General features: G+C 35.6%; 3 protein-coding genes and 2 pseudogenes across 3 annotated transcripts; 3 read left to right on the forward strand and 2 right to left on the reverse strand.

The window, feature by feature from the left end:
• Window positions 1-1232: 1232 nt before the first annotated feature.
• Window positions 1233-2460, reverse strand: LOC132554583 (zinc transporter zipt-7.2-like; annotated as a pseudogene).
• Window positions 2461-25428: 22968 nt separating this feature from the next.
• On the forward strand, window positions 25429-32071 carry LOC132554584 (collagen alpha-1(II) chain-like). Its single transcript, XM_060218909.1, has 5 exons — window positions 25429-25470; window positions 25884-26564; window positions 30062-30130; window positions 30531-30836; window positions 31460-32071. The coding sequence occupies exons 1-5, from the start codon at window positions 25464-25466 to the stop codon at window positions 31744-31746; spliced, it is 1350 nt and encodes a 449-aa protein (XP_060074892.1). The 5' UTR covers window positions 25429-25463; the 3' UTR covers window positions 31747-32071.
• Window positions 32072-34931: 2860 nt separating this feature from the next.
• Window positions 34932-51401, reverse strand: LOC132554535 (suppressor of SWI4 1 homolog). The gene is made up of 10 exons (XM_060218860.1): window positions 51344-51401; window positions 49970-50140; window positions 49137-49460; window positions 48413-48489; window positions 47768-47875; window positions 47098-47211; window positions 46644-46787; window positions 45819-45943; window positions 38655-38717; window positions 34932-35380 (listed from the first exon to the last, which is right to left on the reverse strand). Exons 1-10 carry the CDS (start codon window positions 51359-51361, stop codon window positions 35121-35123), a joined length of 1404 nt encoding a protein of 467 aa, XP_060074843.1. The 5' UTR covers window positions 51362-51401; the 3' UTR covers window positions 34932-35120.
• Window positions 51402-53424: 2023 nt separating this feature from the next.
• On the forward strand, window positions 53425-54472 carry LOC132554585 (uncharacterized). The gene is made up of 3 exons (XM_060218910.1): window positions 53425-53572; window positions 54010-54151; window positions 54431-54472. Exons 1-3 carry the CDS (start codon window positions 53457-53459, stop codon window positions 54470-54472), a joined length of 300 nt encoding a protein of 99 aa, XP_060074893.1. The 5' UTR covers window positions 53425-53456.
• A 92-nt stretch (window positions 54473-54564) lies between these two features.
• On the forward strand, window positions 54565-56397 carry LOC132554586 (uncharacterized; annotated as a pseudogene).
• Window positions 56398-61092: the final 4695 nt, after the last annotated feature.

Here is a 61092-nt window from a genome sequence, read left to right on the forward strand (position 1 = left end):
TGCATTATTGATTTTTTTTCAAATGAAATATATATGTAGAAAATCTAATACATTAAAAAAATACATAAAATTAATTAATAGATAAATAAATAGATAAAAAGAGAAACGTGTACATGTTGTCAAAATGTTTTGATTAATATTTAAAATGAAAGAAACAAAAGACCTCAACTCATCTCTAGAACATGTTCTGTTGTCTATGCGCAAAGTCTTTTAAAGTGTGTATTGTAAATTGTGTTGGAATGAGATTCCTGAACACGTGCTATCATGGTTTTCATTTTGTTTTTAAACTTTCATCATATGCCTTTGCTATCTTTGGGTTTTAATAATATCTCCGATGACTAAATAAAAAAAATGCATAACGATATAGGTGTAATTTGTGACGAGAAACCATAGAAAGCCCTTTGTCTATCTGGTTTGGTTATTGATGTGCCGTTTTCGCTCTCAGAACAGAAAAAAATATTCACATTTTGTAAAACGTGGTAGCGGTTATGTTTAAAAGTTCATGTACCAAGGTTATAGATAAAGTCGGTTATAAAATGTTTATCTAACTTGGTTATAGATAAAGTCGGTTATAAAATGTTTATCTAACTTGGTTATAGATAAAGTCGGTTATAAAATGTTTATCTAACTTGGTTATAGATAAAGTCGGTTATAAAATGTTTATCTAACTTGGTTATAGATAAAGTCGGTGATAAAATGTTTATCTAACTTGGTAATAGATAAAGTCGGTTATAAAATGTTTATCTAACTTGGTTATAGATAAAGTCGGTTATGAAATGGAATATTTCACTACATCATTATGATCAGATGAAATGTTTAGCATCACGGTAACATGTTTTTATTTATTTATTTTGTAGACGTAAAAATAGAAAACGACAAAAAGAATAAAGAATAGTACAGTATGTCGTAATAAACTATTATTATTCTATTATACTATTACTTTATTATTACTTTTATTCTTTATATTACTAAAACAAACATTCGATGGAAATGCTTAATGTTAAGAAGTAGACAATACACAGCGTTTCCATAATGAATTGTACACTGTTCATATATCATTATGCAATTATCATTTTCAAAGAAGATACATTCTAAGATTCCTTTTGTCCATTTAATTCAACTTCATATCAGTTTCGTTTTTTTAATTTCAACTCTCGGTGATGGTTACCTTACAATAATTGTTGAAAAGACTCCAGTGGTTGTCATGGTTATCACATTTAGTTGGTAGTTAGTCAAGTTTGCGTGGCGTTGGTGTCCTATTCCACTTTCGAATCTTTAGCTGGAATCAGCACTCTTAGAACACCGGAAATGGACCTCCAAACCCGAATTTTGCTGGTGTCGTAATCTTCAGTGATTTTGAACACTCGCAACATTTCCCCGCTATCACTTGAAGCCTTGATCTTCACTGTGTTAACAGACACTGCGACGTTGACCTGTTCTTGTTTGAAGTCTTTGACGTCGACACGCCAGAAGAGGTCAGACTCATCCTCGTCCGAACTGCTCCTGCGACGGTGTCCACGTCTGCCGCCTCTATGGCGTCGATGCCCTCCACGATGGTAGTGACCTCTCGAACCATGATGGTGGCTTTTACCACCATGGCGATGGCCTTCAGACTGACGATGATGACTTTCAGTATCTTCTTGACCTTGTGAATCGGAATGCTCATGTCTGTGACCATCTTCCCTTCCGTGACTGTGTTCTCTGTCGTGTCTTCTGTGGCCACGATTCTCCTTGCCTTTTCTCGCACGGCGAACCCCACTCCCTTTTCTACGGGTACGATCGTGCTGGTAAAAGGGATTTGGTGCCATCACGGCCAGGCATGACAATTGGACCGTTTTGGCAGTCGCACGCCGGCGTGACGATGTGCCTACCTCATCTTCGTCACTTTCCGACGATGTTTCTTCATCTTCTGTATTGTCCTACAAAATGTTGACATTTTCTCATTCAATTCAATTTTTTTAACATTTTGGTTACCATAGATGTAATTCTCAATTCTCATTAATTGTAGTTAATAATTCAAAGCGTTCTTTCTGCGTGTCATTTCACAAGGCGTGAGCACTTATCTCCAAAGAGATTTTTTTCTACAATAATGTTAAATATTGGAGTAACTGACGAATCTTTAGGACAATCAAGAATTTTTCTTACAGATAATTCAGCACTTTCAACACAAAAAGGTGATAATATTGAAATATATACTTGCATCATAGTAGAAAAGTGTTAATCAAAGTCATATTAATAATTCAAGTTTTTAACATCGACAGATTTTCACGAAAAAAGTGACACTCACAATTTTTACAATTCTGCTTGATTCTAAAATGAAAACGTTTTTGTAATATCTGAAATATGCGGAAAGAACTCAGATATAAATAAATAGATAAATAAATGTAAACTTAAGTAAATCATTTTGCGTACTGACGAAGAGCCTTGTTCCACCTCGATAGTCCGCTCTTCCGTCGCCATACTAAACCTTTTCTGGAGTGGATGTAAATCCGTCTACCTGTTAATGATCAATGGGACGCCTGTCAACACGTTCGTGATTATAGGATAATTTTCACTTATCACGTGACTTTACTATAAAGCTGATCAGGTGATGCATTACATGACACACATTATTACAGTAAAAAAATTCTCACATGACGCTGACAGTCGTATGGACGTCTTCGTTACGTCATTGTCACGAGTGAAATACAAAAGTAGTTTCATCTCAGTTATTCTATTCTAAAACCAAACATTATTCTTTTTACGCTACTACTGGTTTGAATTTTTATATACTTTATGAAGCATATTAAAATAGAAATATGGCGTAATGTATCTTCCCTTATACGGTTTTTTATTTTCTCACTACCCTTATAGACTTCCATTGCTTTTAAATACACATAGAAACTTAGATGAAATTTTTTTATATTTCTCGCTACCCTTATAGAACTCTCTCTCTCTCTCTCTCTCTCTCTCTCTCTCTCTCTCTCTCTCTCTCTCTCTCTCTCTCTCTCTCTCTCTCTCTCTCTCTCTCTCTCTTCTCTCATGTGAGTGCGAGGAAATGAAAAAAAATTCAAGACAAGATGTATGATATTTCGTATGAATAAGAAAACATTTAAGATACTTTTCACCACATAACCCAGAAAAGTTAAATGTTGAAAATATATAATATAAAGTTTTATAGTAAAAATATAGAGCACAAAACCAAACGGAGGCCACCGTGTTGTCGAGCAATTTTCAAATCATGACGTCATTGTTCGTATATGACATCACAATTGATTTCTGACAGTTACATCAAATGAAAAAAAAAATTAATTAAAAAGACAATAGCAGGCGAGTTATTTGATAACATCTTTTTATATAAATATATATTATTAACATTTGGTTTTATGTGTTTAATTTACGATACTACCCTTCTAGATTTCCCGCCACTTTTACCCTTCTACACCACAGACAGTTCCTAGAAGGACTAATCAGTTGTGTGATACAATTACATTCGTTTAGTATATACATTGTATACATCACTAAATCGTTATTTAAAAAAGGTGTTCATTTGTACCAAGTACCGTCTTCCTCTGTATCGCCTAGAATTTCTGATTAAAGAATGTATATGGAAAATTCATATTTTCTTTGACACAAAATATTTGTCAACGGGAGCTTCCATTTCTTAACTCCAAACACAAACATGAAGAAATCCTTGCTTATATCAAACCTGCGACAATATGTAAATGTATATCAGATGTCATTGACAACTGACACAAGAATTGAGAAATTATTAACGGATGGAATTATCTTGTTTAAGCATCATGCGGTAGTGTCGACATGAATTGCAGGCAAACATCGTTTAGCATGTATATAAATTTTTCAATACCACCGACTGTTCAGTCTGTCTGTAAGGTTAATTATTTCACCAAGATTTAAGACGGAAAAAATAATTAAATATTTGATTTTTAATTCCTTACATATATATTTATATACATATATATTGTATGTATGCGTGTTTCTTCAAAAACTAAAAAAAAAATAATAAATAACTGAATGATATATTATGGGCAAAATACAAAGGCATTCTCGGGATTTTCCGTTCTTAAGGAGTTTGATCAGAGGTGTATGTCTAGATCTGGATTAGGTGAGATGAGAGATTAACACCTGTGATGTGTCTGACCTGAGGATATCTCTATCTACAGCCAGAACATGATGGTATGGCTCCTATCAAACTCAACAGAAATCCAGACAGACAAACGTCATCGCATTGTTTTCGTGAATATACCATAACTTTACATGGTTTTACCGCGGACTTAAATGATCGCTTAGTAAGAGGTTAACGAATCTATCACTGTTTGTCAGAATCATTTGTGAGCTCGTACGGACAATTGTATTGCCTTACTTAAAGTAGAGTACAAGGCTATCATGTTTCATATTAAATGAACCTCAAGCGAAGTATATCCATAGCATGTCTGTTATTGCCTAAAATAACGGCTATAATGTAGGTCAGTTTCTGTTCTTCGTTGATGACTTCCATACAAAATATCAAAAGGGTTTGTATCTTTGTTGGCCTGTAATGATTTTGTGGGAAGAGGTGATACAACGACTTTCTGCACTGGTTTATTTATCATTGGCAATTATCTGTTGTTGTTAACTGAAAGATATTGTCCATTCGATTACTATGTCATCGAAAAACAAAATGAATTATCTATATCTGGGTCATAAAATTCAAGAAGAAATCATTTACCAAGCTAGCAAACATGCACTTCAACTATGAAATTCATGCAGAATTTTGTCGATTTTTTTTTCGAAAACCTCTAGAGTTGTATTCAGGAGAACTAGTTTACCCTAGCTACGGAAACATGTTGAAATTGTTGACGCTGGAAAACTGAATCAAGACGGCAACTACACCGTCACACCATGTACTCCACAACCTGTACTCCACACCATATACTCCACAACCTGTCCTCCACACCATCTACTCCACAACCTGTACTCCACACCATATACTCCACAACCTGTCCTCCACACCATATAGTCCACAACCTGTACTCCACACCATATACTCCACAACCTGTACTCCACACCATATACTCCACACACAACCTGTATTCCACACCATGTACTCCACAACCTGTTCTCCACACCATGTACTTCACAACCTGTCCTCCACACCATATAGTCTACAACCTGTTCTCCACACCATATAATCCACAACCTTTACTCCACACCATATACTCCACAACCTGTACTCCACACCATATACTCCACACACAACCTGTATTCCACACCATGTACTCCACAACCTGTACTCCACACCATATACTCCACACACAACCTGTATTCCACACCATGTACTTCACAACCTGTACTCCACACCATCTACTCCACAACCTGTCCTCCACACCATATAGTCCACAACCTGTACTCCACACCATATACTCCACAACCTGTCCTCCACACCATCTACTCCACAACCTGTACTCCACACCATATACTCCACACACAACCTGTATTCCACACCATATACTCCACACACAACCTGTATTCCACACCATGTACTCCACACCATGTACTCCACACCATGTACTCCACAACCTGTACTCCACACCATGTACTCCACAACCTGTACTCCACACCATGTACTCCACAACCTGTACTCCACACCATGTACTCCACACACAACCTGTATTCCACAACATGTACTCCACAACCTATACTCCACACCATGTACTCCACAACCTGTACTCCACACCATATAGTCCACAACCTGTACTCCACACCATGTACTCCACAATCTGTCCTCCACACCATATAGTCCACAACCTGTACTCCACACCATATACTCCACAACCTGTACTCCACACCATATACTCCACACACAACCTGTATTCCACACCGTGTACTCCACAACCTGTACTCCACACCATGTACTCCACACACAACCTGTATTCCACACCATGTACTCCACACACAACCTGTATTCCACACCATGTACTCCACAACATGTACTCCACACACAACCTGTACTCCACACCATGTACTCCACACACAACCTGTATTCCACACCATGTACTCCACAACATGTACTCCACACCATGTACTCCACACCATGTACTCCACAACCTGTACTCCACACCATATACTCCACACACAACCTGTATTCTACACCGTGTACTCCACAACCTGTACTCCACACCATGTACTCCACACACAACCTGTATTCCACACCATGTACTCCACACTCAACCTGTATTCCACACCATGTACTCCACAATATGTGCTCCACACCATGTACTCCACAACCTGTACTCAACACCATGTACTCCACACCAAGTATCCACAATATGTACTCCACAACCTGTCCTCCACACCATATACTCCACAACCTGTACTAAACACCATGTACTCCACAACCTGTACTCTATACCATGTACTCCACAACCTGTACTAAACACCATGTGCTCCATAACATGTACTCCACACCATGTACTCCACACCATGTACTCCACACCATGTACTCCACAACCTGTACTCCACACCATGTACTCCACAACATGTACTCCACAACCTGACCTTCACAGGAAAACAAATCTTCAGACCGTTGTATTTTCTAAATTCTCCACTTTTTTTTTTTGGGGGGGGGGGGGAGCATAACTGTTGTAACCAAAGTATACTAAAACGTAAACATCTATGATATGACGTTGGAATTTATTTTAGATAGAATTAGGCCCTACTTCCTGTCATGTGTTCATATATCCTTTAGAAGACAGATTTAGATAGAAGGAATTGCAGTTTTTTACTGACACACTTCCAGTGAAATATTTCCTTATTGATGTGAGAAGTGTACACGTATTCAATATCTTGAATTAATTTAGGAAACAAAGTTATTAAGTGCAATCAACGCTATTGGTAAGGCTGGCTCTTGATATGTTACCACGGTAACAAGACATAACAGAGAGAAAAAAGATAAGAACAAATAATCTCCCACATTCCTCTAAAACATGCTGTGTATTTGTATATGTTATCCTGGTATATAAGACGACAGTTTTTCTGGACATCATTTATCACTGTATCTAAGTAATTGATTTGTGTTCTAACGATATTTTGGGTACGTGTCATGCATATGGACAGATTATCAAAATTCATAGCTGTCTCCAAGATTGAATATTAAATAAACTGAATAACAAAAAGAAAAACGAAATTGTGTGTTACTTTTGAATGTGCTTTCAACCACTATCGATTTTTTCCGAATTTCTCCAACAAATCGATGTTGGCCAAACTGATATTATTAAACTATGCGGCATATTGTATATCATGTAAGAAATATCATTTATGTACATGTATTTACTATTTAATATCAAATCTGGTGTATCAGAATACATCATTTCATGCTGCAATTCAATATTATTTTATTCAATACCATCCTGATAATATCAACATTTTCAGCAAACTTGATGTTACCACCATGACCTCTCGAGGACCTAGGCCTACTTTCTACGTCGACTTGGCACTGGTGTTCAAAAGCCATTATCTCCGGTTTAAAACACAATCCCTTACTTGAATCACCGTGTTTAGTGTATTATCTATCTGTAACACCCACCCATTTAAAGTTCTTACCGGTTACTGCGTCTTTCATCCAGATAAAAAGTAAATCGGGTTCACTTTTATTGTAAGCCTCTACACAGGCTCTTGGGATTTTCCTGTTTACGAAAATGGGGTAACAAACTGAAAGAATAAAAAGTTAATATTCATGTTTTGAGTAAAAAAAAGTTATTAATGGTGCTGATTGTCTTTTTTATCTTTCATCGACTATTTTTTTTTTAAATTTTTTTTAAATGGTTGCCGCATTATTATCTAATTGATAAATTCAGAAGCCTGTGCTGTGTGTTAACAGCCCAGCCATCTATTGTATGAACTTGTGACTTGCTCTCGTGATAGCCTATTGTAATGTGCTCGTCGACGTTCACGCATGGTTTGTAAACTCTAGGCACTTCAAGATATTCGCCTACCATAAACAAAACAGCTTGCATTTCTTTCTTTTTCCGACACATTTTAAATATCGTGTTGTTTACAGTCTTGTCTGTGTATCGTCAATTCTGTTGAGAATCGAGCGAAACCTGTTAAAGCTTACACATAAGGTGAAGTGAAAACTGTTACGGATGGGCGAAAACTTGAATATGAAAGTATAAATATTACAAACAAAATGGCGTTTGTTGGATTGGCGTCACTTTCACGAACGTTTTCTTCATTTCTTTATTTTTTTAATTCTTATTTTAGTTTTTTTCCAATTGGAAAATATCTGAGCTGTAACATTTTTCATAAGAAAGCACAAAGCGATTTAAGGGTGAATTTCTCTTAAATCCCCCGCTACTATTTTTAAATAGAATTGGAGTTGAGGTATTTATGCAGTATTTCTTACACCTCACAAGACATTCTTTACCAACAGCGTTTTGAATTTCTCTTAAATCCCCCGCTACTATTTTCAAATAGAATTGGAGTTAAGGTATTTATTCAGCATTTCTTACACCTCACAAGATAGTCTTTACCAACAGCGTTATCTGCAACCGATGACACAAATTGCTTGATAAATAGGTTAATTGCATAAAATTCCATTCGAGAACGTATTCCACTAAAAGCTCAATAGGTCAAAAGTAGAAGTATTTACACATACACATGGGAGAGGATTTTAACATGACCCAAATTAATCTACTCATGCATTTGTTGCTGGTGTTAGAGAATAAACTAATCTGTGCGAAATGTCCTGGATTAACCTCTATGTTTGCTTGTTTGCTTGATTGGTTTATTGTGGTGTAACAACTGCCTTCACGCATCATTTGTCGTTTTCCCCCCATTTCACACGAACGATATTGTTTGTGAAACAGCCCAAAACAGTCATTTGTTCTAATCAAGAAAAGACTTATGTCCCTCTTCTAGAACTTTCTCAGCAAAGTTTTTTTTTTTTTTTTAAATTTTCCGTGAACTTGAACACAACAGTAGAGACATTTTTTTATGAAATAGCATAATTCCAATCAAGCCAAAAGCATAATTATTTGAATAATGGAAAATTGGAATAACAAGACACAGGATCAGATTGCTTGAGACAACACATTACTTATGCATAGTTGCGTCGATGACTAGATATAACTGTTATTTCTTATTCGTACAGCGGTTAGAAAAAAAAAACATCAACATAGCATTCCTGCTATTCAAATGATCAAATGTTTTTCGTTATCATTGACAAATATGAGCAAAAGAAAGGTTCACAAGAGACCCCTGAAAAAGAACAAGGATAATAAGACCAGATGTTCCGAAGAGTAAGCGTCTTCTGTTTCATCGACGACACACGTAATGTAAATCGAGGTAGTTGGAGATATGTAATTTCCCGTTCCCAAAATGAACAACAAGGGTCCACCAGACGAACCAACGAACATGAAACAGCTTCAGAAAAAAGAAACTGGGATAATTTTCTTCACTGCTACACCCTTTTCGTTTTTTCTTAATGACTCTCTCAATATGTAATCGATATAATTTGTTTTATGCAGTATAGATAATGATAACGAGTAAACACGAACTGAGCGCTTACTTAAATATTCTTTTGGCTTGTTGTTGTTTTTCTGTTATTGATATCTGTTTGAGCTTTGTACTGTAATATATCAACAGAAACAAACGTGAAACCATTTACTAATCATCAGTCTTAATACACAAATACTATTATTTTTCACAATTCGAAACTTTACCGAATAACTATCAATCTAAATAAAGAATCGCATATTTGGTTGCAAGTTATACTCCAGTTGAGACCATGTCTTTCAATTTTGTAGCTCACGTGGTCCTACAAAGAAACAAACACCAACTTTAGATATACACTTCGTCGATATCCAATACAAATGCCGCGATTGTCTGTAGGTTCCATGATATTTAACTTTTCAACTTGACATAATATTTTTGTTTCCTGGTCTTTCCACGTTAGTAAAAGTGCTTTGCACCAAAATCACTTTCAAGCCACCACCAAGTCAACATGTCAACATGTCAACATAATCATAATCCAAACTCAATTTCCATAAAAAACAAGGACAAACTATGCACAAAAGAAAGATATTCACGGAGACAGCTGAAAACGTACAAGGATAATAAGACCAGGTGTTCCGGGAGAGTGAACGTCTTCTGCTTCATCGAACAAGGCATACAACAACGGAACCAACAGGCAAACTAACGAGCATTATGAAGAAAGTTCCGAAGAATGTGCACCCTTTACACATGGGCAAATTACATTGTGTTATAGACGATAAGAAAACAAATATTTTGTAAATATAAAACAACAAAAGGTATTTACAACACAAATATATTTATTTACCTATATTAACCAATTTTCTGCAGTTTTTACATGTATTACGACCAGAGTTCAACAAGTAACAAACACATTGACAAACAACAGAAGTGACAACGAAACGTTTCATACACATTGCTCACACATTAGGGCAAATAAACACTATCAATTTATTAAACTATATTCTAATCTATCTGATTTAGCTAAACAAGAATAAGGTGATAACGTCTTGTTCCTATACTTAAGAAAATAGTAGCGGACACAAAATCCTGTACATGGATAAGATACTGTAGCCAAGGAGCTGCCCAACACATGGAGATCACAAAATACCAGTAACAACCACTTTGCATACTGTAAATCACATGCTTTTTGCGAGATTTGATTTTTGGATTTATTTGAGATGTTGCTCATCTCGTGAATTTCTCTCTTTACGAATATTTGATTGTAAAACGACTTCTGAATAACATCCTCTCATTGCATATTAATATATTTGGTAACCTGAATATCAAAAATACATGCAAGTAAAATACATTAGTTTACAGTACAATAAATTTTAACAAGAGAAAGGTTATCTCACCCGACAAAATAATCGTTTCATAAAAATATAGAACTCTCATGCATTGTTAATGACGTCAATCAAATGGATACGAGAAGAAATCGACGTCAGTAGTTAGTAAATTTTTTTATATTTCATTGTTCCTTACATTAGATGTAAAGACACAGCATTTTAGGAATAATATTCTATTATTTTCATCGACGTATTTATTTTTCTTTCCTCGGATCAGTTTGTAATTAGATAAGGCGCAAGAACATTTTCATCATCGTCACCATGATAAGCTGTTTCAACGTCTGATTCTTCTAATCCTTCCTCATCGTATTCATATTGCTCTTCGGTATCACTGCTGTCCGTGTCACTGCCTTCAGAATCGGAGTTGGATACGGAATCGGATTGTGAGTCAGAGTCTACCTCATCATTGCTGTCCTCCTCTGTTTCTTGTTCAGCATCTTTAGAGTCTTCAGATTCGTCGTTCTCGGGTTCAACCTCTTCCTCTTGGTCTTCGTCGAGTTCGGCTTCCTCGATTTCAGGTTCAATTTCTTCCTCTTCATTCTCTTCCGGTTCGATCTCTTCCTCTTCTTCGACTTCCGGTTCGATCTCTTCCTCTTCTTCGACTTCCGGTTCGATCTCCTCCTCTTCTTCAACTTCCGGTTCGATCTCTTCATCTTCTTCAACTTCCGGTTCGATCTCCTCCTCTTCTTCAACTTCCGGTTCGATCTCTTCCTCTTCTTCAACTTCCGGTTCGATCTCGTCAACCTTTTCGACCTCTGGTTCGACTTCTTCTAACACTGGCTTGACTTCCTCCAACACGTCCACTTCGACCTCTTCAGTTTCCAGTTCGGATTCTTCTATTTCTGGCTCTTCCTCATCTATACCATTTTCTAATTGTTCTTTGCCTTCATTTATATCAACATCCTCTACCAATTCTTCATCTTCTACAGGTTCAAACTCTTCATCAAAATCACCGCCGCTGACTGGACCCACTGGTATATCATCTTCTATTCTAGCATATGGAAACATAACTTCAAATGAAGGTAAGGCTTGTTTCGGGACCCATTGTCCTGCCGGAGCTGGTTGTCCGTCTTTTGTCATTACCATTGCTGGACCTGGCGCCTCATCTGATGATTTCCCAAAAAATACGGGAGCTGGTTGTCCGTCTTTTGACATCATCATGGCTGGACCTGGCGCCTCATCTGATGATTTCCCGAAAAACACGGGAGCTGGTTGTCCGTCTTTTGACATCATCATGGCTGGTCCTGGCGCCTCATCCGTTGACTTCCCAAAAAACACGGGAGCTGGTTGTCCGTCTTTTGACATCATCATGGCTGGACCTGGCGCCTCATCTGATGACTTCCCAAAAAACATGGGAGCTGGTTGTCCGTCTTTTGACATCATCATGGCTGGACCTGGCGCCTCATCTGATGATTTCCCGAAAAATACGGGAGCTGGTTGTCCGTCTTTTGACATCATCATGGCTGGACCTGGCGCCTCATCTGTTGACTTCCCAAAAAACACGGGAGCTGGTTGTCCGTCTTTTGACATCATCATGGCTGGACCTGGCGCCTCATCTGATGATTTCCCCAAAAACACAGGAGCTGCTTGTCCGTCTTTTGACATCATCATGGCTGGACCTGGCGCCTCATCTGATGATTTCCCAAAAAATACCGGAGCTGGTTGTCCATTTTTTGTCATCATCATGGATGGACCTGGTTCGACTTGACCATCTTTCGACAGCATTGCTGGTGCCAAACCTTGTTCATCACCAGTCATAAACAATGCATTCTTTCCAGGTATTACCATCATTGGGGCGTCTTTGCGTCCTGACATTACGTATCCCATTTCTGACTCGCCTAAACTTTCGACAGGTAAGGGATTGGACTCAGAGTCCAATAATGTGACAGGAGAACCTGCGTCCTGGTCATACACAGGCAGTTTTGATCCCATCGCTGGTCCTGGCTGATCAACGAAATCGCCGAGATTATGAAGTTCCACAGCTCCTTCTTCACCACGTGGACCTGCCGGTCCTGGTGACCCAGGGACACCTATCTGCCCAGGATGACCGATGGGGCCAGCAGGACCAGGTTCACCTGGTGCACCTGGTACCCCTGGTTCTCCGCTTCTTCCCACTTCTCCAGGATAGCCTTGCCCTCCCATTGGACCAGACACGCCGGTGTAACCTTCGGGTCCTTCTCCACCCTTTTCGCCTTTATGTCCAGGATGTCCTAAAAATAGAAAATAAGAATAAAACATAATAAGACACGTACATAATCCACGTTCTTTTTTTTGTGTGTAATTTTATGTAAATATTCCACATTGCAAAAGAAATGACGATAAATGTGTATCTGGGAAAAAAGCATATTTAACGAAATGCTGGATGGAATTGGTGAAAACTATGATAACGGTAAAATAACATTTTAAAAATAATATCCTACAGAATAGAAATCTGGACAGCAAGACCTAACCACATGTTATCTAGTTTTGATAAGACCATTAAGGATGACAAAACTTTACTTCGGGACTGAATTATGACTACAGAAAATATTTAATTCTCCAAATTAAACGGAAAACACTAAATCCTTTGGATGCTATCATAGTTCAACCATTTTCAATGTTCAACAGTAGATACACACTTGTTATTATAGATAACCGATGCTGTCTTTCTATAAAACAACCGATGTTTTTTCCAAACAAACACCTGTGTATTATTATAGGAATTCTGAAGACTTAATCATATGTAACGTTATTATCAACAACACTAGTTTGATGATATTGTATATACCTGCAGGACCGAAATTGCCTCTATCGCCTTTTAAGCCAGGTGATCCTTGTTCCCCTTGGATTCCGGGTGCACCCCACTCTCCCATCTCTCCTGGGTAACCCATATGCCCTTTGGGTCCCGGTAATCCTTGTTGACCTGGAGGGCCGTATGGTCCTCTCATTCCTTTTGGTCCTAAATTGCCTTCTATCCCAGGAACCCCTGGCGGCCCAGCAGGACCCTGTTCACCTTTGGCCCCGTCCAGACCTCCTTGTCCCTGTATTCCAGGAAGTCCTGGGGGACCATCATCGCCTTTCTCACCTTTCTCGCCTGTAAGGTATAACGGTCCATTAAGTAATATTAAAAGATAATATCGTAATGAATTTCACTGGATTTCTATGCGATATTGAAAGATGTTATTTCAAGAATTTTCAAGTATGGAATCCATACAAAAGTTAAGTGAGAACTAACTATTTACGACACTACATGTGCATTTCATCCATTCCGGACTCTGTATATGAAGCACAGCGAAGTTGATATTTAATTACAAACTAAGAATTTGAATATCATATCGAGTTACATGCGATCCAGAATTAAAAACTGCAAACTATATCACACATTAACAATTAGATACAAGTTGATAAACTTTTTCAATAGCCATTTATACTCTCTAGGACTAGAAATGCTTTATGCTGTTATTGACATTTTCAATCTTTTATGTAAATATGTTTGTATCTTACCAGTGAGGCCAGCGTATCCAGGAGCTCCCCGTTTGTAGTATACTCCCCTTTTGACCCGACTGACCATGATATCCTCATCTTTGGCTGCAAATATAATTGATAGTAATTCAATATTCAAATGAGGTTGTACTAAAAAAAAAAGCCTCGTCTATATTATTATTATCCAATCTCAAATTTAATTAACCTAGTTTAAAATATGATCAAGTGAAAGATTTACAAGGAGACTCTTGTCAAAAGAAGATTAAGGTCAGGTATTTCGGAAGAGTAAGCGTCTTTCTGTTTCAGTAACCACATCCGCCATGTAAATCTTAGTCAATTCAAGTAAGTTATGTCACGTTTTCAAATAAGAACAAAACATAAAACAAGTAAACTAGCAAGCAATAAACACGTCCAGCTTTACATCAAACAAAGAAATAAAATATAGTACTAGCGTTTGCTAATGTTTCTGTGAAAGTTTCTTCCGGAAGTGACGTAGTTCTATATTTTTAATTGAAAACTATTAACAGAGTGCTAAATATTTTCTAAATAGTAAAATACTGGTGTTATATAGAGTTTTAGTTTCAGATCTTGTATTCGTTTACAAAAACATGGAATACAGCTCCTGTTCAATATATCTATAATGCCAATGATATAGATATATAGTTACTGAATGGTACGTATCACATACCTAATATAACTGTTCAGGAATTGAATGGAACACGTATGAATTATCAAATACCATTAAAAAGAGAAATATGTATATACAAATATATATATATATATATGTGTGTATGTGTGTGTGTGTGTGTGTGTGTGTGTGTGTGTGTGTGTGTGTGTGTGTGTGTGTGTGTGTGTGTGTGTGTGAGGGTGTGTGTGTGTGTGTGTAACAATTTAACTTTCTGAACGGAATGTTAATACCCGTTATTAACAAATATTATCAGAAATCTAGATTATGAAAAAGGTAACAATTTGATAATTCTAGTCAATACATGTTTTTGTAGTTATTAGTTATTATCGTTTCTAGTATTTTGGATTATATTAAACAGAAACTGAAGAAAAAAACTGTATAACATACAAAATTAAAACTTTATTTAATTCCCTTATCAGTTACAAACTTAACATTTCATTAAATAGAAGAAGTATATTGGGGATTGCAACGACTAAGTCCTGTCACACAAATACTTTTGCATAAATAAATAAACTTTTGCAGGCAAAAACAAGTTTCCATTCATTTGAGATTTGATAAACTGATCTAAGAATTTTTTTTTTTTGTAACTAAGCTAGATAAATTTCAAATGAAATGAAAACTATCTTATTAACTTATCAAAGTGACACTAAATATAAACTACATCTCTCTTTGGTGACGTCATAATGCATATGACGTCATGAAGATATGACGTCAGAATGGAAACAATTATTCAGTCAAAGACAGCCCTACTTTATCATAGGTGTTTAATAATGGGTATCATAGCACGAGTTACTTGGTCGTTATAATAGACATATCAGACTTCAAAGCTGTGGTATTTATAACATCAAATAACAAGAAAATTAAACGATCACGTTCCTCGTTTTGCAATGACCAGCATGACCCAGCTATTAAATTTCGTATGGTATATAACGAAAAACGCGCGCATGATTGCTGGAAGAAGCTGGAGCGGTTATACCGTATTTACCACACCAAAGTAACATTTTTCCTAAAGTTACATATCATATACCACAAGCCTTCCGTCACGTTCACTATGTGGGTGGTCTTATGAGGTGTTCTATTAGTATATAAGTAAACATCTACAGATCGTTTCGTTACTAGATAACGATGTAGAGTCTAAGGGACACTATATAAACAACAAAATTGAAAAGTTTCCACGGCACCTACAATTTAAGAAAAATCATCTTGATAAACTACCAATATATTTTAATATTTGCAAAAGTAAAATATTAAATCCGTCTGTAAACTTAGGCAAATATCATTACACACTCGAGAGGTAAAACAGATGTAAAAGCCATTTGCACTTTCAAATTGATAATCAAATTAACACATGATGTTATCGGTAGGGAGATTTCTTCCCCCCCCCCCCAAAAAAAAAACCCCACTGTTCTTGTCAAATGTAAAACAAATCTACAATTACAAAATTTCATATATTTTTGAAATCCGCAGTGACCTACACAATCAAAGGATTATGACTGTCCTACGTGCTTTTTTTTCTCAGTTGATTCTAATAAGTAAATTGTCTGTACACTTACCTTACATACATATTTGTGATATAACTTGATTTTAATCAATACACTTCTTAATAGTCGAACCTCGTTATCTCGAACTCAAATAACCTATAAGACCCCGTTTAATTCGAACATTTCGTCGGTCCCGGCCTACCTTTATGCAATACATTCCAACTCAGTTTTCCCATGGTATTGTCGAGTTCGAGATTTGACTGTTATTGGAAAGTTAAGGCAGTGTAGCTATGTTTACTTTCAGCGAATAATCAAACTATTAATTTTTTTGAAAATATCGACATATCTATGTCATAAATTGTTCAAAACACAATTAATCAATAAATGAAATACGTAGGTAGATGTCAATCTGGATTACTAAAGATCTTAAATATATACTTATGATACTAACATCAATTATTCTGGCGTCAAATAATGCCCGTTTCCATTGCATTTTTATAATAATTATGGCATAGCGATAGCTCAATTGAAAGAATGCTGTCCTATATAATATAAGACCCACGGCGCGTAGTTCGAAATACCCCTTCCCGTGACAGTTCGTGTTACACGGGAAACTGATGTAAAGAGTGGTCAGTACTGACATTGTTGTGTCTTTAGGCAAGGCACATTACTATTATTATTATTATGAATTGAATGCGACAGACCTCTCGTATGATGTTCAATGAGGCAGCTTCCAGCTACTGTTTACATGCAGGCCCTGGCTGTTAACGGGACGGTAAAAAAATCAAACCAAGCATTTAAGGTTTGTCTGATTTGAGACGTTCAAGATACTCAAGGAAATATATTACATATTTCTGATATTTACATATATATGTAAAGTATGATCATTTAGTCAGCTAAATTGTTAAGTAAGTAATTTGATTGAGATTATATTCTTCTATAAATAAAGGGAAAAAAATGTGAAAGAAGAAGATGAATTTACACCGAGAAAAAGTTCATTTGCACGCATGAAATATTCTGTATAAAAGTGCGACAAAATAAAAAATGAAAATTACTACTACGCTAAGTTTTCGTGACGTTAAGGCCTTCGGGTCGTTTGATCTCTAATAGACTATTTCCCTGTAAAAAACATATTTAAAAAAAGGTATCAGTGGCAGACATGTGTATCTTCTTTGTCAAGTTACACTGATCTAGGGAAATAACGAACTGTGACTACCATTGAAGGAAATTACTATATCTTCAATTTGAACCAAAGGTCATCATCTGATAGTCCAAAGACTGATAATTTTTCACGTAGACAAAGGACAAAGGGTCAGAAAACACTATCAAGATTGCAAATGCTATTTTGGCAATCTACTCCTAGTGGAAAAGATCAGTGGTAGAACTGTAAATAGATAAAAGTGAAAACAGGAAATACTGCAGTGTGCAACAGGCAGAGAGATAATCAGCACGGCATCCTACCTTCTTCCTGTAAGACCTCCTCCCGGACTGTGTTGATCAGGTCCTCTATCTCTTGGAGTTGCTGTTCAAATTTGTCCACCCGTTTTACAAACTCTTCTGAGATAATGTCCTTTTGCACTCGGAAGGCGAAACAGGTCACAAAGAGGACCGTTACAAGGATACTTCCTGCAAACATTTTGGTGACGAGTGTTGTAATGTACATATGCAACAGTAGAATGACCGTAACTGTGAATAAAATAAGTTTAAGAGGATATTTTTGAATTAGGCTAAAGTGCGATCTCAGGGACTTATCTTTGTAGGAATTACTTGTGTATGGCGGAAGGAATTTAGCGGAAAACACCAGAAGTAACCATACAATCTATAACACACATGGCTTGTCGTAATTCAGTCAATGGGCTACGGTCAACTGCAGAAATTGGTGTCTAAACCGCGACGGAATCTTATATCAAGGGTTCACTGAAAGAGATAGGCCTGGGTAATTATCACGATAAAGTTTAAGGGAGAGGAATCTGCAGATGTGAAGGATTAAAATCTATCTACTTGTTTCCCCTTCTATCAATGACTCAGATCATTGTACTTGCATGAAACGTTACGAGATTGTATTTATCTAAATACTGATAACACAGATACTACAAATCTACGTTTATGACTAGATATGATTATTGGTTTAAAAAGGCTTTCACTTATCGGAGTATGTTGTTCATTGCTGGGAAAGTGTTTAAAATTACCGATGCCCCGACCCTTGGAATTTGGCCCAGGGTTTTAGGTGTCGCTCCAATTAATTTGAACGTGATATCATAAAAGATAGACGGTTTATTCTCGTACTTAATTTCAAGTGTTTTTCGCCTCTTTTCTTTATATGTTTCAGAAGACCGGCTGATTGTAATTATGTACGAGTGCTATACTTACGCCAATTTAACTATTTACCTCCTCAGCGAAATGACTTCCGACTTACAACATCACCTGAGGAATAAGTCCTTGACAAATCCCTGTCGATCTCATTTGTACTCGAATGTAAATGAGTTAAAATTTGGTAAAGAAATGAATGTATACTTTCCTCTTAAAAAAGTTATTCGCATCTTTAAATCTCATCAGATAAATACATTCGTAGATAGTACATAAAATAGAAAAAAAAAATGTGGGAAGAGAATGCCTTATTTTAACAACAAAAGCACAAAAATAAGAACACCACTTCATATGAACATTCACAAAATATACGCTTCATTAGTTAAAGTTAGTTACATCCGTCCATATTTCTTGAGGTTCTGTAAGCTTAACTTAATACTTACAACTTGCTCCAGATTTAACATTCTCAAATATTTCTTATTAAAATAACCATACAAAAACTAAATAAGAACTTTTTGCCGTATACACAGGAAACATAATATTTTCATTTTCAGTCAAATTAGTAACGTTTTTGACTGGCAATAAGTCAAATACATCTTTAACCTAAAACCAACTTTGATACTTTTTCCATATATAAAATGAATGTTCTTTTTTCAAAAAGTTTTAGACAATTCAGAATAAAAATATGATGAACATGAGAAAAGGCTGTCTCTGGTTTTTGTTTTCTTTAAAAATGCACTACAACATGAGAAACAAAGTTTATTGCTTGTAGTGGAGTGATCACGTAAGGAAACATCAGACAAGTAAATCTCCTTTTAACCTAATTATATGTATAGGGTTTCAATGCGGATATTCGGTTCTTTAGCCTAGACCAATCTGCATCACTTGAGAAACTTTTCCACAAAAAAAAGTAATTATTCAAGATAAATCATATGAAACACAGACTATCAAACGAAGCAGAGGGGAATTCAAAGAAGCAGAGAATATTTCAGAATACCAGATTTGGGAGGTGTGTTAGTATTTTCAATTGGTGTATTACTTTCCCACAGTCCATCAAATCAGACTGCTCCTCCCGCACCTTGCCCTTCATCTGATTAACATCACCGCTTAAAATAGAGTAGGTCGGGAATGTTCTACAGATTTGGCCAGTCCAAATGTTCTAGAAGTGATGAGTAATTATTTTTCTACGCCCATATGACTACACTGTCAATATATATAAGTGATTGAAGGACTTAGCAATGCCTCAGTTTCTTGATCAGAGAGGACCACGTCACTGAATTTTCCTTATTTGCTGTATATTAAACTACATATAGATAAAAATATTTCTTTGTGTAGAACGTAGGGTTTCGTGGCTACAGAAAACCGCGTGAAAAAGGTGTTTTAAATAACAAATTAAGCATTAGATAAAATAATTATATGTATAATTATGTGAAATTTAAAAGTTTTCATCCTTCTTAGTATTAGATCATGTATGTTAGAAATTTCCAGTATCAAAATACAAAGACAAAAAGCCAAAACATTTAGGTTACAAGTTCAAAAATTTCCTAAACTGAGAAAGAAAATAAACAACCAGATTGTTAAAACTGCAATACACCCCATAGCATGCATGCTTAAGATTGAGACTACAGCACTGCATTTGACAGGCCTGTAATAATTTAAAAAATACTTTTTCTCCAAAGATAACATTTCCAGAAATTGCATAAATACATAATGTTTCACGAAGTGAGGTAAAAGATTCAAGAAAAAAAAACAAGGGAAAAAAAATACCAACACGTCAACATAATCATAATCCAAAAGCAAATTCCATAAATCTAGGGCAAACAAAGTATATTAACGTTGGTCAATCCAAATAATGCCACATTCTCAAATGATATCAAGGTACACAACAACGGAACCAACATACACACTAACGAACATCAATAAAAAATCTCTATGGCGACCGTTAACCTTCTCCATAATTTTCATCAACCACCATCTTTTAACTCTGTTACGATTTTGTCCGTTAGTTGACGACTTCCACGAAAATCTTTATCAGGCCAATTAATATCAGTTAGATGGATATGTATACATCATAGGATGGGAATTCAGGGATGTTTCTATCGAGAAATGGGAAATTTAAATCATACATCTGGGTGGAAAGCTGTCCATATTGGTTCCGTTGTAGATTTCGTGTCTTTGATCTTCTGGTGGGTATATGCGATGGATATGAAAAATTGCTTGTTATTCAAGTACAAGACGTCATCAATATATCTGAAAGTGAAAATAAACGACTTTGAAGTGTATTTGAGACCTGTTTTGATAAGCTCTTCAATAAATTCAGCCGCGTATGAAAGCAAAAACAAGTCAACCGACAAAGTGGTGCAGCTAATTCCAATAGGTATGCCATTAGTCTTTGATTGGGACGTATTTTCTACGAAACACGTTTCAGTATAGTTCAAAACCATATATTTATACCGTGGTTCACCTTTCTTGGAGAAAGAAGGCTCTCATAACAAGAGGACAAAGATGCTACTTCAGTTTAGAATGGGGTATGGTGATGTACAGGGTGGAAAAATCAAATGTTCCTGTGGAAGAAATGTTTTTTTAGAAGAGTGTGTTAAAGCTTCTTCAAAAGCTCTTAGTTCTTAAAAATCCACATTCTAAATATGTCCAAACCGATTACAATAAATATGATTTCCACATAAAGCTTCATCCACGAAACAGAATCATGCACATCATGCGAAGAATAAACACTTCTACGTATTTCATTATTTGGATTATAAATGTGTACTGAAAGTGTTAATATTTAAATGTTGCTGCCAAATTTATATTTAGAAAAAGGTTATTTTAACCTGCCCCCCCCCCCAAAAAAAAAAAAAAAAAACCGAAGCTCCAAACAATTAAAATATTTTTAGAAATAAAAATATTTTTTATAAATGTAATTATTAGCACCTTAGACAGTCTACGGAAATATTTAAAATAATATTCCATCAAATCATCATCACTATTTTTTTTTTATTACTGATCAATATATATGACCCAAGAGAAACCAGCGGACTTCATAGTCAATGTCCGCCGACATTTGACTTGCGTGTTAAAAGGTATAAAAAGGTATGTATCTAAGCCACACAATAACCAGGCTACTAGAACTTCTACATGTTGCAGAATATCCTTGTAATTGAGTAAGGCAGCTGCTCATACCTTGTTATCAGTGTAATGGTAATTAATGATATCATTGTACCGGAATACCTTGTTTAAATTTTTTCAGTGTTAGGACCGGTTGCTTTCTGAGGAGAGGATAGAAATCAAATAAATAGTTGTTTGCACTCCAGTTTTCAATTGATGACTTGTTTCAAATTATTGTAAATAAGTTTCATTTGGTTAAATGCATAATTATGTATTGCGTTTTCAGTCAGTTACACAAAATGTGACGTTAACGAACCTTAGCAGTTAGCTTCCTTCTGTGAGCTCTTGGATATACGATTCACAAGAAGATGTTTCTATACTGGTATTTATTTTTTAAAGAATCAAATGTTAAACGATGATTTAAATTCCTTTTTTGAAATGAAGGCTTTTACAAGATAGAACATACATAAATACACACGCTTACATCTCATGTGGAGTACGTGTTATAATCAGGTAAAATTTACACACATATATGTAAATATATCATACATATGCAATGAATACTGGCAACTTTCCATAAGGAAACTGACGATATTACTTTCAGAGAGTAAGGTGCACTTAAAAGTACAGTGACACCGACTCAAATTGATTGCGAATTTACGAGTTGTTATCTAAATATAAGTATTAAATTAGTTCTGTAGTGAGGACATAGCTAATACGAATACATTTAAAACCGACATATCATAACTAGAATTAATACACAGCTTCAATTTTCAGTGTTTTCCTCTGAAAGAATGTAATGCAACTGCAATATTAGATTAAATGAAAAAAAAAGATATCAAACATTTCCTTCTACATCCAATAAAACACTGGTGATCTAATTGAGTTAGTGCTCAAGACCTTTCCAACATTCAACGATACCTGAGTACATACGTTTGATGAAAGCTATGGTTACAAACCAGTTTGGCACACAGAACTGACCTATTTGCAATACAGCTTGCAATGCCACACGATGGAGTATATCTAGTGAAAATAAAATGATTTTTTTCAAAGAAATTTACAAGACGATAAAATTTGGTAGAAGTTCCATTGGAAAGCATGATTAGTGAACGATTCAGCAACGGATAAATGTTTATCGATCAACTACTTACAATACTATACTTATCATGAAGGTTACTAAAATATCCATGCAGTCGACCATGAAATCAACATTTAACCAATTTCTATACTAAATTCGTTCTAGAACATTAAAGTAATGGAAGTTGTTTTTGATGTTGAATATCTTTTTGAATCGAATATTAAAGTACAATCATTTGCCTTGTATTAGTGTAGACTCAGCGTTTATGGTCAGTTGCAATCTGCCAGCATCTGCTTTCGTGAGAGTTCAACAACTCCAAACACGTGTCTATGCGTGTTACGCCTGGCGCTGTAGTTGTGGTTTGCTACGCCACTCAATCTACGTCACTCTTGATAGCACCAAGATTTGCAACATTGATACTTAATTGTGCATGTAGGGACGTAGACATACAAAATAAGCATGTTGGCATACAACAAACTGAAGTATTATCCTTGGCGATAACAGATATAAATTAACAGTCATTAAAAGTATATGAAAAAATGCAATAAATCTCGTGTTGCTAGAAGAATATCATTTATGGAAAAAACAGATAACTGCCGTGTACGATTTTATGTTCTGTTAACCGTTTGCAAAGCAACATTCATGTGGACAATTGAGTCTAGGACAAACACAAATAAAGAAAAGGAATCGAAAGTGGAAACTAGAAGAACAGCCACCATACCATCTCAAGAATAACGTAATTACACGAACAATATGCAGTACCCAAAATCCATCTATGTCTTGAAATCATGAATATACAAGAGGTCATGAATTTTGAATGATTGCGAAAATGAATGGTGAATAAGGCTTTAATTCAATCTAACAGCAATTAAAATCTCTGACCATAAGATTCCTTTAGCGAATATTTAAATAGCAAAATCAGATATTGAAACCTTATTTTCATGAATATCTTGATACTGTACTCAGACCTGTAATAGGTAGTTAATTATTCATTGCTTGTCTGTCCGTTTTTTTTTTTTTTTTTAGAAGTTATTGTATTTCGACAAACACTTTTTAAGTAATCTGAAAATTTATTCTTCAGTGCAAATTACAAAACTGTCTAACATCAAACCGTAAAAACACAATCTTTTGTTAATTTGAACAAATAGTGTGATAGAATGCACACTTAACTGTTCAATAGTTGTTATCAAAGCTAAAACATCGTATTTGGCTGTTTTAGTTTAGGTACACAAACAATAATGCAAGGGCAGCATTTCTTAACTCAAGCAATAAGCTTTCCAGCGATAGGGAGAGCGGAGTCCAACATGTTAATTAGCAAGTGGTATAAAAGCAGGCGTCCGGCCCCAGTTCGCCAGTCCTTGGTTCACTAGCAGTCGAATCTACTGTCACCATGAAGGCCTGTTTAATTCTCTTCGTCTTGGGCATTGCGGCTACTTACGTAGCACCAAGTGCAGCAGACATTGCAGAACTTGAAAACAGGATTCAGGATTTACAGAAACGACTAGATGACCTTGTTGCCGGAATTATCCCAGGGAGTGAGTATTCAAGTTTTACTTCATTTTATTTGGTTGAAATGTTTTTATAAAACAACTTTTTTTTGCATCTATTGTCTTTGGTTTTAAACATACAACCGATGCAAAAGTAAAATGTATATTATTGTATATTTAAAACCAAAGACTTGAACAATGAAAATAATGATTAAGATAGAGGACTAGTGTTATTTCAGAGAATAAACTAAAATATCGTGAGGTTTTAATGGGAATCAAACTGTCTGCTGCCCAGATAGTCGCGCTTATATTGTAGGACACTTTCTGATAAAAATGTTCAATACAGTACGATAACACTATACTGTGACTAGATATGTTGGTATTCTGTCACCGACTGTATACAGTAATGATTTCACATGGCAACATACTATAAATTTAAGGCATCATAGACAACTAATGATTTTTTACAATGGCGACTAGAGAGCACTTTAAATAGACTAGTTTCTTATCAACATCGGATACAGTAGTTTCTTCAAGTGTGACTATTTCATTTATGAACCTTTTAAAAAGTTCATATTTATCCATTTATTACATTTATTCATACTTTAATGAGCAACAGCTTGCTTGATAATGGATTAAGTATGTCGATATAAACTTATTTAACCTGAAAATAATAAATGATTCAACACACAGAATGTATAACGGTGAACAGTGTATGCTTCTATTATCCCTGTGCAGAAATATTAACATCCGTGTTCGTAGTAAAAACATCATACATAGCATTAGTAAATATTTGCGTTATTGTGGAAAGTTGTGAACAACACAATCGGACGCTTAACTGTCGGTGCACGAGGTCTCTCGCTCGGTCGTAGACCAATCCTTCATTTTTCTTTTCATGCTATAGACGACGAAGAAGCCATAGAAGCAGCGCACCGACAGAAGAGGAGTGGTGCTTACTACTACGCCGCCGCAAGGGGTCCTCCCGGCCCAGCTGGTATGCCTGGTAAGTTTTTTTTTTTTTTATTTTTAACATTATTATTGTTAAACACACATCGTACTACCTTGTTGCTTTAGGAATCGATTTCTACTAATAAATCGTCTTTTGTTGTACTCCGAATAACTTTGATAATTTACGAATGATACGGTTAGATTATGGTTTCATGCCAATGAAATCGGTATTTTCTTTTCATATTTTTATCAACAAAGTCAATTTCTTAAACCGCTCATAAAACGTCCAAGACTTAATGAGGGAACATACCATTTTTGCATTGCAATTTTATCTTCTTTTCGAATAATGACGAAACGTGTCGCAAGTGTTAATACTACGCGGGCGCAATTATCTCGCTACTGTCGCGAATAGAATTGATTGAGACTCGCTTTCCGTATGGGTGTGTCTAATAAAACCCCTTCTTGTAGGTAAAAAGGGCAAACCTGGTGCAGTCGGTCCTCAAGGACCTCAAGGTGAATCTGGTGCCCCCGGCGAGAAGGGAGATGCTGGTGCGCAAGGACCTGTTGGAGCCCCAGGTCGTCAAGGTCCACATGGTCCTCAGGGATTCCAGGGAGCACAAGGAGAGCAGGGACCACAGGGACCAACCGGCCCACAGGGAGATGTTGGACTCGAGGGAGCTCAGGGAGAAACAGGTTATCCAGGCATGCCAGGAGCAGTTGGACCAGCTGGACCTCAAGGAGAAAAGGGAGAAGATGGACCAGCTGGACCACCAGGGCTGCCAGGAGCAATGGGAGAGAAGGGAGATCAGGGAGCACCAGGACCACAGGGAGCTACCGGAGCAATGGGACCTGCCGGACCACAAGGTCCCGACGGCCCACAGGGTCAAGCAGGACCACATGGCGCACCAGGACCACAAGGACCTCAGGGATACCCAGGACAAGCAGGCAAAAAGGGACCAAGAGGCGCTCCTGGACCAAGAGGAGCTACCGGCCAGCCAGCTCAATACTTAGTTGCTGCATACAGGGCACCAGCCCCAGTTAAATCTTACCAACCAGCTCCCTCTAAATACCAGCCAGCTCCAGTTAAATCTTATCAACCAGCTCAGTCTGCCAAGGCATACCAGCCAGCCCAGCAGTATAATAGCAAGGGTTATTAATAAGCACAGATGTATTTATTAAATAAGACGTTTTCAAATTCCAATACATTTTCATTCATTTGTTCAATTCCATCGCTTGAAAATAACTGTCGGTTGGTAGTAAATGTTCCTTTTCAGGCATTGTAGTGTTCAGACAATATGTCCAATATGCAACAGAAAATACGTTAACATGAAGAAAATTGTAATTGTTGCTCTGTGGCGATAGAAATAAAACACTTAAAAATATTTCTTCTCAAGTTTGTTTTGATTGATGTCTTTTTGTAGTCACGTTTCTATTTTACGACAATGGACCTTCGTTAATCCGAATCAAAACCTAACAAAACAACACGGATGATTTTATTTCATTCTGCGTTTAGAAACACTTTTGGATTAGAAAGGCATACGAAATAACGAGAGTCGACTGTGTGTTAAGTTTTTTTGAAATGTGAAGATTGAAGGTATATGTATTTAAACAATAACAAAATTATATCTTTCAGTACGAGCGGAATTTTCGAAAGTATAAAACGCGTTTTCTCCATTTTGCCAATTACGCAATTGGTATGAAGAGGAGCGGTCATTCCTCTAAGATTTTCCGTGATTGTTTAATAACCAGCGAGATGCTCGCGCTTTTCTCTCTTCCTCCATCTCTCTCTGTCTTTCCAACCGCCCCCCCCCCTCCCCCTCCCCACTCTCCTTCTCTCTGTACATATTAGTATAATACTTGTTCATCAATAATTCTTGTAAACAGCCATTAATAATTCTCTCTCTCTCTCTCTCTCTCTCTCTCTCTCTCTCTCTCTCTCTCTCTCTCTCTCTCTCTCTCTCTCTCTCTCCAACCGCCCTCCCCCCACTCTCCTTCTCTCTGTGCATATTAGTATAATACTTGTTCATCAATAATACTTGTAAACAGCCATTAATAATTCTCCCCCCCCCTCCTCCTCTCCCCGCCTCTCTCTCTCTCCAACCGCCCCCCCCCCACTCTCCTTCTCTCTGTGCATATTAGTATAATACTTGTTCATCAATAATACTTGTAAACAGCCATTAATAATTCTCTCTCTCCCCCCCCCTCTCCCCCCACCCCCCTCTCTCGCTCTCTCATATGTATCACCACAATACTTGTTCATCAATAATTCTTGTAAACAGTCATTAACAATTGTATTTTAGATCCTGTTATCAATGTCAGAGCTATTGTTATGAACTTATGGTTGATATCTCGTTTGGTTGGTTGTAGATGGCCGTAGTTTTTTTTAATAGTAACCTCATGATTATACGGCTTACAATCGTAATTCAATGAAATTGTCTCATCGATTTCAGACCGTATAGCTAATGGTATTCACGAATCAAAATTTTCACGAGTTTTCTTCAAAACGAACAAACGAAATATTTATTTTATTATATATATAAGTATACCATGTACTTCCGTTGTTTAATTGTGGGTGAAAAACCTTGGAAAAGGTTGAGCTGTCTAGTGATGATATCGATTTGACAAGTCTTCAGTTACGTGTCTTCTTATCTCTGGGGTCAAATTTTCGCGATTGGTTTACGCTCTGCGAAATAGTGAAAATATCCGCGCGAAAGTAAACGATATCTCAAGATATACAGGGAATTTGTTTTGAATTATATTTGATTTTTATTCATATAGAGTCACCAAAGTAAGTTCTTGACAAGTATCTTCAGATATTTTGTTATTAATTAAAACGCAATGTCGATTTTGTATTTAATGAATATTAAGATATTTTATAAAGTATATGACACATACCAAAATAAGATATATTATATACTATATGTGACGACATACATATTACATAATTATACAAATATTTTGATAGAAGATATAATTTTCATAAAGTTGAATAATGTTACAGATTACACATTATCATAAAAATTTGAAAAATTGTGTGATATTTTTTGTATTTTGTAAAATACTTTATATTTCTATAAACAACATTGACATTGCTGTGAAAAAATGATAATGTGGCTTTCTACAAACAATACATATACCTTCATCACCAAATCATTACTATGCTATGTTACGACCCTAAAGTGAGTAATTTTCGTAATTTTGAAGGTTAACGTTTTCAATACCCAAATTCGAGTCTCCATCTGTGCTACTTCCACATTTTTTTTTTCAATAGCATCAATTAAAATTACATTATTTAACATGTAGTTTAGATAAGTTTCGTCAACATTGATTTTACAAAAACAAACAAATCAAGTTTTATTGGAAGAGAATGGTTTTAATGACGTCAGTCACTACAGGTGATATCATATATTTATATTACAATCTAATGATGCGTTATAGAGTATTGCAATCAATATTGGGTATTGTAACGTTTCTGCTCCAGTTGTTTAAAGATTGGAAAGTGTTTACCAAGGAAGGAACAAAATTGTATTACTGATATTTCATAGCAAAACAAATTCACTATTCAACATGTCTAAGAATTTCACAGTTATGAAATGGTACAACATTCTCTCTATTTTTTATTCGGTTTTGAAATACTTCCTACCCATTGGTTAATTCGAACCACGCTTTGAGCAACTGAGGCCTGTATCTTAATAACCGAAAACATAAAATGATTGCGTACTTTTCCGCAAAATTGATATTTAATTGTTATATAAACGATGGTAAGTGGGAAGATAATCTCTCCATCCCGAAGAAGAAGATTCGACAGCTATAGCCTTGTTAAACGTACGGGAACTAAGATTACACCAACGACGGTAAGACAATATAATGCAGGGATACGAAGCATACATTGGAACCACTATCAGTACTTGTAAGCATAACTTTATTCTCTCTCGTTCCTGATGTTTTTGTTTTTCAACGTGTTGTCTTTTCATTTAATTATCCATCATCAATCCATCTAAAGTATATGTTGAAAACTTTCACACGACTTCTTTGTCGTGAAAGAATACAATAAGGTAATATTTTGAGTTTTTATTTATGAAATATGAACTGCTGTGACGTCATCAATCAATGTTGGAAAAAAGTGACACGATTTCAAACCCAATATTTGAAACCAATATTGATCAGATTTTAATTGAAGGACGCCAGAAATGTTTGATGGATAATCTATCAGTATTTCAAGCTTCTAAAAGTTTGCATTTTCGCGATATAATTTCATAAATAGAATTTTTTTTTACAAAAAATCAGCGACCAAAACAATTAGTAAAAATCCCAACACATATTAGAACTTGGTATTTTTTTTATTTAACACATCATGAAAATGCATATTTTTCTATGAAAAAAACAGGTATCAGTAATTCCTATTTTCATTACAGCAAATTTTGATACTGAAAGCTTTTAATAAGATAAGATTCGTGGTTTAAGTAATTCCTAATCTTGATATAAAAAGCCTTTGACAAGACAGTGTAACATATTGTAATCTGGTTAGCCTTTGTTGATAGGTTATGATGTCAGTAATTTCATATTCTGTCGTGCTGGTTTTTTTCATGAAATACACATTGGCAATGTTAGCGTTTGTTTCATCTGATTTGTTCTTGCTGTTTTAGCGGACGGAAAAGTAAGGAGGAAGAGACACATGTGGATACAGGGAGCCCCAGGCCCCGTTGGAAGCACAGGTATAACAACACCCGATGCCGACTATTAAACTTATTCAGTCTTTTTGTAAATATTAACATTTCATGCATTGTTTTCTTAAGATTTACGCAACTTTTAAAGAAACGAACTTTCCAATCGCAATTAAGATCTCAAATGCAAATTGAACTCTTATAACTCGAAGACCCCGTTTAATTCGAAGCATTTCTTCGATCCCTGCCTAACTTTACACAAAACATTCGAACTCACTTAAATCGAATACTCGATTATCTCGAAGTTTTCCATCAGAGTTCGAGATAACGAGGTTCGACTTTGTTAAGTTATTGCTCTCTCACTGCCATAAATATTGCAAATAAATATACTAAACATGCTAAAACAGACACTTCGCGAACTTATAATCCAGCCACTGATTTTTTTTCTAAGGAGCCCCCGGACATCCTGGTCTTCCCGGATCTCCCGGACCCCAAGGCCCCACTGGGTACCCTGGCTACAAGGGCGAAAAGGGTGATCAGGGAATTGAGGGTGAGACTGGAGCACCAGGAGAGCATGGTCCACAGGGACCTCAGGGTGAACAGGGAGCAGTGGGAGAGGTCGGACCTGTCGGAGAACAAGGAGAGAAGGGAGAGACTGGAGCTCCAGGCAAACAGGGACAACCTGGTGAACAGGGAATGGATGGACCAGCTGGACCACAGGGACCAATGGGCGAAACTGGAGACTATGGACCACAAGGTTGGGCTTCTTGTTCTTATTTGGGATCGTTTCACTTCGTACATGGATTGATCAATATCTATATAGTGGGTGTGGTTGATATATAAGCAGAAGCCTTTCTGGAGACCAAATATCTCTACAGAATCTGACTCAAACTCAAAATCTTTAAAGCTAAGGCAAAATATGAAAGATTTCATTACAGGAAGGATACAAGGAAAAGATACCTCCTCCTCCGTAAATTTCGTTTTCTTAATAGCAAATTTTATTTTCCATTTTTTTTTTTTATAAATTTGCTGTTTCAAACGCCAAATAGTGAAACAAAATTAGCTGATAATATTATGAAATTTAGACAAATCTTTTAGTCTACTGTTGTTGTAGAAAACAATTCAATGTAATGATGATGTCTTTTCAATTTAAACACTTGAATTTCATTGCTTAATGCTGTGTATTACACTTTAGTTATTTATTTTGAATACGTCATTCTTAGTAAAATCTCGATTTCATTTCGACTTCGAAACATATATTTATCTGAAATTCATTCTACAGTCATTGAATATATCACAGCGTTCTCCTAAACATATTTTGGTAAAAATTACCATGATCACCAATGTCATAAATATTTTTAATGACATTTTTTCTCACAGGATACCCTGGAATGCAAGGAGAAAAAGGACATGATGGACTAACCGGATATCCAGGAATGCCAGGTGATGCAGGACCAATGGGACCCCCAGGAGCAGTCGGTGCAGCAGGACCTACAGGAGCACCAGGACCACATGGCCCTCAGGGACCCATGGGGGAAACTGGCCTTCCAGGCCGACAAGGGGTACAAGGATACGCTGGTCCCCGAGGATCACGTGGGTCACCAGGCCAAGCATATGCCGTCAGATATAAGAGCAGCGCACCTGCTCCATATACAACTAAGGGTTAAATAAATAATTTAAAAATAATTCTGTCACTTTAGTCCGATAGAATGTTTTGTTTCTTGTGACAATTAGCTGAAAGGAATAACCATCCAATCGGCCTTTAGTGACGGATCATGATTAATATTCCAATTGTCCTAGATATTCCATCAGAACAATGATATTCTGATGTATTTGTTTGCATTTTCACATCTCAAAATCGAAGTAGCAACTTTTGTAATCATCTCATTTTCATGAAAAAAAATGATGAATCGACAAGAAAAAATACAGGTGGTAATTTAACAGGCAATATGAGTTGTAATTTAACAAAATAAAAATGCCTTTACATACATATTCTTGACTTCTATTGTTTGTTTAAATATACTCCATGTACAAGTTCTATGAGGGAAAAAGGAATGAAGATTTCATATGGACAACTTCACAAATCATAGACACTTGAATTAAGCTATTTCACATTCATCATTAGAATAATATCAACACCTTTTATAGAATAGAGTTGAACAACGAAATGTTTAAGCCTATAGGCATACATTGCCTCCAGAGTAATATTGTGTCTTCAAATGTGTATCATCTCATCTTCTGTTTTTTTTAAACATAGTGTAATAGTATATTTGTGTGGTAAATACAATTCTGTACTTGTATTCACTTGCCAAATTCAAGTGTCAAATGATCGAAATTTCTATAAAATGAATAATGAAGCACTGACGAACACTTAAAGGAGATTGCATCTTAGGTAATCAAGTAATATGGATATATATATATATATGTATCAAACTTTCTGATATCAAATAAAATAAAATTTGAGAACAAGCAAAGCCAAAGCTGTAGCTAAGGACTTCCTGACATAATATAAAATTTGAGAACAATCAAAGCCAAAGCTGTAGCTAAGGACTTCCTGACATAATATAAAATTTGAGAACAATCAAAGCCAAAGCTGTAGCTAAGGACTTCCTGACATAATATAAAATTTGAGAACAAGCAAAGCCAAAGCTGTAGCTAAGGACTTCCTGACATAATGTATAATCAAGGAGCATGTAGATCACTAGAATAATGCAAACATTGTTCTATCAAAGTTTCAATTTTAATTTTTTTTTAGACCTTGAACCAAAAAGGATGCATCTTTTGCAAAACATTATGCAAGATACTTTTGTTTTCACTAATAATCATATGTTTTGACATTTCTATTTCTGCAATACAATGCCATCTGTAAAAATAACGGCAATAGATTCCCTCTAAAGTAATTAATTAACAAGATTTTCAGTGAAACTGATGATTGCTACCCGAAATGACTTTATTGGACACAAAGTTATAACGAAGAGCAATAGTTCCTTAATCATGGGGTTGTGGCCCTAACGTTGGTATACTGCACAGTCTCTTAGTATGACAAATGCATACCCCAAGTTCAATGAGTCTAGTTTTGATTCAAGCAAAGCTATGCTCATGACACAAAATTCTAACAAAGGGCAATAATTCCGTAATTATGGGGTTGTGGCCCTAACTTTGGTATACTGCACATTCTCTTAGTATGACAAATGTATACCCCAAGTTCGATGAGTCTAGTTTTGATTCAAGCAAAGCTATATTCATGACACAAAATTTTAACAAAGGGCAATAATTCCGTAATTATGGGGTTGTGGCCCTAACTTTGGTATACTGCACATTCTCTTAGTATGACAAATGTATACCCCAAGTTCGATGAGTCTAGTTTTGATTCAAGCAAAGCTATATTCATGACACAAAATTTTAACAAAGGGCAATAATTCCGTAATTATGGGGTTGTGGCCCTAACGTTGGTATACTGCACATTCTCTTAGTATGACAAATGTATACCCCAAGTTCGATGAGTCTAGTTTTGATTCAGGCAAAGCTATGCTCACGACACAAAATTTTAACAAAGGGCAATAACTCTGTACTGAGTGGTCATGTGCCCTAAATATGCTACACTGCACCTTACGTTTGTATGATTGAAGTGTACATGATGTTTCAATACCCTAGATTAAATGCAGTCAAAGGAATGCTCCAGACAAAATTTAAGGCAATAAGTAGCAGGTCCTTACATTGTTTCACTGCACATTGTGTTGGAATGATCAATGTTTACACCAAGTTTGAGTATCCTATCTTACATGCAAGCACAGTTATGCTCTGGACAAGGTGTTTTTAACTAAGGGCAATAACTCTGTAATTGAATGGTTGTGGGCCCTGTATTTGGTACACTGTACATTGTCTTAGTATTAGCAATGTATCCACCACATTTTACTTTCCTAGTTTAAATGCAACCAATTTAAAGTTGTGCTCTAGACACAAAATTTAAAAAAAAAAAGGGCTATAATTGTAATTTAAGGGGTTGTTAGCCCTGAATGTGGTAAACTGCACATTGTCTTAGTACGATCAACGTATACACCAAGTTTCATTATCCTTGCTTCAATGCAAGCAAACTTATGCCCTGTACACAAAATTTTAACAAAGGGCTGTACCTTTGTAATTGAGGGGTCAAGGTCCTGAATTTGGTACACTGCATGTCCCCTTTGTATGACAAATGTATCAACCAAATTTCCTGATCCTTGCCTAACTGTGGGCAAAGTTATGCTCAATACATGAAAGGACAGACTGAAATATGGATGGGAGCATAAAAATTAAAATAATAATTAACTAAAACAATTGAAATTAACCTCTAATTAAACCTCACTAAAAGACAGCAAGATTCATTAACATCTTCACAATTATAACAAAGAAAATGTTGACATGTCAACAGATTCTAAATTTGAACTCTCGCCAGGGATAAATATTTGTCCTGCATCCCTTCAGCATGAGAGATACTCATTTTCCAGATTAATTCATAAATAGAATTGAAATTCAAACACTGTTAGAAAGTACTTATCATTGTACTTTTGTCTTCAGAGATATATGTTGTTTAAATGTCATGCTGACTTTCAACTTCAATTCAGTTAGGTGTAACTTGAGAAGCTCACATTGCCTCAATAGTGCATACACATTGGGTGCACCAATGCACAATCGTGTTAAAAGTCGATCATGACATAAAATTTAATACACTTACAGTGTATCAACAGTTTCTGAAGACAATTAGGGCAGAATGTCACCAGACAGAACCTTACTGAGACTTTAACTTTAAAACCGAGTAGCAGCTAAAATATTCAAAACACAATTTTCAAAATAAGAATGAAAACAATGACTCTTGTCAGATTGTTGGAATTGTTTTATCTTCCAACTTCCTTTATTCATCTTCATGGAATCTGTTATGCATCTGTTGTTACTTATATGAACCATTAAAACACAACCTGACAACAATGATTTGACAGTTTAATGATCACAAGAACTCCCCCTTTAGTTACCATACTTTTTCCCCCTCAGGATAAAACTCTTTCTATCTCTTCTGTTTGAATTTTTTGTCTGTTCGTTTCTGTCCTTTAAATAATTTGCCTTTTTTGTTAAATCCAGACTTCCCTTTACTTTTTTTATCCGTGTCCTTTACTTTGAAATTTCTATTTTTATCAAATTTTGAATCTGTTCTTTCATTCTTTTTTGTGTTTCCATCCAATGGTTTGCTTTCCCGGATTTTCTTTTTCGGAGGTCCTTCTGACTCTGATCTGTGTTTACGTTTTGAATTCGTGCCAGAAAATAATTCTGAAATGGAAAAAAATATCATCGTTACAGGTAATTTCCATACCTACTGACCCCTGAACTATATTCTTTTAACTCTTAACCTCTGAACGTTAACTTTAACCATATGACCTTTATCACATCCTCATTGATATCTGCACTTGTCTTCAGAACTATCAACTTTTAACAACTAACCTTTGATCATGACCTTTCATTCTTTGACCTCCTAACTTCCAAACTTTGACACTGGCACCTGTCTTCAGAGCTATCAATTTCTAAAAATTTCCTAACTCTGGCCTGTGTAGAAAGCCAATACAATATCTCTTGTTTGTTTTTTAAATCCTTTAAGGTGAGTGTAATGATGCTGTATAAACAAAATTTTCCCATTTTCTTTTTTTTTTTTTTTTTTGCTTTTTGTTTTGTTTTGTTTTGCTTTTTGGTCTTCCCCTTGCTGAATGAATCACTTGCATCAAATACACTATCACACAGTGTGCACTATCTGAACTTAAAACAACTTACGAGTCGGCCATGCAATTACCATCATTATGCACGGACTTTCTGGCACAGTTTCTACTGCAGACAGAGAGCACAGTAACATAAATCTGATCAGAATACTGACGTCACAATTAAAGATTGTCCTACACACAAAGAGTTAATTACTCTTTAATTCATGATACTTAGACTGAGCCAGAGAAACAAGGTGGAGTACTCCAATGTAGTGTCTAATCAGTACATGTGATTTATTATCATCATTACACATTCACCTATTGACCTTTCATAAGCAGTCTGCATTTCAAAATTAAGACAAAGTAGACAAAGCAGACGCCTCCTATCATATGATAGCCAGTGAGAAAATAAAAGACCCCTCCACACTTGTGTTAGCTAGTGAGAAAATAACAGACCCCTCCACACTTGTGTTAGCTAATGAGAAAATAAAAGACCCCTCCACACTTGTGTTAGCTAGTGAGAAAATAAAAGACCCCTCCACACTTGTGTTAGCTAATGAGAAAATAAAAGACCCCTCCACACTTGTGTTAGCTAGTGAGAAAATAAAAGACCCCTCCACACTTGTGTTAGCTAATGAGAAAATAAAAGACCCCTCCACACTTGTGTTAGCTAGTGAGAAAATAAAAGACCCCTCCACACTTGTGTTAGCTAGTGAGAAAATAAAAGACCCCTCCACACTTGTGTTAGCTAGTGAGAAAATAACAGACCCCTCCACACTTGTGTTAGCCAGTGAGAAAATAAAAGACCCCTCCACACTTGTGTTAGCCAGTGAGAAAATAACAGACCCCTCCACACTTGTGTTAGCTAGTGAGAAAATAAAAGACCCCTCCACACTTGTGTTAGCTAGTGAGAAAATAACAGACCCCTCCACACTTGTGTTAGCTAGTGAGAAAATAACAGACCCCTCCACACTTGTGTTAGCTAGTGAGAAAATAAAAGACCCCTCCACACTTGTGTTAGCTAGTGAGAAAATAAAAGACCCCTCCACACTTGTGTTAGCTAGTGAGAAAATAAAAGACCCCTCCTCACTTGTGTTAGCTAGTGAGAAAATAAAAGACCCCTCCACACTTGTGTTAGCCAGTGAGAAAATAAAAGACCCCTCCACACTTGTGTTAGCTAGTGAGAAAATAAAAGACCCCTCCACACTTGTGTTAGCTAGTGAGAAAATAACAGACCCCTCCACACTTGTGTTAGCTAGTGAGAAAAGAAAATACCCCTTCACACTTGTGTTAGCCAGTGAGAAAATAAAAGACCCCTCCTCAGTTGTGTTAGCTAGTGAGCAAATAATAGACCCCTCTACACTTGTGTTTATTAAAAGACCCCTCACACTGTGTTTAAGAATCAAGACACCCCACCACACTTGTGTTAGTTATTCATTTCAACAAACTAGTGAGAAAAAGATCCACACTTGTGTTAGCTAGTGAGCCAAATATCAGCACCCTGTGTTCTGAGTTATTCAGACCCCTCCACACTTGATGTTTTAACAAACTTTGGTCAGTGCCATCCACACTTGTGTTAGATCACTTGTGTTAGCTAGTGAGAAAATAAAAGACCCCTCCACACTTGTGTTAGCACTGGTGGAATTTGAGAATAAGTCGAAAATTTGTTTTCAAGTTGGCGGTCATGGCGTCCATCTTGGATTTCGGACCAACCCGAAATTAACCAGCTTTGGTCAGGATCATGTCACGATCATTTCAGGTAAGTTTCAGCTCAATGAGACATGCAGAACTTGTGTTAGCTAGAAGTTGACCCCTCCACACTTGTGTTAGCTAGAAAGAAAATAAAAGACTTGTGTTAGAACGATAACAGACACAGAGGTGATCACAATAGGTAAAAGACCCCTCCACACTTGTGTTAGCTAATGAGAAAATAAAAGACCCCTCCACACTTGTGTTAGCTAGAAAGAAAATAATAGACCCCTCCTCACTTGTGTTAGCTAGTGAGAAAATAAAAGACCCCTCTTCACTTGTGTTAGCTAGTGAGAAAATAAAAGACCCCTCCACACTTGTGTTAGCTAATGAGAAAATAAAAGACCCCTCCACACTTGTGTTAGCTAATGAGAAAATAAAAGACCCCTCTACACTTGTGTTAGCTAATGAGAAAATAAAAGACCCCTCTACACTTGTGTTAGCTAATGAGAAAATAAAAGACCCCTCCACACTTGTGTTAGCTAATGAGAAAATAAAAGACCCCTCCACACTTGTGTTAGCTAGTGAGAAAATAAAAGACCCCTCCTCACTTGTGTTAGCTAGTGAGCAAATAATAAACCCCTCCTCACTTGTGTTAGACCCCTCCACACTTGTGTTAGCCAGTGAGAAAATAAAAGACCCCTCTACACTTGTGTTAGCTAATGAGAAAATAAAAGACCCCTCTACACTTGTGTTAGCTAATGAGAAAATAAAAGACCCCTCTACACTTGTGTTAGCTAGTGAGAAAATAAAAGACCCCTCCACACTTGTGTTAGCTAGTGAGAAAATAAAAGACCCCTCTACACTTGTGTTAGCTAGTGAGAAAATAAAAGACCCCTCTACACTTGTGTTAGCTAATGAGAAAATAAGAAAAACTCTCCTTATTTGTGTTAGCCAGTGAGAAAATACAAGACCCCTCCTCACTTGTGTTAGCTAGTGATAATATGAAAGATTTTCAATTCCTAATCTCCCATTTTCTTTTGTGATAGCTAGTGAGAAAAATAAAGAAGCCCATATTCCTGATATCAAAGGTGGATATCACTGAGAGATTAAACACAATGGTATGTAAATAGATTCGCTAGACCTGACTGTGCACTATGTACCTGGCTCTGGTTCTACTCCCACTTCTTGTTTGTAGTAATCAGCATCATCAATCTCCTCTTCATCTGTAAAATAAATATTTTTTATCACAATATATAGATAAATATTTAATACACTAATCTGTTACTTTACTAACATTTCTTCACAAGAGGCACAAATTACATGCAACATTTGAATTACATAACTGACAATGTATGCTGAAATTCACTCATTCCACGGTAGACAACAAACTACATGTCATTCCATGAAAATCTCTTTTTCCCCAATATAATATCTCTATAATTTTTTACCAAAATTTATAAAAATCAACATTGAGCAACATACCTTTATTATCCTCATCGGAGTCAAAAAACATGTAAATCACTAATTCAATCAACTTTGAAGTGTAGTACCAGGAATCTTTGTTGTGTATTAAATTACAAAACATAACAATACAAACAGAATCAACCTACATACCTCACATAGATTGAAAAAAAACTAAAAACTAGATCCATTGCTTAGAACAACATTGAAACAACAATATATAGCATATATGATAAAAAATGTTTATCCAGATTTTTTAATTTAATAGACTGTTTTCCCTATCCGATACCAATCCCTAAAACAACTGAATTCTGATAAAAAATTTCTGAGGTTCCTACACATAACTGGAGTAATTTTTTCAGAATTTTTAATATCCAAAACATATACCATCTTGATGAAATTTGACTGACTGTGGATTTTTAACCAGACAGTTCATTACTGATAGTGTAAAATTTGTGTAGGGACTGTGTAGATGAAATGTTTGGATATTTACAGGATTTTTCCAGGGCAGGCAATACAACCACTTATACAATTAGGTACTACACATTACAGACACTTGAAGTTAGACACGGTTCAGTGACTCTGGAACTGGGAGGGTCACGCCGGGTCAGCTTTGTGGTCTCGAGCTAACGGGGCCATGTGGTTTTACATCAGTCCATGTAAGTTCTAGCTGTAGATGTGTCTAGCAAGACATTAGCTATACTAATAGAAATCTTATATCTACTGCCAATTCACCACGGCAAGGCCCAGTCTGCTGATTAAATGTTTTTAACTTCACATAAGTTTTCATCATTGAATCAATGGTAGTCTTACAAAATTGAATTAAAGTACTGAAGAACTAAAAAGAGAACCAATTTCTTGCATATTTTTTTTTTTTTTTGCATATTTACCCTGATATACGTAATTCATACACAAAGGCTTTAGTATATATACTTTATTTAACCAAAATTTAATGTCCTATTCTCAAAAGTTTATCAAAACTGGCAGAAATGATACAGCACATTTGACATAATGAGGGTTCTCAATGTTTTTTTTTTTTTTTTTGAAATCTTCTCAATATTTTCATATAATTTACAAAAGTCATTCAAATACTTTTTTAACATTATGCAATGTGGGAAAATTTTGGGCCATGAATGTTATCAGAGAATTTCAGGGTTTTGAAGAAAGTGATTGGGATTTTCTACTTCATATAGTGCATTCTAAAAATGTCAATAAGATTTTTCACCTAAATCATGTGGGGAGTGAACAGTGACATTTTCTCAATTATTTGATGTAAATTTGTCACATTTCATCAAAAAGAATTAACCAACCAGAATACTCCAGTTGTCCATATCGCAAAATAACTAAATATGGAATACAGAAATTATCATTTTTCGTCTAAATTTCAACATTTTTTAAAATCATGGCATGCATTGCAACATAAATGTTTTCAGAGATCAGGCGGTAGAGCCAACACCGTTCGTTCTAATTGAGTGGGTAGGTGGTTTCTACACTCCTCATTTATAAATCATTTATAAAGGCTACTGTAATAAATTACATTGTATAAAAATTTTAGAATCAAAAACCAGATTTAATAATTTCTTTTCATATCAATACAATAATTTATGGACTGTTATTTGATGTTTGACCACTGAAGTAAAGTCAAAAAAAGAATTAAATACAAATCTAATTCTAAACAGTTCTGCTCATTTATCATCATAAAAATTAAATTTGATCCCTGTGACCATTGTCAAGTTGATTAAGATTTTGCAATATGACTTCATGTGTGATTGAAAACATCTTTACTTCAAAAACAAGAGTTCCTCGTAACTGTATGTGTCGCCTGCATAAAGTGTCACAGTCACCCAGAAATTGAACTGGATGTGCAATGATCAACCATAAAGTTGTAATACTAAATTTCATTTCTATAACTTAAAGCATAAAGGGAAAACTGCGCAAAGCAATATTCCTGAGGAATTTTCTAAGTTCAAAGGGACATATCACTGTCAAGAAGGGTCACAGACTGCCAAGAATCAAAACCAATCTGTACCCTTCCAACAAGAAGCCATATAGCAAATGTCATTTCTGTAACTCAAAGCATAACCAAAGAAAATCAAGAAAACAATATTCTCATGAAATTCTCTAAGTTGAAAGGGGCATAACTCTGCCAAAAAGTGTCACAGACAGCCAGGACTCAAACTTAATCTGTACCCTTGCAACAAGAAGTCATATACCAAATTTCATTTCAATACCTCCAAGCATAAGCCAAAAAAGTCTGGAAAACAATATTCCAAGGAAATTTTCTAAGTTGAAAGGGGCATAACTCTGCCAAAAAGTGTCACAGACAGCCAGGACTCTAACTTAATCTGTACCTTTGCAACAAGAAGCCATATACCAAATTTCATTTCAATAACTCAAAGCATTACTGAAAAAAAGTCCAGAAAACTTTCTGACCACAGGGAAGATATTTTGATGCTAATAATAGTGTTAAAACTTATTAGATTTAGTTCTTCAAACATACAGAACAACCACAAATTTCGCAACTTGGATGGAATATCCCTTTAACTTCCTATTTGAAAGTATACTTTTTATTAACAGAGTATCACACCAAAATATAAGATTTAATAGAAATCTGACCTTTTTATATTGACCTTTGACCTGCTGACCTTATCATTTGGTAATGTAACTTTATTTCTTTATATTAGTATTTTTAAAAAGTCTAATACATATCCTGTAATAAATACAATGATACAATAGATGAGAAAATCACCAGACATGCAGAGATAATGTCAGAACTGCCAAATACATGAAGCTAAATTCAGATTTACATACCAAAAGTCAATAATAAAGACTTAATGAGAAACGTGGAAGAAAAAGCACAGAACTACTTTTTTTCTCATGTGATTAGGTTTAAGAAAACACCTTCTTATTTCATTAATATGCAAATTATGAAGGAAAGTGCATTGAATGGTAAAAAGTAACTGGAATCAAAATGATTATGGCTATTTAAGATTGAGTAACACCTTAGAAATTTCATCAACACAAATATAAACAGAAAACTTTAACAATGGACATTGATGAAATCCAGTTAACTGGAAACTGTAAGTGAATTGAATCTGTAAGTAAAGTAATATATACTTCAGGAATTCAAAATCAGGAAAAGTATGTTAAGATGGCTATTTATAGATTGAGTATATTTGGTGTTTGGTTCTGACAGTACTCGTCCTTAGAAATTTCACTCAACACAAATATAAACAGAAAACTTTAACAATGGACATTGATGAAATCCAGTTAACTGGAAACTGTAGGTGAACTTCAGAATCTGAAATATGAGTACCACAGGTATACTTCAGGTTTGATCATGACAGCACTCAGAGAAAAAAATATCTAAACCCCATGCTAAACACTCAACTTGACTGCTGGTTTGATAAATGAAGTAAATGATCAACAAGTATATGGTAAAATCAAAATAGAAACCTTGTTCTAAGATGTTCTTGCATACAGATATCATAAAACAGTTTTGGTGTTGATAACACTTGTATTCACCTGACAATTTAGAGTTTCAGACAAATGATGCTGCCAGAAAAGTGAGAACAAAGAATTAACCATGCATAACATAATTAGGGGACAAACAAATACTTACACACAAAACCTCACCCAATAAGTCTAGGGGACCAACAAATACTTACACACAAAACCTCACTCAATAAGTCTAGGGGACCAACAAATACTTACACACAAAACCTCACCCAATAAGTTAGGGAACCAACAAATACAATATTTACACACAAAACCTAACTGAATAAGTCTAGGGGACAAACAAATACTTACACACAAAACCTAACTGAATAAGTCTAGGGGACAAACAAATACTTACACACAAAACCTCACCCAATAAGTCTAGGGGTCCAACAAATACTTACACACAAAACCTAACTGAATAAGTCTAGGGGTCCAACAAATACTTACACACAAAACCTCACCCAATAAGTCTAGGGGACCAACAAATACTTACACACAAAACCTCACTCAATAAGTCTAGGGGACCAACAAATACTTACACACAAAACCTCACCCAATAAGTCTAGGGGACCAACAAATACTTACACACAAAACCTCACCCAATAAGTCTAGGGGACCAACAAATACTTACACACAAAACCTCATGCAATAAGTCTAGGGGACCAACAAATACTTACACACAAAACCTCACCCAATAAGTCTAGGGGACCAACAAATACTTACACACAAAACCTCACCCAATAAGTCTAGGGGACCAACAAATACTTACACACAAAACCTAACTGAATAAGTCTAGGGGACAAACAAATACTTACACACAAAACCTAACTGAATAAGTCTAGGGGACAAACAAATACTTACACACAAAACCTAACTGAATAAGTCTAGGGGACCAATAAATTCTAACACACAAAACCTCACTGAATAAGTCTAGGGGACCTACAAATACTTACACACAAAACCTCATGCAATAAGTCTAGGGGACCAACAAATACTTACACACAAAACCTCACTGAATAAGTCTAGGGGACAAACAAATACTTACACACAAAACCTCACCCAATAAGTCTAGGGGACCAACAAATACTTACACACAAAACCTCATGCAATAAGTCTAGGGGACCAACAAATACTTACACACAAAACCTCACCCAATAAGTCTAGGGGACCAACAAATACTTACACACAAAACCTCATGCAATAAGTCTAGGGGACCAACAAATACTTACACACAAAACCTCATGCAATAAGTCTAGGGGACCAACAAATACTTACACACAAAACCTCATGCAATAAGTCTAGGGGACCAACAAATACTTACACACAAAACCTAACTGAATAAGTCTAGGGGACAAACAAATACTTACACACAAAACCTCACCCAATAAGTCTAGGGGACCAACAAATACTTACACACAAAACCTCACTGAATAAGTCTAGGGAACCAACAATTACTTACACACAAAACCTCACCCAATAAATCTAGGGGACCAAAAATTACTTACACTCAAAACCTAACGCAATAAATCTAGGGAACCAACAATTACTTCCACACAAAACCTCACTGAATAAGTCTAGGGGTCCAAAAATTACTTACACACAAAACCTCACTCAATAACTCTAGGGAACCAACAATTACTTACACACAAAACCTCACCCAATAAATCTAGGGGACCAACAAATACTTCCACACAAAACCTCACTCAATAAGTCTAGGGGACCAAAAATTACTTACACACAAAACATCAATGAATAAGTCTAGGGGACCAACAATTACAATCACATACAACCTCACTGAATATGCCTAGGGAACCAACAATTACTATAACGAATACCTCACTCAATAACCCAAGGGGACCAACAATTACTGTAACAAACACCTTACTCAATAAGCCAAGGGGACCAACAATTACTATAACCAACACCTTACTCAATAAGCCAAGGAGACCAACAATTACTATAACAAACACCTTACTCAATAAGCCAAGGGGACCAACAATTACTATAACCAACACCTTACTCAATAAGCCAAGAAGACCAACAATTACTATAAAAAAACACCTCATTCAATAAGCCAAGGGGACCAACAATTACTGTGACAAACACCTTACTCAATAAGCCTAAGGAACCAACAATTACTATTACCAACACCTTACTCAATAAGCCAAGGGGACCAACAATTACTATTACCAACACCTTACTCAATAAGCCAAGGGGACCAACAATTACTATAACAAACAGCTTACTCAATAAGCCTAGGGAACCAACAATTACTATTACCAACACCTTACTCTATAAGCTTAGGGAACCAACAATTACTATTACCATTACCTTACTCAATAAGCCTAGGGAACCAACAATTACTATTACCAACACCTTACTCTATAAGCCTAGGGAACCAACAATTACTATTACCAACACCTTACTCAATAAGCCTAGGGAACCAACAATTACTATTACCAACACCTTACTCTATAAGCCTAGGGAACCAACAATTACTATTACCAACACCTTACTCAATAAGCCTAGGGAACCAACAATTACTATTACCAACACCTTACTCTATAAGCCTAGGGAACCAACAATTACTATTACCAACACCTTACTCTATAAGCCTAGGGGACCAACAATCATACAACCTCACAAAGTATGCCCAGGGGACCAACAGTCATACAATCTAGCTCAATAAGCCCAGGGTACCAATAGTCATACAACCTCACTCAGTAAAGCCAGGGGACCAATAGTCATACAACCTAGCTCAATAAGCCAAGGGGACCAATAGTCATACAACCTAGTTCAATAAGCCCAGGGTACCAACAGTCATACAACCTCAATCAGTAAAGCCAGGGGACCAATAGTCCTACAACCTAGCTCAATAAGCCCAGGGTACCAACAGTCATACAACGTCACATAATAAGCCCAGGGGGCCAACAATCATACAACCTCACTCAGTAAAGCCAGGGGACCAATAGTCCAACAACCTAGCTCAATAAACCCAGGGTACCAACAGTCATACAACATCACATAATAAGCCCAGGGGACCAACAATCCTACAACCTCACTCAGTAAGCCCAGGGTACCAACAAACGCCTAGGGGACCGACAAATACTAACACTTAAAACTCTCTCAATTAGCCAAGGGGACCAAATCATACAACCTCACTCAATAATCCCTGGGGACCAACGACTACTATCACATACAACCTCACATTACAAGTCGAGGGGGCCAATGTAAACCCTCACTCAAAGAAATTCAGTGATTATCTTCAAAGTATTTAACTGAAACTGTAATTGATGTGGGTGGGCTTATTACCAGACATGGGCTTATGATTGGTTAGATATGGTAAGAATGTTTACACTTACCTTCTCCTTCATCTTGGTTTTCTTTCTTCATCCCGGCCAAACTTTTCTGTTTGTGCTCCTCTTTAGCAGCTTCCTTTTTTCTCACATTGTCGTTTTGTATCTTTTTTCTTAATTCTTTTAAATTCCTATAAAATTGTAGAAAAAAACCCAAACAGATTAAAAAACAGATTCAATTCCATGAATATTGTTAAAGATTAAAGTATGGTTCCCATTTTGATGCAAAAGAGATTAATATTTTGTCAGGAATGGACCGTTCCTTCACACTTTAATAGCATCCATGAGATAACAACAAATTGAGTTCCTTCAGATTTACAACATTTACAGTAAGGTGGATGTACATTTTTAGAAGCAGATGTACACATAAGGTTACATAGGATATATGCAGAACTGCCCAGCCAAAGGCATTAGTCTGCCAATCTCTATTTTGTTCAAAAGCTTGACCATATAAGATCTTAATAAATATCTCTAACCAACATATAATTTTTCAAAACAAGAAAATACCCTAATTCATGTCAACACAATTCCCAGAGAAAAAATTATCGCCCCCATCAAGGACCATTTTGTAGTGGCTGGTGCCTATCTCAATGGATGATATACAGGGGGTCTGTCACATGCCATTCAAAACAATTGAAGTAAAGTGTCTGACCAAAAACACAACCATCACTGTACAGACCAGTCTGTTTCTTAGCTTCCTGGGAAACACAAACAGCCAAGGGTAGGGAGCATGAAACCACACACTTTAGATCGTCACTCAAAGTTGCGTCGACCAATGCCCTACTAACTTAGATATCATGGCCCCCTTTGGACAAGAGTAAAATGTTATACCTTTTACTGTCTCTCATTTTCTTCTGTTTCTGTAGTTCCTCATCTGTTTTCTTGATAAAGTCGTGGTACATGATGTTGCCATCACACAGACCATCTTCTATCTTCACTAGTTGTAAGGTCAACCTCGGGCCAAGCTCTGTCATCCTGATGTAAATGTTACATGTTATTTACTTCTTATCATCAGAATCCACACAAAAATAGTACCATTGCAATACAAAACTAAAATTTATAAGAAAATATCACTTCGGAATAAAAGAATTAACTTTTCTCAATGCTTATTACACAGATTCCACTTGCATGTTTCCTTCATGTTTTTAAATAGCAAGAATTTTCTGAACATTATTATTTTTTGTCATGAAAATATGAAAGATACAATTTTCTAATTAGTATTCAGTAAGCAAAACATATATATCTGGTTGCAGGCCTAGTTGAGATTTTTATGAAGCAGACATACCTGATTGCACTTTTTGTAGCTTTAATGTTGCCTCGGCTACTGATTCTCTGAGGCAAAACCACCTCATTATCTGGCCCATCCAGTTCTGCTTCACTCTCCGACAAGTTACCTCCCCTGAAAGCAGATACACCATGTTAAGGAGAGGAAAATGTCTTTTATCAATCTGAGACAAGTTATCTCCCCTGAAAGTAGACTGTCCATGTCAGAGAGAGGAAAATGTCTTGTATCACTCTGCAACAAGTTAACATCATTGAAAGCATACTAAACATGTTAGAGAAAAGTTCAATTCCCTTTAACAACCATATAACTGTCATGGTTTAATTCTCCATTTCTGTATCAAAGAAAATCTTTTTATTTCTCGACCATTGAACACTTCTGCTAAATAAATCTATTGAATATTCTGTACACTAGATGGAAAACTAAGATATATTGTATCTTCCATTTCCCTTCTGGTTTTAAAGGCAACTAGAATAGCAATGCTAGAGCTAAATTCTAGCTGTTATTGAATAATCAGAGAATGTTTCTTTTTTTGTGTTCTAAAATCAAAACCACACATCAACTACCACTCAATTATCTTAATGAACTAACCTAAGGATGCAATTTTTTATTACCATTGCATTCTTAATGCCTAAAAATTATTGAGTTTAGTATTGACACTTTTGTTACTCACTGTTTGATGTATTCACTGATGTCCTCAAACTTGCTCATGTCAGGAACTGTTGTCTTGATCAACTTCTTCACTCCTCTGGTCATACCCACTGGGACAACTTTTATATTACTGCACAATTAACAAAAACCATAAGACCTTTCTTGAAAAACAATTGACAATGGAGAAAAATACCTGAACATCTAACATGTAACTTTTGGTTACCACTAATACTTCAGAAGATTTATTTAGACTGTCAAAATAATGCTAACATTTTTAATATTGAATATATCCCAATCATTGTTCAGAAAATTAAAGAGAAAAAATGACCATAAAAACCAGTGACATTAACTTAACAAAATACGCAATACCGGTACTTCATCAAAATTTAAAGGAACATGTGTACTACATTTTACATGCTATCATTATCCTACAATGAGCTAATTGACTCTACTTACTCAAAGTCACAGGCTGTGCTTTAATACTACAGAAATAAAACAAAAAATAGAATTGGTTCATAGTTTAACTGAACAGCAATGGATGGACTTATAATCAGACAATCTCCAAACTGCAGCTTTGTTTCCATAAACAAGATCACTGCCAGTGAAGAATAAATTAAAACAAAATTCTGGGGTAACAAAACAGATTCTGGAGGAGCTTGATGCTTACTAGTGTCTGAATTCTATAAGTTTCGTCTCTGGGTCATAACTCAGCAGCACACATCTCCTTATGTTATTCAAGTCCACCTGAAATTTGGAATAAAATCAAAACCTGACTTCAGGGTTAATTTTTCATAGATATCCTGTAAATATTAAAATGATAGCCATGAAAAAATGTGAAAAGAAAAATGTTTGGAGTACTATATAAAACTCTACTAGATTGTCGTTCTTTCTAAATGTTTAACAAGTAGTGAAACAAATACCCATACTGTCTCTCCAACAAATTATTTACAGCAATGAATATCTTAAAGTTCAAACATCTACTTCTGTACTCCAACAGAAATGTAGTACACTATAGGACCAAAACCTTCATACATATACATCAAGATTTTTGCTGAGAACTTTATAAATTGTATCCTTTTCAATTGAAATGGGATCCTAATGTATATTTTGAGTGGAATTACGGAAAACAAATAGCAGTTTTATAAATTTCTCTACGTCACAGACAGCTTTAATGGTAGGCAAAATTTACAATATGCAAGTAGACTCAAGAGTACAACACATGCCACCATGGCCTTATCGATAAAAAGATACGGTACGTTGTACCAGGTGTTAGGGTAAGGGAAGCTGCAACATATTGCCACCAGACAATAACAGTGAAGAAAGTTTCTTGCTAAATTTTCCCAAAGTGTACATCTGTCTCCTAGCGATGTTTCTTCAGTAACACCCCTTACCTTATTGACATTAATAGATGGAAACATATTCTGGAACATTGAAGAGAGTAGTTTGGTGTGCATTTCATCACCGCTGAAATTATTCATCACCAACAAAGGGTGATACTGGAATTGTTTCTGTTCCAAGTTTGGCTTCCGTAAAGAAGAAATGACATCCCTACACAGGCAGTACTTGTGAATCTTGAATGTTATAGTCGGGCCCCTTGGGATTCGCACCACCCGCAAATTGGTTGCTATTTCGGTTTTGCTGAACATCAGGAAATGTGTGACATTTAACACTCCAGCAACATTCACAAAATCTTTCAGGGCATTCTTCTTTCTTGCCTGCAAAATAAAAACAATGTCATCACTGAAAACATTGTATTTTGCTCCTGGCTCACATCTGAATTTTATTAAAGTGAATAAGATTAAGAGGCAATCATATATGTATAAGATAATGTGATATTATACAACACAAAAAAACAGAAGTTACATTAACAGAAGTTACATTACAAGGATCAAATAAGAAGAAAAAACATGTTAAAACATCCTGGTATCAACAGAAAACTGACTAATTTGGAGTAGAGATTGGGATATGAAGCTGGAATACAGATGAACTGACAAACAACAGTACATCATAATAAATAGTAAATTGGATAAAATGAGGCAATTGTGGTAAAATTGTTTAATGCATGAGCAGAAAATATTGATAAACCAAAATAACTTTCAACATATTACAAACAAGTAAAATCACCAGGACACCATCAACTTTATCACATATTTTGTCACTGATGATAAAAATTATCAACATTTTAAGCAACATCATCTCCTGTAGTTTTTACATATTAATTTACCTTGAGATTTCTTGCTGTGAATGGTTCCATCACACGACGTAAGTCCTTGATCAGATGTAAGATATTTTTACCAACATGTCCCCTATTAAACACAAAAGAATGAGGAGCCTTGGCATAGGAATCTTCCTGGTATTGTAACTGCTTCTGTCTCATAGCCTTCTGGCGTTTGCTCTGTAAAACATCAAATCAATCCGATATAAAATACAGCTTTACCATGACAAAATACCAATTATCACAGATGATATGAATAATTGACCAATTAATTATCTTTTTGACTGACCAAACAAAACATAATAAGTCTATAAGGAAAAACACTGAAAACGTACAATTCTCAATGACTATATTACAAGTATATAGAAAAACATTATCTAAGGAAACAAGGATTCAAGAGGATGCATTGGCACTCCCAACTATTTCTAAGGAATGAAAATCCTTTAATGGACACCCACTATAATATCATTCACAGGCGAGTGAGTATATCTCTAGATTGCATTCACCTGTGTTTTCCTTTTCTGACAAAAAGGATTTTATGTTATCTAATATCTATTACAAAATTGAATAATGGTATGGTTTATCAATTTGTATAAAAAAAAATGAGCAGCATATATTCCAAGATTTTTATTTTAACTTCACTTATCACTTATTCTATGAGAAAGGCAATTCTGGTTATTTATATTTAGTACTTATGATTTTACATTTTCTTTCTTTCTTTTTGTTTTTAGTAAATTTCATGCACTGACCTGACCACAGTACTGTAACAGTGACTCCAACATCAAGGGGTATGGCGACAGGGATTGTTTGCTATTTTGAAAGATTTTTAATGTCTAAAGAGTGTTATTGGGTGTTAAGCATAGGGCAGATTTGGAGATGTTTCGAAGAATGATTTCGGAGAATGTTTTGGGGTGTTGGAGTAGTTTGTGGTGTTTTTGGATAAATCGTTCTGCAGCTGTGGTTTTTTTCCCTTTGACATTCCTCCTCGTGACCAGTTTATAATGGACGTCTGATAATGTCACTTGTCGTCCGATGTGAAATATTGTCAGACATCCGATATAAATTAATCCCAAGAAGGAACCCCAAAAGGGATTACAGCTGTGACAGTATTCATTAACTGAATGAAGCCTACTTCTGCTAAAATGTGATGACTATGATATAAAATATTGTAAATAGAGAAAAATATTTATGTCAAGTTTGCACGCAGGAAAAGACTGGGAATGAGCGAACCTGAACCTCATGGCCTTGTTTACATGAATATAGGCTCGTGTCTGAGCAGACTATCGCAAATCTTCTTTTGCTAAATGATCGTCTTTAAAACATTATTGGCCATGTATGTATTAAAACAGGTACTGAAGTATTTCAACACTTAGTTTTACATACCTTTTTCGGTTTACCCATTTTGTCTGAAGACGAGGGTTACGATCTCCAGTCCAGTCTTCGTCTATAACATGTGCTTCCGGTTGTGTACACATGTATTGATGACGTAGAACCCCACGTAAAAGGCAGGACGGAAGTATAAAAAGTGTTAAGACGGAAAGGCCCGAGTTGTTTTCATAGATATCTAATCCTAGATGCCGCGCGGCGGCGCCTGTGACGTGTCTAGCGGTCCGCCGTCTTTGGAAGGTATTGCACAAACTGTCAAATTACTACCTTGTACAAATTGATGTTCTACAGAATGTGTGCCTTATCCGATTTACCTTTGTATGATAGTGCCTATTCATTTTGACTTGTAAACATATATATAGTTCTAAGTAGTAGATGTCATTGTAACAGGCAGTGTTTCAAGTAATGATGAAAGTGGTTTTTAAAGTATTATCATTAAATATTTGAGCAGCTATACTAAGAGATGGTCATTCGCCTGATGTAAGGAGTAGTGTTTTTTAAATTTTGCTGTAACATGCTGTTGTGCACTGACTTGTTTGCAAAGTATTGTGATTTATTACAGTTACCTTTTGTGTTCGACAGTAGTTTCATTTTGGTCACGAAATAAGCAACTAGCCTATAACTTGAACAATACATAGTGATCTTGGGCTTATAAGTGAACATGTAGACAGAAGACGTGATTTGTTGACTGGTTTATAGTACCAGTGCTGCGTATGAAGAGAGTGTATACTTTGTATTTGACTGATACAATATGGGACTTACGATAAAGTAGTTTTCACTTCAAGTAAGGTCACACTATACTTGTTTTCATTATTGTCATAAATGACATGATTGTTGTTGCATCCATTTCAAACAGTTATTGGATTATAGGTTTACCTTCTCTACACATGTATGTGAATGTTCAGTGTGAAGGCAAACAACATGCTGCATTTCATTAGAATCGCCTGTAAGTGAGATCCGATGGTACATTACCTTACATTGTTTTGCTGTCACGGGTCTCTCATTCATAATGCACCAAAATTCAAGAAAGGCATACTTTTATTGTGCACTTCATTTTCTTGTGTAATTTTGCAGATTCACCCTGCTTATTGTTATGTATTAAAATATGAATGAAAATGTCTTAGTTTCATGTTTTTACTCAAACTCACACAGTCACACTGCATGTGACTATATATATTATCAATTAATGCATCTCATTGTCAGAGGCTGTTAGCTGCTGTGTGGTACTTTGCATTCAGTGTTCTGCATGCTGATATAACCTTTAATAGATTGGCAATATGTATTCACACATACTATTCACTCTACAAATTAAGTGCGAAAATCCTGGGGTATATTGTTCATTACCCCTCCCCCAACCCCCCTTGAAATAAGGTCCAGCAAATCATGAAGTTGCATGAATGACACTGATATATAATTAATTGCACTTTGATATGTAAGCCATTAAAAATTTAATTAATTTTTGGGTGAACACCTATCCAGGGACCAGGTCCATAGATCCACATGTTCACTTTTATATAGCCTTTTTCATTGCCACAATCAAGTTATTTATTACTATTTAAAAAAAGGATGAATTTGAATTCTTAATTGTTCTATTTTATTAGGTTTTTTCTTCTTTTTTGAGTGGGGTGGGTTATAATTATCCTGTGCAAAATAAATGAGGAGTATATAGGTATATTTGTTAATAATTTTTACGTTTTAAATATTTCCGTTATTTTTTCTTTAATTTTGATTCCCGATAACTCCACTTTGATATGACTACAACATAGAACTTTTTCTCAGCTTTAAAATGAAGTATTATTTGTGTTGATACGCGGGCTAGTGACCGTGCTACACTTTTTTTAGTGGGATTTCTATCATGAGGCCCACTGTGTAGCTATGGTTTGGCATTAGAGACAATACCTTCCCAAGATGGAGGCGATGTAGACACGCGCCAACAGTCGCAAATAAGCTGTGTGGCATCTAGGTTAGATATCTATGATTGTTTTCGTATTAGATTTCGTGTCATGTCGGAATGGTTCTCAATAGGGCGGGCAAGTCTCGTTAGCTTTCACTTTCGATTCTCAACTTCCAGGTATATCGGCACACGACAGACATACCAGAGACAAACAACATGGTGTATTGTTTAGTGTTCGGGTGTTCCCATCAAACCGGTTGGAAACAGACGTGTAGCCTGTTTAGGTTCCCTGTTAACCTCAAGGAGAGGGAAAAATGGGTCGAACAATGCAGGTAGGTCTGAAATCTAACTGGATATCGTGAGGATTTGGCAAGATTAAAAGCCTTAGGCCATAGTCAATATTTCGGATGGTTTGACAAGTTATAGGCCTAGTGACTTCTAATTTAGTGTATGCTTTTATTATTTTACAATATTGATGAAAGAGATGGGTTCAAATAATATTCGTTAATACAGATATGACAAGATGAAAGACGCCTTTTTGGCTTATGTAAAGTATCTGTAGATTGATATCAGTTGAAGCACAAGGGTTTGTTAGGAATATAAAGATATACGTCAAATAGGCCTACCGATCTATTTCTTTTTGTAAGTCATTCGTAACAAATCCCTCTGGTTGAAAATGAGTTGCAAGAACTTGCTTCCAAATCAATCTGAAATACTGTATAATTTTAAACTTTGTTCTTCTTCTGAAGAGCTATATATACATTTTCAGACGTGTGGACAGGGAGGTAAACATCTACAATGACAGAATATGTAGCTGTCATTTCCTTGATGGAAAGAAAGAGAATGGGCCAACTATTTTTTGTTTTAGTAAAGACGTTGGCTGTTTCCCTAAAATACCCACCCCAACAAAGGTATATATTACTTGTTTAGGTAGAAAAAGAAAACAATTAAGCATTGAAAGAAAATAAATTTTTTTATACAACTATAAAATAAAAAATGATTTGCAAAATGAATGAAGCGCATTCATGATAGGTTTGCAATTTTTTTTTTTTTTTCATAGTTGCATATAAAAAACAAAAATTAGTTCAGCTTTGGTAATTATTTCAAATTTTACTTTATGGCAATTTGATCACCATACTCCATTTTGTATATTTAAAAAATGTTGAATTTTTGCATAATTTTTCATCCAGATAGTTCAAAGCAGAACACACTATTCACGTAGTGAGATCTAGGTTCAAATCCTAGTCTGGATTTTTTTTTGGCAAATTCAACGTTTTGTTTACAAAACATTTAGATTAGTTAATATATATCAAAACCATTGAAAATGCATAAGAGAGGTATAAATACCATATTTATCCTACAATAAGCCCATGCCTGGTGATAAGCCCACCCATGTCTTTTTCATAGATTTCAAATTCAATGTCCTAAATAAACTATATCACTGTAATAAGCCCACTCCCAATTATTGATCCAATATTAAACATTGGCCCCCTTAGCTTAAATACAGTATTTCAAGTTGTCTGTTGCTTACAACTTGTAACCTTTTCGCTGATGGCTTATTCTGTAGCGATATGATAATTATGTAAATATTGCCCCTCATGTTAACTTAAGATTAAACTAAAAAAAAGGAAATGTCACTTTAATTGTTGAATTGGATGGTGAGGTGATGTTCGACAGCGACAAATCTGTTACAAAGGAATTAGCAACAGCAGATCACAGCTACCATATTCCTGACTGGGGATAATGTTGAAGTACAGACCGTAAAAGTGAAATCAGGTATTTATGAATTATGATACTTTCAAGTCAATCTAAACTTTTATTTTAGATAAGTAGCAAAGAATGGAGGTTTTAGTGCCAATTTGTATGTACCAAGAATATTAAGCCAATGATTTTTTTTCAAAGTGCAAGACTTGGAAGAGGAGATTGCTTCCTTAGAAAAAGAAGTAGAGATGCTTAAGCTGAAAAAACCAAAAATGAAAATACAGGACATCATTCATGACACAGATAAGGTTAGCCTTTAAATAATTATTTTATGCTAGATTCCACCATACCTGAGGTGAATTTTTAGTATTTTAAAGCATAATGTTTTGTTACTTTGCAACATGAAAGATATTATTTCGCTTTTGGTTTCCATAATAAGTTAGCACTATAGTATATGCAGCACATGTCTACCATTTGAAATACTTGGATGTTGGCCAAGTGACCTTATGGGATACCAGAGCATCCATCATCTGCCAATTTATCCTATAAATCCCTTCTTCTCTTGAACCACAAAATCAATTTCCACCAAAATTGTTAAGAAGCATCCTTGGCTAAAGGGGATCAAATTTTGTATAAAGGGTCTGGGTCCTTTACAGGAAATTTAGCCAATTCTCTAAAATCTTACTTGTTTGGAAGAATATGGTCCTCCCAAAAGTAGGTCACTGTAACCTTGACTTCGACCTTTGACTTCCATAAAAGTACGTCAGGTGGGGGACTGTAATTCTTGAATTATCTTCTTTGTTTTGGATATTCACAGGCATATTTTGTTCTGATTTGCGGTACTCTTATTATTTATATTGACAGATGTTGCTGTACACTTCACTTCAAGCTGATGTATTTAATGTGTTAGCTGACTTGCTGAGAAGAATGTCACCATTTAACTACTATGCAGGATGGACAGTCAATTGCTTTAGCATAGAAGACCAGCTGTTAATGACTCTCATGAAATTAAGACTCAACTGTAGGGATTTAGATTTAGCAGAGAGATTTAAACACAAGCCGTGCAACTGTTTCAAATTTCATAAATACTTATATTTCTGCTCTACATGAAATTATATATGATGGTGTCTTGAAAGCTGTCGGTATACCTAGTCAGTTAAAATGTAAGGGGTCTATGCCACAGTCTTTTAAAGGTGGGCATACTGTCAAAGCTGTAACATGTGTAGCTCCAAATGTAGCATTGGTATATTGTTCTGATTTGTACCCTGGTTCAACTTCTGATGCAGCCATTGTTGAACATTCCAGGTTACTTGATCAGCTAAAACCAGGGGACATAATACTGGCTGATAAGAGTTTCAATATTTTTGATAAACTACCTGCTGGTATTTCATTAAATGTCCCTCCTTCTGCCAAACAAAGGTCATTTTACCAAAGAGGAGGCAGAACTTTGTTTTAAGATTGAAAGAAGAAGGATCCACGTTGAGCGAGCAAATGAAAGAATAAAGAATTTTGAGATTTTAAGTCACATACCAGCACAATACAGGCATTTATCAACAAAACTTTTTCAAGTCTGCTGCTGTCTTGTCAATGTTCAGACTGAAATTGTCCAGTCTTGAAATGTCAGGTGTAGACCAGTCTGTTTTTCTATTTATAATTTAATATTTCTCGCACATTCTACTATTTTCTCAGCCGTAAATCTTGAGCTCAGCTATTAAAAGGACATGCAAGCTATTATTTCCATACCAGCATTAGTGAAGGGTTATCACTGGGTTAAGGTTTTTACTTGCTGTTCTTAAAGCATTAAGCATAAAAAGAATTCACCTAAAACTGTTTTCTCATGAAATACTGAAGGCATTCAAATCTAACTTCACACACGAGTTTGAGACCATATGGTACTTTATACATGTACCACTGTTAAGACATATACAGTAAGTCATGAAAATCATTTAATAATATCTTGTACTCTCGAAATAATAACTATTTATTGTTTCATAATACTTTCACTGGAACATCTTATCTTACTGAGCATTTATCTGTTGATCTGTAGATGTACATTATGTACATTTATCTGTAGATGTACAATATCATCATCATTATCTGTAGATGTAAAGACTTTGTTCAGATGTTATCTATAGATGTAAAAATATGTTGCAAATAGAGTTGTAGTACAATTTGACATTTTTTAAAATTAAACTGTTTTAATTACAGTGATGGCAAGAACGTGTTGAAATAAAAATCAATCAGAACAGAAATATTTGGTGTCCACAGTTAATCTTTTGTTATCCTTATCACCTGAAAGTCTTTTGTTGTCCAGACAGCAAGGCCACAACACTGAGTCCCTGTCAGGTACAGCTGGCCCTGTATCTGGTGCCAGCAGTCATGTGACTGTTTTAGGACAATCTTTCCATCATCTGACATTTCTGAAACAGTACACATATTGGACTCAAAACTAAATAACAAATATTGGAATTATAAATACACTGATCTGAGTAATCTCCCTTATGTACCACATATGCATGGTCATATACAGGCTAATATACACAGTCTAAGAATCAAATCAATATAAACTTTTGTTAGAAACAGTTGAAAACAGCTGGGAAAGTTTGGAGTACCGGGTAGTCGTCTTTAGAACATCAATTATCTCGGCAAAAGGGAGTTATATATCTGTAACTTGACAGAAATTTAACATGTCAATCTGATACACATCTTTTAAGTGGTTTCAGTCTGAATATTTCCTTGAAATGAACAATTTAGTCTGACTGTCACAGAGCTTTTAAAGAAGTTCTTAGTTACTTCTTACCCAGGAAAAAATCTTTGATAGATTCACACGCCTCTAATATTGTCATTTCTCTGGCTGTGTATGGGCATTTCACCTCAACTATGTCTGGTGATGAAGTTAAGTGGTTTCTACACTGATGATGAATACTCCCATCATTCTTAAACTCTCCTTGTACAAATCCATCAGGTGATGCACCAAGCACCCCAGACTCATGCAGCCATATACCTGTATATAAGAAAAGCATGATCAAATCAGTAATTCAGGTACAATTTTATGCCTAGCAAATATTGTGATTAATAAAAAAAGCATATTTCAAAAAGAAACCTTCTACGTTCTGCCAGTTAAGTTTTAAAGTGTAAGTAAGACTTTTTCATGTGTACTGATCAATACTCCAAAACAGAGGCCAAGGTTGATAACTTTCAATCAAAATATGACAGACTTGATACATTTAATACACCTCCAGAGATGAAATTACATACTTAGAATACAACTGAAATGATACATGTCAAAGGCCAAAATGTTGGTCACAGTGACCTAATTCTGATATGCAACACACTGTCTCAGGAGGAGGGATATAATTCACTCATTGTCGGTGTTGTTGGAGGTGCTGAGTTGGGGTGTTTCATCCAACTACACTTACATCAGTTTTCCTAGTCATTGATATTAGTTTCACAAAGTATTGAAATCTGTAGCGGATATGACACTCTATGAGGATCAATACTCCTCAGGGGAAATTGAGGATATGAAGAAAACCCATGTACAGTTGAACGGACTTTTAAGCATCTGTGTCCTAGTACCCCCTCAGGGCTCTCAAACCCCATTTTGGGACTGGGGCCCGAGGCCCTTAGAATTGGGGGAAATAGCTGTGTTTTCCTTAGAATTGGGAAAACTTGGGGTCTAAATTGGGAAAAAAGATACTATTTTGCATTGGAAATGGGGCTGAATATAGGCCCCAAATCTGGCAGATTGAGAGCCCTGACCCTCCACCAAGAGTGTGAGCGAATTGGGGGTAATTAACTCTTTTTTGTTTAAGATTCCTTAGTTTAAAAATATTTTCTTTCAATATTAAAACAATCAACATGCATGATACGTATGTGATTGAAAGAAAAGCTTGGAGTCTATATCAATTCCTTTGTATTCCTACTTTCGTAGGAATGAAAGAGTTGTGTACAAACTTGACTCAAAGAATAATTATGGATGGACAGGTGGACTATGCTCTAGATTTTTTTTAATCTGGGGTAAAATTCTGCTGTAGCTATATTGACAGATATCAAAATATTTTGACTAACTTTAAGAAGGTTGACCCCGCCCGCCCTATTAGGGAGAATTAAGGTAAACCTACAAAGGTGGTGGACGTATTTGGTGCTTGTTAGTTTGCCTGTTGTTGTATACCTTGTTCTTGTTTGAGAATTTGACACTTACTCTTCCAGAACATCTGGTCTTATTCTCCTTGTACTTTCTAAGATTTTGCAGAGTTTTATTGACTTTGAGGTTTTATTCATATTTTAATTAATAAAATCCAAAATAGTGAAACAAAAGAATATTAATTCATTGTTTTCAATTTAAGAATTATTGTCATACTAAATTTGAGTTTTGTTTTCACTTCCGTGGAGTTTGGATTATGACTATGTATTGGTATATACCTGTTTTTTTCCCTGTAAGCATGAAGGATGTAGGGACCTTTACCCAATTTAAACTGAAGCATCAAAAGGTAGACAGAACTAAAATTTTATAATTAAGAGTCTGACTCCATCCTTCCCCATGGGGACATGACCAGATAAGGTAAGGAAAGATATATCTTTAAAATCCTTGTGTTTGGATAAAGCATTAAAAAAAATCCATGAGCATAAAACACATTCAGCGTCTCTAATCACAACAGTGGCCAATGTCATGTTCGATGATAAGTTTGAGAAAGGAATTGATATCAGATTTAAAATTGTTTCTCCATCCAATACATATCCTGTATGCATGTGTTAAATTGTTATTATTGAATAAAAAATTGTCCAAACTAAGAATAACAAAAATAAATTTGGAACCATCAGGCATACATATCAGCATTAATTGAACACCTCTAACTTCATTTCACATAGGGAGCAAGATCCTGATTATAAGCATAAAACTTTGGGAAATTTTTCATCGATCTGTTTCTCTCAATTTTGAAACCCTTAGTAATGTTATGTTAATTGGTCATGTTAATGTTAATGTTAATTAGGGACCAACATTAAATCAAAAGCAACATGTAAATACCATTGGATGGAAAGCTGACTGATTACTATCAATAAATGGAAAATTCACCATTGGGAAATTGAAATCATTACACATACAATACAGCTTGATGGAAATCTGTTTCTGATGGTTCAATTTTAGGAAATGACCAAGGTAAGCAGCTAATGTAAAAGGAACTATTAAAATTCTGGTGGGTATATACCATAGATATATTCTATAAACTTCTTTATTTCTACAGGTCAAACTTAACATATTTAAGGATTTGTATGCAAAAAAAACACAAACATTTATATTGATCTATTAACATTTTTTACTTCACATTGCTTGCAGCGCAGATATACTGCATAGCACATCTATGAATAATACAGAAATAAAATGTATGAATTTCTGACATCTTGTATACCCAGTAACCATTACATTGTGAATATTGCAATTCACACAGAACATCAAAGTAGAGAGTTTCTGTTTACTTTCCATGTGAATTGGGATTCTCCACTTATTTCACTGTATTACATGTCTTGTAAAATGTTACTTGGTGTAAATTCATAAATTTTCCTTGCACCAATTGACTTAGAGCTTATGGTCTGATTTTCTGGGATTTTAATTATTTTACATGATTCTTAATATGTGTCGTTATCAAACGTGATACAACAATATAAAGAAGTAAACAAAAGTTGATCCAATACCAAACTGTATTTACCTTGAACACATTATTAGGGTATCAGTAGTTATATCTACATTATGAACACTACCCCTACATATACCAAGCAAGGCGCCCATGCTTGATCACATGAATCCATTAGTGGTGGGATGATCGTATTATCTAATTCAACTTCATCTGATGCAATAATTGATTTTAATTTCCGTAATCTATCATTCGTATATTCTTGTGTTTCAGCAAAAACAAAAATTCATATCATGTATAACAGAGATGCCCGTTGCAATTAATATTCATTATTATGCCAAGTTTAGGTGTAGTGAGGTTTTTTTAGCTTAAAATTACGAATTTACCTTAATGAAGAATGCATGAACTTTCAATGAATATTGAACACACAGTCAGCCAATTGTGTAATTGATTAACACTAGAAAGCCTATCTGATTATAACCAATAATCGATTATTGATTTTAACTGATTTCCTATCACTG

The sequence above is a fragment of the Ylistrum balloti genome, unplaced genomic scaffold (assembly GCF_031769215.1).
Source record: "Ylistrum balloti isolate Yb309-2 unplaced genomic scaffold, AGI_CSIRO_Ybal_v1 Utg370416, whole genome shotgun sequence".
Classification (NCBI taxonomy): Eukaryota; Metazoa; Mollusca; class Bivalvia; order Pectinida; family Pectinidae; genus Ylistrum; species Ylistrum balloti.

Excerpts from the sequence above, each read along its gene's own strand:
- LOC132554585 (XM_060218910.1), top strand. The coding sequence starts at position 53,457 with ATGGTGTATTGTTTAGTGTTCGGGTGTTCCCATCAAACCGGTTGGAAA. Across the intron at positions 53,573-54,009 it reads AAATGGGTCGAACAATGCAG|ACGTGTGGACAGGGAGGTAA; the intron begins GTAGGTCTGAAA and ends ATACATTTTCAG. Across the intron at positions 54,152-54,430 it reads AAATACCCACCCCAACAAAG|ATAGTTCAAAGCAGAACACA; the intron begins GTATATATTACT and ends TTTTTCATCCAG.
- LOC132554535 (XM_060218860.1), bottom strand. Across the intron at positions 47,876-48,412 it reads CTTATAGAATTCAGACACTA|TAATATAAAAGTTGTCCCAG; the intron begins GTAAGCATCAAG and ends TTAATTGTGCAG. Across the intron at positions 45,944-46,643 it reads AAAATGAGAGACAGTAAAAG|GAATTTAAAAGAATTAAGAA; the intron begins GTATAACATTTT and ends ACAATTTTATAG.
- LOC132554584 (XM_060218909.1), top strand. Across the intron at positions 26,565-30,061 it reads CCAGCAGTATAATAGCAAGG|CGGACGGAAAAGTAAGGAGG; the intron begins GTTATTAATAAG and ends TTGCTGTTTTAG. Across the intron at positions 30,837-31,459 it reads TGGAGACTATGGACCACAAG|GATACCCTGGAATGCAAGGA; the intron begins GTTGGGCTTCTT and ends TTTTTCTCACAG.